At 42.7% G+C, this 72,089-nt stretch overlaps 2 protein-coding genes across 2 annotated transcripts in view; both read right to left on the bottom strand.

Moving 5' to 3' along the window:
- LOC105923771 overlaps window positions 1-14,433 on the bottom strand; it is a gene marked incomplete at its 3' end in the record, with an annotated part of 780,934 nt that extends 766,501 nt beyond the window's left edge. The window contains exons 1-7 of the mRNA XM_036133613.1: window positions 14,335-14,433; window positions 11,159-11,354; window positions 8,006-8,111; window positions 7,297-7,452; window positions 5,223-5,378; window positions 2,595-2,750; window positions 1,177-1,332 (exon numbers count right to left, since the gene is read on the bottom strand). Of these exons, the coding sequence (XP_035989506.1) occupies window positions 1,177-1,332; window positions 2,595-2,750; window positions 5,223-5,378; window positions 7,297-7,409 (581 nt within the window). The remainder of the gene's footprint in view (window positions 1-1,176; window positions 1,333-2,594; window positions 2,751-5,222; window positions 5,379-7,296; window positions 7,453-8,005; window positions 8,112-11,158; window positions 11,355-14,334) is intronic.
- A 24,612-nt stretch (window positions 14,434-39,045) lies between these two features.
- On the bottom strand, window positions 39,046-71,702 carry LOC118561500 (NLR family CARD domain-containing protein 3-like; the record flags this gene model as incomplete). Its single annotated transcript, XM_036133636.1, has 6 exons — window positions 39,046-39,336; window positions 45,868-46,041; window positions 51,270-51,443; window positions 53,595-53,771; window positions 69,835-70,659; window positions 70,726-71,702. Coding segments are annotated over 6 exons (2,502 nt in total), but the record flags the coding sequence as incomplete, so codon positions are not given.
- Window positions 71,703-72,089: the final 387 nt, after the last annotated feature.

Genomic DNA, 72,089 nt, shown 5'->3' with positions numbered 1-72,089 from the left:
AACATGTTTCAGATGTCAAAGAAGGTCAACTCTGATACTAAAGTAAATATGTAGCTCATTTAAACTAACTTTAGTAAAGTTAAGCTTCATCCTGGGTGCGCTGGTGGCGCAGCAGGTAGAGCGACTCATGTACGGAGGCCTTAGTCCTCGATGCAGTTGACCTAGGTTCAAATCCGACCCACGGTCTTTTGCCCCCTTTTCCATCCCCTTCCTGTCAGCCTACTGTGATGAAAAGTGAGCCTCTGGGCTGCAAACCCCCTCCCCCCAAAAAAAGTTATGCTTAATCCTCAACATATCTGGTGTTATTCTCACCAGAATCTGATGATCCACATTATTTCTTAGATTTTCAGGGGTAGGGTTACATCTCCCCTGTTCCCTGATAATATTTCATCCTTCCAGTTCAGAGCCATTACTGCTCTGTGACAACAGCCTGAGAAGGCATAACAGTGGTGGGTTAACTATCTTGTTGCTTGTGTAGATTCTGGGTTCAACAACCACTCTGGGTCCCTGAGCAAGACCCTAAACCCCAGATCACTACCTGGGCGCTGCACAGTGGCAGCCCACTGCTCCCCAAAGGGATGTGTTAAATGCAGAGAACAAATTTAATTTCAATGTATGCTAAAACAGACTATAAAGATTATTATTATTATTATTTACCCCCCCCCCCCCCACACACACACACACACACTCTGTGTTCTAAGAGAACATCAATATTTGGACCCAGTGGTCAGATTTGGGTTTGATCAAACCCAAATGCAGAAGTCAGGACACCAGGAGCGAGGTGAATACACACTTTCTTAATAAACAAAACTACACAGACTGCAACAGAGCAGAGACAGCAGGCTGTGGACAGCAGAGGATCTGACATGGAGTTACTGAACCAAAGGACATGAATTCTGGAGAGTCTGATGACTGAAAGCAACACAGGAGGAAAAGAACAGATCAACAACAGCTGCTGTAGTATTGTCTGAAATTATTCAGCCTGGGTAGATCACACTTTGATGGCTAATTATAGACCAATTTCTAAGCTACCATTTGTTTTAAGAATTTTAGAGAAGATTGTTTTCTGTCATTTTAGCTTGTAGCCATGTACAGCACTTTGTTTTAGCTGCTAGCTGCTTTTAATCCCTTTGTAAATAAAGATGAGTATGGTATGGTTATTAACAGCTGTCTTACCGTTGATCTGGGGGTCCAGGATCATTACGGAAGTATATAGGAAAATCCTTGGACCTGTCACTCTGCAGAGAAACACAGCTGGGTGCTGGAGACGCTGGTCTGTTCTCCTCCATGTTCCTCCAAATGTTCCTCTGTGTTTCCCAGCCTGAAGCCCCACTGAGAGAAAAACAGACAGTTAACATGTGATTCAGTCCCAGTTTTCCCAGCTAGCTGCTCTCTAAACCATCCTGTAAAGCAGGAGGCTGATTACATCCTGTGGAAAACTCTTAGTTCACCCACTAGCTCAGTACACATAGCTTGTAGCCATGTACAGCACTTTGGAGGTGGTCAGCAGCACCAAGTTCCTGGGGGTGCACATCACGGACAACCTCAGCTTGTCTGTGAACGCCATGTCACTGGTGAAGAGGGCAGAGAAGCGATTGTACTTCTTGAGGAGGATGAGGAGAGACCACCGTCTCCCGCCCATCCTCACGACCTTCTACAGAAGCACCATAGAGAGCATTCTGACCACCTGTCTCTGTGTGTAGTGTGGAGGCTGCAGTGCCTCCGACTGGAAGAACGTGAGGAGAGTGGTGAGGACAGCAGAAGGGATCATCGGGGCTCCTCTTCCCTCCATCAAGGTCCTTCCATCACAACGCTGCGTGTCCCGAGCCCGAAACATCATCGGGGAGCCCTCACACCCCCACCATGGACTGTTCTCCCTGCTGCCCTCTGGGAAGAGGTTCCACAGCATCTGCTGCAGGTCCACCAGGTTCTGCAAAAGCTTTTTCCCTGCTACCATCAGACTGCTGAACTGCTGCTGAACTGCTGAACTATAACCCATAAACTCTGCACAACATTCGCATATTTGCACATTTTGCATCATTGCATCTCCATTAAGCATTACAAATGCTGCCGAACTCTTAGTTTTTAAATGCATTCTTGCACAAATGCCCTTTGCACAATCAAATTCTGTACATACAAATGTTTTTTTTTAAATACTCACCTGTACACTGTGACTTTTTCCTGCATTGTTTACATTTCAATTGTTTTACTTTTAAATCAGTGCTGCACCTTATACTGTATTTTAAATCTACGGTAAATTACAAGCTGTATTTTTACACAAATGCCCTTGCACAATCAATTCTGCACATGCAAATGGTTTTAAAAATATTCACCTGTACACTGTGACTTCTCCTGCATTGTCTACGTTTAAACTGTTTACTTTTAAATCACTGCTGCACCTTATACTGTAATTTAATTTTACTGCAATTTTACAAGCTGTATGCAACGAAATTTCATTCTGTACGCACTCTGTGCATACAAAATGACAAATAAAGTTGTCTAAGTCCAAGTCTTGTGTTAGCTGCTAGCTGTTTTTAACCACTTTGTAAATAAAGATGGTATGAGTATGGCATGGTTATTGACAGATGTCTTACCGTTGATCTGGGGGTCCAGGATAATTACGGAAGTTTATAGGAATATCTTTGGACAGGTCACTCTGCAGAGAAACACAGCTGGGTGCTGGAGACGCTGGTCTGTACCCCTCCATGTTCCTCCAACTGTTCCTCTGTGTGTCCCAGCCTGAAGCCTCGCTTAGAGGGAAACAGACAGTTAACATGTGATTCAGTTCCAGTTTTCTCAGCTAGCTGCTCTCTGAACCATCTTGTAAAGCAGGAGGCTGATTACATCCTGTGTAAAACTCTTAGTTCACCCACTGATGGCTCACAGTGTCTGAACATCACATCAGTCAATCACAGCAGCAGAGAGGTTTTGAGCTTGGGATGATTTGGTTGTTGGTTTCTACTGTAATATCAGAGGATGGTGATGGCAGCTGTATGCTGAGGTTCTAATATTTCCTCGGACCTGTTGATTTATACTAACATTTGTACTAAAAACAATTAGTGAACAGCTGCTGATAGAGAGGACAGCATGAAAAAGGACCATGTCTGCTGTGTTTCTCTTTTTCACTTGAATCAACTTGTTTTTGTTGCTAAAGTCATTAACAGCAAACCACTAGATGATATAATGAGGCTGAAACTGGGTAGTTTCTCTCTGAAAATTATTCAGTATTAGTTTTCTTATCTCTGTTCAGGGTTTCCCGCAGCGCTATCTTGGCGAGGCGGCCGCCTCGCCAAACTCACACTACCGCCTCGCCAACATTCCAAAAAAAAAAAAAAAAAATGTGACGTTAACACGCGGTTTGTTGTTGTTGCTTTCGCGCGTGCGTGAATGGCAGGGAAAAAACACATGGATACCCCCCGCTACGCGAGTCGGTCCGCGGAAAGAAAACGTGTCGTACCCCTCCCCCCCGCGAGTCGGGCTGCGGAAAACGTGTGCCCCCCCCCCCCCCCCCCCAAACTTACCGCCTCGCCTAAGCAAATTCCTGCGGGAAACACTGCTGTTGGGTTTTAAACTCTCAACAATCAACTTCAGATTCCTTGTGAGAAATGTTTGTCAGGAAAACACTTGTCTCCACGTAGCGCAGGGCTGAGCCACCTTGTCGGTATACATCCTCACCATCTCTCTGTCTGCTATTCTGCCTCTGAGAATCTCTGCTGAGCCCAGTGGTCAGATCCTCCTGTCATGATTTGGGGTTGATTAGAACCCAAATGCAGGAGTCAGGAGACCAGGAGTGAGATGAACAGAGACCTTAGTAAACAAAACTACACAGACTGCAACAGAGCAGAGACAGCAGGCTGTGGACAGCAGAGGATCTGGCATGGAGTTACTGAACCAAAGGACATCAATTCTGGAGAGTCTGATGATTGAATGCAACACAGGAGGAAAGGAATAGGTCAACAACAGCTGCTGTAGTAGTGTCTGAAATTATTAACCCTGGGCTAGATCAAACCTTGATGGCTAATTATAGACACATTTCTAAGCTACCATTTGCTTCAAGAATTTTATAGAAGGTTGGTTTTTTTTGTCATTTTAGCTTGTAGCCATGTACAGCACTTTGGAGGTGGTCAGCAGCACCAAGTTCCTGGGGGTGCACATCACGGACAACCTCAGCTTGTCTGTGAACGCCATGTCACTGGTGAAGAGGGCAGAGAAGCGATTGTACTTCTTGAGGTGGATGAGGAGAGACCACCGTCTCCCGCCCATCCTCACGACCTTCTACAGAAGCACCATAGAGAGCATTCTGACCACCTGTCTCTGTGTGTGGTGTGGAGGCTGCAGTGCCGCCGACTGGAAGAACGTGAGGAGAGTGGTGAGGACAGCAGAAGGGATCATCGGGGCTCCTCTTCCCTCCATCAAGGTCCTTCCATCACAACGCTGCGTGTCCCGAGCCCGAAACATCATCGGGGACCCCTCACACCCCCACCATGGACTGTTCTCCCTGCTGCCCTCTGGGAAGAGGTTCCGCAGCATCCGCTGCAGGTCCACCAGGTTCTGCAAAAGCTTTTTCCCTGCTACCATCAGACTGTTGAACTGCTGCTGAACTGCTGAACTATAACCCATAAACTCTGCACAACATTCGCATATTTGCACATTTTGCATCATTGCATCTCCATTTAGCATTACAAATGCTGCCGAACTCTTAGTTTTTAAATGCATTCTTGCACAAATGCCCTTTGCACAATCAAATTCTGTACATACAAATGTTTTTTTTAAAATACTGACCTGTACACTGTGACTTTCTCCTGCATTGTTTACATTTCAATTGTTTTACTTTTAAATCAGTGCTGCACCTTATACTGTATTTTAAATCTACGGTAAATTACAAGCTGTATTTTTACACAAATGCCCTTGCACAATCAATTCTGCACATACAAATGGTTTTAAAAATATTCACCTGTACACTGTGACTTCTCCGGCATTGTTTACATTTAAACTGTTTACTTTTAAATCACTGCTGCACCTTATACTGTAATTAAATTTTTACTGCAATTGTACAAGCTGTATGCAACGAAATTTCATTCTGTACGCACTCTGTGCATACAAAATGACAAATAAAGTTGTCTAAGTCTAAGTCTAAGTCTTGTGTTAGCTGCTAGCTGTTTTTAACCACTTTGTAAATAAAGATGGTATGAGTATGGTATGGTTATTGACAGATGTCTTACCGTTGATCTGGGGGTCCAGGATAATTACGGAAGTTTATAGGAATATCTTTGGACAGGTCACTCTGCAGAGAAACACAGCTGGGTGCTGGAGACGCTGGTCTGTACCCCTCCATGTTCCTCCAAATGTTCCTCTGTGTTTCCCAGCCTGAAGCCTCGCTGAGAGGGAAACAGACAGTTAACATGTGATTCAGTTCCAGTTTTCTCAGCTAGCTGCTCTCTAAACCATCCTGTAAAGCAGAAGGCTGATTACATCCTGTGTAAAACTCTTAGTTCACCCACTGATGGCTCACAGTGTCTGAACATCACATCAGTCAATCACAGCAGCAGAGAGGTTTTGAGCTTGGGATGATTTGATAGTGAGTTTCTACTGTAATATCAGAGCACGGTGATGGCAGCTGTATGCTGCTGAGGTTCTCATATTTCCTCGGACCTGTTGATTTATACTAACATTTGTACTAAAAACAATTAGTGAACAGCTGCTGATAGAGAGGACAGCATGAAAAAGGACCATGTCTGCTGTGTTTCTCTTTTTCACTTGAATCAACTTGTTTTTGTTGCTAAAGTCATTAACAGCAAACCACTAGATGATATAATGAGGCTGAAACTGGGTAGTTTCTCTCTGAAAATTATTCAGTATTAGTTTTCTTATGTCTGTTGGGTTTTAAACTCTCAACAATCAACTTCAGATTCCTTGTGAGAAATGTTTGTCAGGAAAACACTTGTCTCCACGTAGCGCAGGGCTGAGCCACCTTGTCGGTATACATCCTCACCATCTCTCTGTCTGCTATTCTGCCTCTGAGAATCTCTGCTGAGCCCAGTGGTCAGATCCTCCTGTCATGATTTGGGGTTGATTAGAACCCAAATGCAGGAGTCAGGAGACCAGGAGTGAGATGAACAGAGACCTTAGTAAACAAAACTACACAGACTGCAACAGAGCAGAGACAGCAGGCTGTGGACAGCAGAGGATCTGGCATGGAGTTACTGAACCAAAGGACATCAATTCTGGAGAGTCTGATGATTGAATGCAACACAGGAGGAAAGGAATAGGTCAACAACAGCTGCTGTAGTAGTGTCTGAAATTATTAACCCTGGGCTAGATCACACCTTGATGGCTAATTATAGACACATTTCTAAGCTACCATTTGCTTCAAGAATTTTATAGAAGGTTGTTTTTTTGTCATTTTAGCTTGTAGCCATGTACAGCACTTTGGAGGTGGTCAGCAGCACCAAGTTCCTGGGGGTGCACATCACGGACAACCTCAGCTTGTCTGTGAACACCATGTCACTGGTGAAGAGGGCAGAGAAGCGATTGTACTTCTTGAGGAGGATGAGGAGAGACCACCGTCTCCCGCCCATCCTCACGACCTTCTACAGAAGCACCATAGAGAGCATTCTGACCACCTGTCTCTGTGTGTAGTGTGGAGGCTGCAATGCCGCCGACTGGAAGAATGTGAGGAGAGTGGTGAGGACAGCAGAAGGGATCATCGGGGCTCCTCTTCCCTCCATCAAGGTCCTTCCATCACAACGCTGCGTGTCCCGAGCCCGAAACATCATCGGGGAGCCCTCACACCCCCACCATGGACTGTTCTCCCTGCTGCCCTCTGGGAAGAGGTTCCGCAGCATCCGCTGCAGGTCCACCAGGTTCTGCAAAAGCTTTTTCCCTGCTACCATCAGACTGCTGAACTGCTGCTGAACTGCTGAACAATAACCTATAAACTCTGCACAACATTCGCAAATTTGCACATTTTGCAACATTGCATCTCCATTTAGCATTACAAATGCTGCCGAACTCTTAGTTTTTAAATACATTCTTGCACAAATGCCCTTTGCACAATCAAATTCTGTACATACAAATGTTTTTTTTTTTAAATACTCACCTGTACACTGTAATTAAATTTTTACTGCAATTTTACAAGCTGTATGCAACAAAATTTCATTCTGTACGCACTCTGTGCATACAAAATGACAAATAAAGTTGTCTAAGTCTAAGTCTTGTGTTAGCTGCTAGCTGTTTTTAACCACTTTGTAAATAAAGATGGTATGAGTATGGTATGGTTATTGACAGATGTCTTACCGTTGATCTGGGGGTCCAGGATAATTACGGAAGTTTATAGGAATATCTTTGGACAGGTCACTCTGCAGAGAAACACAGCTGGGTGTTGGAGATGCTGGTCTGTACCCCTCCATGTTCCTCCAACTGTTCCTCTGTGTTTCCCAGCCTGAAGCCTCGCTGAGAGAGAAACAGACAGTTAACATGTGATTCAGTTCCAGTTTTCTCAGCTAGCTGCTCTCTGAACCATCCTGTAAAGCAGAAGGCTGATTACATCCTGTGTAAAACTCTTAGTTCACCCACTGATGGCTCACAGTGTCTGAACATCACATCAGCAAATCACAGCAGCAGAGAGTTTTTGAGCTTGGGATGATTTGATAGTTAGTTTCTGCTGTAATATCAGAGCACGATGATGGCAGCTACTAAAAACAATCAGTGAACAGCTGCTGATATAGAGGACAGCATGAAAAAGGACCATGTCTGCTGTGTTTCTCTTTTTCACTTGAATCAACTTGTTTTTGTTCCTAAAGTCATTAACAGCAAACACGGCGCTGCATCGTGGCAGCCCACTGCTCCCCAAAGGGATGTGTTAAATGCAGAGAAAATTTTTATTTGAATGTATGCTGCAATAGACTATAAAGATTATTATATTTGGACCCAGATAAAAGTTTATACATGGATTCTAAACATCAGATACATGAACTTTATTGAAACCAGAAACAGTTATTCTTACCTTTTGGGGGAAGGAGAAGAATCCTTCTCCTTTAGTCATGAAGTAATGTCCTTTATTTCTGAAGAAAATACGTAACAATCGGTTCCCACTGGCTCTCTGAACTGTCCTGTAAAGCAGAAATCTGGTTACATCCATGCATGTAGGAGATCAGACATGAACACTAAGAGGCTGGAGGTACAGTCTAAACTGATTAACATACACTCCTGATCAAAATCTTAAGACCAGTCAAAAAATTGCAAGAATTTGCATTTTGCACTATTGGATCTTAAAGGTATACTATGCAACCGGGGTTGATTTTCCAGCGAGGCTCCCCCCAGAGGGCGAAAGTAAAAGTGCACTGTCGTAAAGATGCTCAGCTGTTCTGGTTCCTCAGTCAAGCCAGGCGCGGTTGTTTTGAGCTTAGCAGACAGGCGAACGCAACGAAAAGTGGAAAAAACGGCAGAACAAACAATGACTAACACAGTGAAGGTATGAACATCAAGCTTCCCGCAGCGCTATCTTGGCGAGGCGGCGCCAAGCCGCGGCCGCCGTCGCCTCGCCAGTTTTATTATTATTATTATTATTATTATTATTATTTATTTTTTTTTATTATTTATTATTTTTTTATGTTGGCGAGACGCTACCGCCACCACCTCGCCAAGCCGCAGCCGCCGCCTCGCCGCGGCCGCCGTGGTAGCGTCTCGCCAACATAAAAAAAAAAAACATTAAAAAAAAAAAAAATTATAATAATAATAATAAAACTCGATATGCTTGCATGTTAATTTGACGTTAACACGCGGTTCTTTGTTGTTGCTTTCGCACGTGCATATAGTGAATGGCAGGGCAAAAACACATGGAGTTCTCGCCGTAAAGCGAGACTTCTGTGAGTGCGGGCCGTGAGCTCTTGCAATTGCAAGTGTGGTATTTCCCCCACAGATCCCCAGGGCGGCCGAGAAAACCTTTGTTCGACCTGAAATGACTCATTTAATCATCCAAAACGGTATGGAACACATTAATTAACTGAAAAATGTTGCATAGTATGCCTTTAAGAAGGTTCTAAGTAGAGCTTCACAATGTTAAAAGGACAAATCAGTGCAAGAGACAAGAACATTTGAGCAGGGAATTGTCTGAAAACTGCATTTACACTCAAACATGATTTTTTTAGCTGATCAAAAGTTTAAGACCATAGTCTTTAAAAGCCAAAAGCTGTGCAAACATCTGGATTCCATGTCATTTTCTGTGAAGTCTTTACACTGTCAAGACCTCCTGATGGCAAAAGCAAAAAAGCTCACTGACTTTGAACGTGGTAGGATTGTTGAGCTGCATAAGCAAGGCCTCTCACAACGTGCCATCGCTGCTGAGGTTGGACGCAGTAAGACAGTCATTTTGCATTTTTTAAATGATCCTGAGGGTTATGGAACAAAAAAGTCAAGTGGTAGACCCCAAAAAATTTCACCAGCTCTGAGCCGCAGGATCCGATTGGCTGTCCGTCAAGACACGGGACGATCCTCTACCCAAATTAAGGCCATTACTGGTGCTGACTGCAGCCCAATAACCATCAGACGGCATCTGCGAGAGAAGGGCTTCAGAAACAAAAAACGTCTTCAAAGGCCACGTCTTCTTCAACGCCACAGAATTGCCCGTTTGGACTTTGAAAGGATTCACCAAACATGGGACATTGAAAGGTGGAAGAAAGTTGTCTTCTCTGATGAGAAAAAATTTAACCTTGATGGTCCTGATGGCTTCCAACGTTACTGGCATGACAGGGAGATCCCACCTGAGATGTTTTCTACACGGCACAGTGGTGGGGGCGCCATCATGATTTGGGGTGCGTTTTCCTTCAATGGAACAATGGAGCTTCAGGTTGTGCAGGGGCGTCAAACAGCAGCTGGCTATGTGGAGATGTTGCAGCGGGCATCCCTCATGACTGAGGGCCCTCGTCTGTGTGGTAATGATTGGGTTTTTCAACAGGACAATGCTGCAGTTCACAATGCCCGCCTGACAAAGGAGTTCTTCCAAGAGAATAACATCACTCTTTTGGACCATCCTGCATGTTCCCCGGATCTAAACCCAATTGAGAACATTTGGGGATGGATGGCAAGGGAAGTTTACAAAAATGGACATCAGTTCCAGACAATGGATGCCCTTCGTGAAGCCATCTTCAACACTTGGAGCAACGTTCCCACTAGCCTCCTGGAAACACTGGCATCGAGGGGGGTTTTCGGTTTTTTTTGAGCTATGGTCTTAAACTTTTGATCAGCTGAAAAAAATCATGTTTGAGTATAAATGCAGTTTTCAGACAATTCCCTGCTCAAACTTTCTTGTCTCTTGCACTGATTTGTCCTTTTAACATTGTGAAGCTCTACTTAGAACCTTCTTAAGATCCAATAGTGCAAAATGCAAATTCTTGCAATTTTTTGACTGGTCTTAAGATTTTGATCAGGAGTGTATTATTCTATATTGTAGACACAAAGATGGCAAGCTGTTAGTGGATTTAACTTAATTTACTTTTAGCATTTACAGCATACCTGTAAATGTAGTTATGACCAACTCCTGACAAATGGGACCCGCCCTGAATGGCTGACAGAGGGCAGAACAGCCCCAGAAGGGGACGGCCCTAACCAAGTATCAGCCAATGACCTGTCTCTCCACAACATGGAAGCTCTTGTCAGTCATCATGGCGGCTAAGATAAGTGTGCGCATGGATCAACACATGACACAGGCCCAGAAAGGCATGGGTAAAAACACCAGAGGAGCCAAAAACCAGCTGCTGGTTGACAGAAGAGTCACCTAAGACTTCACTAGGCCTCTGCCTCCTTCTTTGCGCTTAGTGTATAGCCTGTGGATACTGGGTTTGGGGTGGAATCCACCATGCATGGTGAGTAGCTTTCATGTTTTAATAACAGTGGCCTAAATTTCCTCATTTGGCCAATTTATTTATCTAGCAGGGTATCTGATTGCTGGCAAGGCAGAGCTGTTGATTGCCCAGACCTTGTTGCCATTGAGCTGACTTCTCAGAACTTGCCTTACTCATTGCAGGTATTTGACTGGTGCTGCTTTCCTTGTGGCCTCTTCATGGTTGCCATTTGCTTGTGGTATTCCAAGGTACTTATAGCTCTCTTCAACATCTGCTATTCTCCCTTCTAGGAGTGCAATATCCTATGTATGGATTACCTTCCCTCTCTTTGTCATCATCCGGCCACATTTCTCCAGCCCGAATGACCTTCCGATGTCCCTGCAGGAGATCCTGGTGGTGTGGATCAGCAATTCAAAGTCTTGCTTACTCTTAGCGTACAGCTATGAGCCTGGAAGGTGAAGACAACAATCGGGCCAGTAATCCCCACTCTGGAGACGAGGCTCCAACAGATACCTGGAGAAACATCAGATATCTCAGTCCAGAACAGCACAATCTTAGGGACAGCTAAGATTCTAAAGCCCCATTTACACTACCCATGTTAAACCGATCCATGCCGAGCTCGGTCCGAGTTTGGATCAGTTAACCAAGCCGAGCTTGGTTTTGATGACCGTTTACACATCACGCTATCTCGGTTCCTTGGTTTCATCGCCTCCTGGTGACAGTCTGCGGCACTACTGCTCTCTGGGATTGAAGGCGGGACCAAGCAAATCAAATTGGCGGCGCCCATAACATTCAGGCTGTTATGCTTGGTTATAATTGTGATACGTCGTTGTTTGTGGAGAGTCAGGCGAAGACGGCAACTTTTGGTCAATTTACTGGACAGAGTCGGCTTTTGGGACGTGGATGAGACAAACGATAGTCTAACCAGGATTTACAGACACAGGAAACAACGACAGACGCTGAGCTTCATCACACTGCTAAGCAGAATCATCTCTGGAAACCGTGTGTCACGGTAGGGAAGCTAGTATTTTTATGAATGTCTGAAATGTCAGCTGACTGTAAGGAGATGACGTGGTCTGCTCATGCACTCTTTAGCCCCATTTACACTACCCTTGTTAAACCGATCCATGCCGAGACCAGTCCGAGCTTGGATCAGTTAACCAAGCCGAGCCGACCGTTTACACACCAAGCTTATCTCGGTTCCTTGGTTGCTCCTCGCCTCCTAGTGTCGATCTGCGGTACTGCTGCTCTCTGGGTTGTAAGGCGGAACCAAGCAAAACAAAATGGCGGTGCCCGTAACATTCAGGATGTTATGTTGCTGAAACCTAAGAATACACAGATTACTCTGGTTACTCATGATTGGGTGCTAGACGGATGGTCCTGTTTTGCATGTGAGCAACCAGTTATATCACCGTTAAACTAATTGATCCACTATGTAAAGCCACTCCTTATAAGGTTTACCTTCAAGTCCTCAGACTGAAAGAGTCTCATAGAGAACAGACGAAACATTTTAACAAAGAAGAACCGTCCAAAAAACCTGATCAATGTTTTTATAACTTTATTATTAAGGTGCATCAAGACTTGATTGCTCTGCGTTTAAGATTTTTTTTTCAGTTGGAGCAGAAATTAACAGAATGAGCAGAAATTAGGATGTCTCTAAATATCCTAAAAGCTGTATTCATCTTAATGATGAATTAAGATTTTTTTTAATTAATTGTAAACTCAGTTTCTTCTTTCTTCACTCCAACTACTAAGAATTAAAACCAAGTAAAATTACTGTAAAACTTTTGTTTATAATTTTTCACTTAATTAAAATTCATCCATGGCAGAGAACTGATACAGCATGTTCTATATTAATTTATCAAATAATGTTTTTCCTTTGCTCAATGTTTACGTCAATGTTTACCCATATATTCTACTCTTGGTGTTTTCTTTAGAGCTTACTTAAGATTTTTGATTTAGTTAACTTTTTTCTTGTATTCTTTATTTCTTTTTCTGAATCACTAATAATTGTCTGTTTTCCACTGTCACATCTGAATTTCCCCATTGCGGGACATTAAAGTTTAGGTTAATTTTAAATTACTTGTAAACGAAGTAGATGTCACATGAAAATTAAACTATTTTGGAGTTAAAGTCCCCACAGACCCTGAAAACACTCCTTGGTTAATCAAAGTTAATTAATGTTTTAACAAGCATAAAACCATATTTTCATATAGGACCAAGTTGGTATGGATAGCTTCTTTCCTTATTATGTGAAATTATTTTAAAACAACATTTTCTGTTTATTCAGGTTATATTTGTCTGACATGAAAATTAGTTAGATGAGCTGAAATATTTAATTGTCACAAAAAGCATATAGGGAAGAAATGTTCTTTTCTTGTGGTTCCTGCTAATCGTGTTGATTAGCAGGAACATCTAAACCAGGGATGTCAAACTCATTTAGGTTTAGGGGCCGCATACAGCTTAATCTGATCTCAAGAGGGCCACACGAGTTAACTCATTGCAAGATTAAATAGAACTAATAAATGTGGACTTGTTGTTGAGTTTTATATTAAGTTAATTTCAATTTTACGCAATATATTATGAATAACCTCAACGTTTTTAAGAAAAGTATGTGCAATTTCAACAATACTTTTACTCAGTTAAACATTTATTTGTGCATTATGCATAAGAACTGATCACAGTGATTATACAATGTTGAAAAACATTTATTCAAATTTTTTGGAACTTAAAAACACTGTCCTGCATGACAAAATACATCAAACAGATAAAAATTAAGAAATGATTTGAATTTTTCCACACCTGAAACTTAATCTGCTAATTAAAACACCCTCGTGGACAATATAGGAACTGCATATTTTCAATTAAACGAAGTACATGTTTTTTTCAATAATTATTTTATGATTCTCTTCCTTTTATCTTGTCCACTTGTGAAAGTCAAATCTGTTGAGCTCTTTGTGGCATCTTATTGCCACATTGCCAGACAGGACACTGGGGGAAACAAAAAAAAAAAAAAATTTTTATAATGATAATGCATTTAGCCACAGGGCCGGACTAAATTGTTCGGCGGGCCGGATCCGCCCCGCGGGCCATATGTTTGACACCCCTGATCGAAACAGACCAGAACAGAGTTTAGGAATCATTGAATCAAAGTCAGGTCCTGTTCTCACACAGAGCGCTGATAAACAGGAGTTTTATGGACGGCTGCCGTTGGAACCAGTCAGGACAGAACCAGGCGCTGCCCCAGCAACCTTTGCTTTAGCAGAGATCTGAGTATCATTGCTCCTCCACAGAGCCAGAAACTATCGTTAGAAACACATTTATAGCTGCTGACACCAAACACTGTAAACAGCGCTGCATACATATAAAAAGTAACCCTCCGTAACAAAAATCTGGATGTTAACAGAGGATCAAACAGAGCTCTGAAGCTTTCTCTTCATAAACAGAAAAACTCACTAAGCAACAGTAAAGTTAGAAGTAAATGCGATTTTACCTTCAATTCTGATAAAAACTTGTTTTAGGACATTGTTCCTCTGACACAAAAGTAAGTCTGAGCTTCTGTTTACTTTTTTCTTCCTGCTTCAGCGTAACATGAGAACCTGGAAGAGTTGAGACCCCTCCTATCCTCATTTACAGCAAGTCAGCTGAGTTTCTCTCCGGTCTGTCACACAACATGATGTGTTCAAGGACATCCAGTAATATTCATGGTATTTTATCATATGAAGCCCTTTAATGAGACAATATGATATTTTCTGGTTAATTAAATATATGACAGTCATTTTGTCTGCTGCACTATTGTTCTACTTTAAATCTTGGCATTTCTAGTTAAATTTCATAAACAACACCTCCCTGAACTCCCACATGTATCAACCCCATCCATGAGTCATAGTTTTTTACCCCCAATTTAGGTTCATCTGTATTTAAGCTGCTTGTCATTTGTTGATGGGTGTTGGTGGTTCTTTTTGGTTATACTGGAGGCTAGAAAAAAAGAGAAGAAGAAAGCTTCCACAGATGTCATTTCTTGGTTTGTTTTTTGACCGCTGTTTGGGTCCCACTACCATGCAGGTAGTGGGACCCAAACGGGTCAAACGGCAGGTGACAGTAAATAACAAGATAGGTACCTCAATTACCAATATTTACTTAGAGTGATTTGTTTCATTCTTAAAAAGTCTGTTAAAAAAAAAACATAGCTCAGTTCAAAATTTTGTCTCAAAACAAAACTCATTTTGTTTTGAGGCAGAGCCGTAGTTTAACACACCTCTCTGCAGCTTCTGTACTGTTACCCATCCATTATCCTATTGAGACGGTGTCTTTCCCACGGCCAAAACTTAACAGATCAAAAACTTATCTAAAAGGATTAAATCATAAAAACCTAATAAAAATCAATACGGTTCACCTTGAACCTAAAAATAAGACAATTAAATGTGGTCTATTAAATATAAGGTCTCTCCCTCCAAAGACTTTGTTAGTTAACGAATTGATTTCTGATAAACAGATTGATTTGTTTTGTCTCACAGAAACTTGGCTACAAGAGGACTACGTTAGTATAAATGAGTCAACTCCCTCCAATTATTCAAATTTCCACATTCCCAGATCTGTGGGAAGAGGAGGAGGAGTGGCAACCATCTTTCAGTCTGATTTATTAATTAGTCCCAGGTCAATTCATAACTACAGTTCTTTTGAACATTTAGCCCTCAGTTTCCCTCATCCAAACTGCAAAGCAATAAAACCTCTTCTGTTTGTTGTTTTGTATCGTCCACCAGTTACCTGACTCCGCCAGATAGATTTGCTCCGCATATCCATCTGGAAACCTTCCGTTGAAGTAATTTTGGGAAGGGGCGAAAATACTGGTTAGCTGATTGGCCTATGTTGGTGATAGACGGGCCAAATAAACCAATCAGATTCGTTGTTGCTCGTAACAGAGCGACGACGAAAACACAACCACAAGCCAAGCTACTCTTGCTGCTGCAGGTAAAGGCTCGTTAGCTCAGCAAAGAAATACTCTGTAATTCCGATAAAACTTGCTCGATAGCCACGCTAACGCTAGTTTCATCGGCTGAAGCCGCCATGTTCTTTAGACTGAACTGTCGCGCTTCCCGTTGCGTCACACCTCAACCCGCCTCAAAGCCAATGCTGATTGGACGTTCGTTTGGTGAACGGCTCCAAATTTTCTTTAACGGAGAGTAGCCAGACTGATCTGCGAGTGAAACCTTGAAAGCTCGCGAGATCAGGATGGTCTCACGAGGCTAGTCCACCAGGCCCTTACACTCAGTTTTTGGATGAGTTGTCAGATTTCTTATCTGATTTGGTGTTAAATACTGATAAGGTTATTATAGTGGGTGATTTTAACATCCATGTTGACACAGAATGTGATAACCTTAGTGTAGCCTTTAAAACTATCCTAGAATCAATTGGTTTTGCTCAAAATGTGCATAAACCGACACACTCTTGGCTCCATACTTTAGACCTTGTGCTGACATATGGCATTGATTGTGAAGAATTAACAGTATTTCCTCACAACCCTGTCCTATCTGATCATTTTTTAATAACATTTGAGTTTAATCTAACTGAGTTCTCCACCCCCAAAAGAGGGTTCCATTATAGTAGATCTTTATCGGATAATGCTGTATCAAAACTTAAAGAGTCTGTCCCCTTTTTAATATCCTCCGTATTGCAGAAATGCCCTGTAGATGGCAGCAATGTTGTTTCTTCCAATTCACAAATAGATGTCTTTGTAAACGGTATGACTTCGTCATTGCGTTCTGCATTAGACAATGTAGCTCCCTTGAAAAAGAAGGTGATTATTCACAGGAAGCTGGCTCCTTGGTTTAATTCAGAGCTGCGTTCCTTGAAGCACAATGTTAGGAAATTGGAGAGAAAATGGCGCTCTACACACCAAGAGGAATCCTACCTAATCTGGAGGGACAGTCTATTGTTGTATAACAAGACCCTTTGCAGAGTTAGAGCAGCATATTTTTCATCATTGATTGAGGAGAATAAGAATAATCCTAGATTTCTCTTCAGTACAGTTGCCAAACTTACCCAGAGCCACAGCTCTGTTGATCCATCCATTCCCTTAGCTCTTAGCAGTAATGATTTTAAGGGATTCTTCATAAATAAAATTGATTCCATTAAAAATAAAATAATTGGCATCCTCCCAAACATGATTACCTCGTCCTCAGTAAGTGAGGCAGCATTGGAGGAATCTTTAGAACCTGCGCAGTGTCTTAACTGTTTAAAAGCAGTAGAGCTTTCTGAGCTATCTAAAATTTTAGCTTCATCTAAACCTTCTACCTGTATGTTAGACCCAATACCAACCAAGTTGTTTAAGGAGGTATTCCCTCTGATCAGTGGTCCTATTTTAGACATGATTAATCTATCCTTGGTAAATGGATATGTACCACAGGCTTTTAAAGTAGCTGTTATTAAACCTTTACTTAAGAAACCATCTCTTGATCAAGATGAATTAGTAAATTACAGACCTATATCTAATCTTCTTTTCTTATCTAAAATTCTTGAGAAAGTAGTTGCTAATCAACTATGTGAACATTTACAAAGTAATGTAAATCCTTACTACTTAAGGAGTTTCAGTCAGGCTTCAGAGCTCATCATAGCACTGAAACAGCTCTGGTGAAGGTCACCAATGATATTCTCATGGCCTCAGATAATGGACTTGTGTCTATACTTGTCTTGTTAGATCTCAGTGCTGCATTTGATACAGTTGATCACAATATTCTCCTACAAAGACTTGAGCATACTGTAGGGATTAAGGGAAAAGCATTAGGCTGGTTTAAATCTTATCTGTCGGACAGATTCCAGTTTGTTCATGTTAATAATAAATCTTCCTCAAACTCTAGGGTCACTTGTGGAGTACCACAGGGTTCAGTCCTTGGACCAATTCTATTTACTATATATATGCTTCCGATTGGCAAACTTATCAGACAGCATGGGATTAATTTCCACTGTTATGCTGATGACACTCAGCTATATTTATCCATAAATCCTGATGAATCCAATCAGTTACTTCGACTGCAGTCATGTCTTGATGACATCAAAAGCTGGATGACTTTAAATTTCCTGCATTTAAATTCTGACAAGACAGAAGTTGTAATCTTTGGGCCAGAGTCTTCAAAAAATAAAGTTCTTAATCAATCACTTAATCTGGATGGCATTAACTTGGCCTCTGGTAATAAAGTAAAAAATCTTGGTGTTGTTTTCGACCAAGACATGTCATTTAAATCCCATATTAAACAGGTTTCCAGAGTTTCCTTTTTTCACCTCCAGAATATCGCCAAAATTAGAAACGTTCTGTCCAGGTGTGATGCTGAAAAACTAGTCCATGCATTTGTTACTTCAAGGCTGGACTATTGTAATTCTTTACTATCAGGAAGTCCACAAAATGCAGTTCAAAGCCTTCAGCTGATCCAAAATGCTGCGGCAAGAGTTCTGATGAAAATCAACAAGAGGGATCATATTTCTCCAATTTTAGCTTCCCTTCATTGGCTTCCTGTTAAATCAAGAATAGAATTTAAAATTCTCCTTCTAACGTATAAAGCCCTTAATAATCAAGCTCCATCATATATCAGAGCTCTGATTACCCCGTATGTTCCTAACAGAGCACTTCGCTCTCAGACTGCAGGTCTGCTGGTGGTTCCTAGAGTCTCTAAAAGTAGAATGGGAGGCAGATCCTTTAGCTATCAGGCTTCTCTCCTGTGGAACCAACTCCCAGTTTTGGTCCGTGAGGCAGACACCCTATCTATTTTTAAGAATAATCTTAAAACTTTCCTTTTTGACAAAGCTTATAGTTAGAGTGGCTCATACCCTGAGCTATCTCTATAGTTGTGCTGTGATAGGCCTAGGCTGCTGGAGGACATCAGGGTCTAATTTTCTCACTCTACTGATTTCTACTGTTCTTCAGTCTACTGTTCTCCAGTTTTGAATTGTATTACATTGAAATGACTGTTGTCATTTCAGCTTTTAACTTTTAGCTTTCTCTTTTTCCCTTCATAGTAGGTACACCTGGTCTGGCGTTCTGGTAACTGTGACATCATCCAGAGAAGACGGCTCACCCGCTACTACCATCTAATGTAGAACAGATTACTAGATCAATGTGTGCTTCTGTGCTTTTTTGTCTCTCTTGTTGTGTCTCTGCTCTGTCTTCTGTAACCCCCAGTCGGTCGAGGCAGATGACCGTTCATACTGAGCCCGGTTCTGCCGGAGGTTTTCCTTCCCGTTAATGGGGAGTTTTTCTTCCCACTGTCGCTTCATGCTTGCTCAGTATGAGGGATTGCAGCAAAGCCATGTACAATGCAGACGACTCTCCCTGTGGCTCTACGGTTCCCCAGGAGTGAATGCTGCTTGTCGGGACTTTGATGCAATCAACTGGTTTCCTTATATAGGACATTTTTGACCAATCTGTATAATCTGACCCAATCTGTATAATATGATTGAACTTGATTTTGTAAAGTGCCTTGAGATGACATGTTTCATGATTTGGCGCTATATAAATAAAATTGAATTGAATTGAATTTCTTCTCACGTAATTTGAACATATCGTTGATTGTTATTGTTTTGGTGAGAAACTAAGACGTGTTGTAGGTTTTAAACCGATGCCTCTGCAAGTAAATACAACAGCGTTCAGGAGTCACAATCTGTCATTTCAGGAATGTATCTAAGTCTTTCCCCAGATTTATATTTAGTAAATGAGCTGTAATCACTTTTTGGCAAGTGAAATAGTTCTATTTTCTTTATTTGGTGGTGTGGGAGGGGTTATGTTCAGCAGGATCTATACAATATAATCCCTCTAAATGAAATAAAGCCATTTTAAGCAGAACTGATTCATTTCAATATTCATATAAAAGCCATCATCTATTTTTGCCAAGTTGTCCTATTTTGTCTTTTCTGTTAATTTATGCAGGGTGGGAAGTTCAGATCAAGATCAATCAATTATAATCCTTCCTTGAACCTTTGCAATGGGCACAATTCTATTTGTACTTACATTTTTCAAAATAAATAGAAGTAATGCCCTCTGTAAAAACAATATACAATAAAAAATGTATATTTTTTTAATAATTTATTGAGTAATATCCATCACACTACAGTTATGTGACAGAATGGATCTAACTCTAAGCAAGCTCAGTGCAGATAAATCGTCAAAAGTTTATTTGTATTGTTCCATTTAGAATGTAAACTAAATTTGCAAATATTTATCAGGGCAAACACGTAAAACTGACACTTTCACGCATAGAAGAGGAAAAGAAAGATAAACGAGACACACTTTTGATTGGTCATACAAATAAGAACTGTTTTATTAGCGTTCATATTGTTTGATTTTAACAACTAAACCACAGAGAAAGACGCAGGCCGTGCTCGCTCCCGCGGTAAGCAGTTCCTCTTCCTGCTGCTCCGAGAACGCGCAGGATCATTTTATGCAGACCATAACTTAAAATGGCGTGACCAACGTATGCTCCATATAAGTTCTCCATAAACCACCCTTCTCATTGCATTTTTCATTCCGATTGATCTTAATCGATCACAATATTCCGACTGTTAGCTATTGTGACTTTTCTCTTTAGGGCATCTAAAGTGGGTTGAGAGACTCTGAAGTGAAACGACAGACGTGTCAGAAAGTCGTTAAGAACCCGTTTAACTTCCAGTCTATCTACATAAAGGCATTTTGACCAGTAAAACATGTTAATCAAAATATGTCTCCCCCCAGTCCTACACCCTTGATCACTACGTTTATTTCTAGGGGGACGGGAGGAATATCACTCAGTTTTATGACGTCACGGCACATTTTAACCGACTCGCACTTACAAATGTTTCAACAAAAGTTGGTTCTCACTGAGACGGAAGGGTTCGGCCCTTTCTCTCTTCCACGGCCCGAAAACACATAAAAAAGCTTTAAAACGGAACCGACACAGTTTAAAGAACCAGGACTCACCTGCCAGACACACCGTCAATGCCACAGAACGCTCCAGAAAAATGGAGTCCAGAACCGATGGAAAAAAAGTACTGAAGAACTTTCAGTTTCAGTTCTGAGCTGGGTGTGTTCAATGGAGCTAAAAGTTTTGTTAATTTGAAAAATGAAAATTTAATTTAAAAACGTAGTGTTCTGTCTATATTTTGAAAAGAGATAACCATCTATTCAACATAAATAAATAAAAAAAGTGTTTTTCCCAGTTTTAACAAAACACTGATTTGATTGTGGAAGTATTTTCAGTTCAGAATAAAAGCTCTTTTTTTACAGCTTTAATTTTTTTTTTTTTTCACTTTCAGATCTTTTTCCCCCAGTCTCCAGACTTTTGGCCCCGATTTTGCATCTGGGGCGCGGTTACAAAGGAAAGGGCGTGGAAACATGAAACTTACTTAGGAAGAAGACACGCTTCTGGTGTGGTGCCTTTAGGAAACGAAGGAACTGTGAGAATTGTGGCTCTGCTTATTATATACGGATGTGATTGGCAGTAAACAAACTAATTCAACTAACTCATTTCACTTTCCGGTGGTGTTTTAGACAATACGTGTCACCAATCACACTATACGAGCACTGAACTGTACCACTTTTGCAACACTACACTTAAATAATGGACTTTTACCACTTACATATAGGACCCTGAACGAACCACCGTTGGCGCCAGGCCACAGGTAAGACACGTGATTTATATAAACCGTCCTAAATAGACTGCTTGGTGACATTACACCACAGTGGCCAGGGGTCCGTTCTTCGTACGTTGCTTAAAACATCCGAGATCAAATGACACATCCAAGATGATTTCATCCGGCTAATCATGATCCGGCTAATTGGGTTCTTCCAACACACCTGTTGTTTATGATTAGTATCACTGGATTGAGTTATCTGAGACAACTGCGCGTTCATGCGTTTGTTTAAAAGGGGAACTGTATCGATAGTAGAAACAATGATCAGCAACGCTGCTATTGGCTGTTCAGCATGGCAAAAACGCCCACAGTTTTTCTCCCAAGCAGAACAAGAGCTTTTAATGGAAGGTTATGCCGAATTTGAGTCATTAATTAAAACACCTCAAAATCTGATAAAGCCAGGAGAGAGGGCTTACAAAAAGCAGCAGACAAATTAATGCGTAAATACTGTCCATGGTAGATGTTTCTATCACTTTCTACAGTATGAATTTTTGCATTTTAATAATTTCATATTTACTTTGTTCTTTTATATCAGAGCCTCCACGGGACCCACTAGAACATGGGGACAAGTAAAAGTAAAATACAAGAATATTCTACAAAATGGTAGCCTTTAATTATTATACTTTATTTTAAAAAGGCACTTGTTATGTCAAGAGATCCAAATTTCAGTGTCATTCCTTAGACACGGGAAGTAAAGGACGCATGCAAACTGGGAATTTTAACCAAAAAAAAATCTTTATCCATAAAAAATGAAAATTTTCCTTTTCCAAGTCATCCACAGTTTACACAGTCAAAAACTGTATTGCTCCGTGTCTATATAACCCATCCATAGTTTTTTCTAATACAATATACGGCTCGACAGGAAGCAAGCCTTTCAAAGTAAACTAAACTTCACAATAAAATGGCCCGAACAAATCTTCTAGGATAAAAATAAAAAGCAAACTATCATACAAATAACTTAAGTATTTTAGATTTATGGCTCCAACACCACTTTTTCCCCTTTAAAAGCCACTGTTAAATGATGTGTTTGTCTGTTTATAACAGCCACCAAGAAAATCTCTCTACACTGTCGCGCTGCGCTAAAGGATCCTGTCTATTGCGCAATACGCGATTAATTCGAAAAACTCTGAAATTATTCTTGCACCTTCCGCAACAGGTTGCTGTCGTAAAAATGGACATGGCTAAGGGCAGACTTCCCTATCTCCTCCGCTTATAAAGCCGTGATCTAATCTTGTTTACATGAAATAAGCCTGCTCTGCAGCAGGCTCAAGCTGGCGCACTTGTTGCTATGACAACAAGTGCAGGATGTCTTTCGAAGAACCAAACGATCCAAGATCATGCCAAATCGTCAACAATGAAATCCTGCTAACTGAGTTAGCGACGTACGAAGAACGGACCCCAGTTTTCTATCATAGAGACACGAAAACGTTTATCTATTTTGAACTATGTGCCAAATTATATCCCCTAGATGCAAAAATTTTGTTTAAAAAAACAAACAGTTAACAGTAATACGTAACAAATTGTACATTGAAATTGTCTGAAATGCTTGTTACTGACATCAGTGAGGCTACACAGTATAAATGGTACAAACATTGAACTGCGTCTCAGAGTAATAGATTGTAACTTGTGAGACAACATGATGCAAATCATCTAAACATAGAGATGAGATATCAACAAACTACTTTTTTAAAATATTGTAGCAAGGTTACTTTCTTAACCCTAACTTGTTTGTAAGAAATGTTCAGCAGTACTGCTATTAAACAATTACATGTTTGCTCTTGACTAATTTCTCATTCAAAATATGATTACTGGATGACTGCATTAAGAAATATGTTTTATTAATCAGATTACAAGTAAAACTATAGCAACTGATGATAAACATTTAGCATTTAGGGTAGGAAAATAGGTCAAAAATAAGAAAAAAAGTAAAAAATGGTAAATATTTACACCAAATTAAACCATTGGGCTAGATGAAAAGCCGTAATCAGAACCTTTTTGAATTGGTCATGAGGCCTCATGTTTGTAGTGCATTCCTCTTGGCACATGCTGACACAATGGGGTAACACACACTATGATGACCCAAGTCTGCACTAAAGTCATGGTTAAACTTGATTGTCACAACAAAATCCTTCTTTGAAGTCATGGTTTTAATTAATGACTCAAATTCAGCATAACCTTCCATTAAAAGCTCTTGTTCTGCTTGAGAGAAAAACTGTGGGCGTTCTTTGGCCATGCTGATCAGCCAATAGCAGCGTTGCTGATCATTGTTTCTACTATCAATACATTTCCCCTTTTAAACAAACGCATGAAAGCGCAGTTATCTCAGATAACTCAATCCAGCCATACTAATCATAAACAACAGGTGTGTTCAAAGAACCCAATTAGCCGGATCAGGATTAGCCGGATGAAATCATCTTGGATGTGTCATTTGATCTTGGATGTTTTAAGCAACGTACGAAGAACGGACCCCATGATGAGTTTCGAAGAACCAAACGATCCAAGATCATGCCAAATCGTCAACAATCAAATCCAGCTAACTGAGTTAGCGACATACAAAGCATGTGTCCCTGCAGGAAGCTGCTGCTCTCCCTCTGTGTGCCATGCAGCAGCGCCACCTGCTGTCCACACCAACTAACTGCAGCCATCAATCCTTCCTGTCTGCATCTGCTTCAGTTTCTCTTTAAACCATCATCTGTGTTGCTGCTCTGCTGGAATCAGACAGGAATCATGGTGGAAAGTTCAGATCTCTGCAGGAAGGAACTAAAAGATCATCTGAACTGAACGCAGTCAGAAAAAGATGGAAAAGCTGCAAATATTCAGCAACTTGGGGATCATGATTTCCCTGCTGTAACCTACCTGACCTTTGACCTCACAGAGCCCAGCCTGGAGGATCTTCTCCACCATCACTGTCACTATTTAAACGAGCAAATCAATCATCTGTTGCTCAGATAGAAAAGTTCAAACTGTTATGTTGAGTAAAGTTTCTCTCCTATCCTTGCTTTCTAAATGCCAACAGCCTGACAAAAGGATTCAATCTATGTTGCGCGGTTGAAGGCCTGATTGTGTTTAGTCTCAGAGAGAGAGCCAAGGTTGAGGAGCACAGATAGCGGTAGGCAGAAAGGAAAGCTGCAGGCGTCGGGGAGTCGCTCTTGAAGGCTGCCTCTAGTGAGCCAGATCTAGAAAAGAACATTTCTCTGTCTAGTTAGAGCAGATTGAACATCTTCCACAGACTGGTTCTGTTCTCCCTGCAAGGATCCAATAAATGCTGATTAATGAAGACCACCCATCTCCTCCTTGTTAATTCAGAATAGTCATTTATTTCCATCAACATGTCAATAAAGTCACGTCTTCATCTTCAAACAGTCCTTGATCCTCAGCGAGCTCTGAGCAACCAGAGCTAACCTTCTGGTCTGAGCATCAAGTGTTGGAGGAAAGAAACCTGCCTAAAACCAGCAAAGTTCAACCAGGAAATAAAGCCACAGAAGTGAGAAAGTTTCCTTTAGACCTCGTCTACAAAAGCTTTAGAAGCCAAACTGTCAGATATTTAGCAGATAGAAGCTGCAGCCGTAGAACAGGATCCTAAAGAAGCACTTTGCAGATTTTCCTGCTTTCATTTCTAATCATCAGAGGATGGAACAAGTCGCTGCTTTGCCTCTTTTTTCATCACTCCACCATTTGGACTTTTTCCCTCTGCAAGGTCTGCAGCTGGAAAGTTAGTGAGAACTGCTTTTCTAACTATTGCTCTGTTTTCTCTTCTGCTGGGGAGTCCAGAGTCCGTCTGAGCAGCAGAACCGGTTCCCCTCGTCTCTCATTTAGCTTCTTAAATGCACATGAGCAGCAACACTGGAAAAAACTGAACTTTATTAAAAAATCTTCCTCCCAGAATCATGTCTACAAAGTAGCTAAAAGCTGAGCTCCTGGTTCTGAATCTGCATTTATTCTGATCGGTTCTGGATCCGTTCAAAGCTAAAGATGATATTTGTGTTTAAAAGTTCATGAAAAATAAAGTTAAACATTTAACTTCATAAAGAATATTTAAAGTTGTTCAAAGGTTCTGGGGAAACAAACCAAAGGCAGCAGGAGACGGTTTCCACATTCCTCAGACAAGGATCATTATTTAATGTCTAGAACTGGACCAGAACCAGCCAGCCAGGTTCTGCTCCTTTAGCCAAATCAATACATGGTTCTGGTCGGATGGTATTAAGGTTTTAGGACAATAAACAACTGCAACATATTTCCATCATTATCAAAAGGGTTTAGTGCTTTCATTTGCTTTGTTCTGGTTCTGAAAGCTAAAAGTTCTGGTCCAAATGGTCCTATCAGCTGATTAACACACATATTAAACCAAACCTTCCTGCATCTTTGTCTTTTTATTCCACATGGCAGCTGCCCGCTAACCTTTAGCTAACATATTTATTATAAAATCAGCAGTCAAGGTTCTCCTGAGGAGATCCATATAGAACCAGAACCGATCTGATAGAACCTCTGCAGGTTTTAGAACCAGCTGCTATTTGTTTTAAAGTCAGTCAGGCTGTTATCAGCCAGTGAGCTGAACCACCTTAATGACTCCATCTAACAGACTAGTAACACAGCAGTAATAACGCCATCAGTGGAAATATGGAACATACTAATAAACTGAGATTTAGAGATGAAAATATGAATCTTAGTTATTGATCACAGGTTCTACAGCGGCTGGGTTCTGGTCCACAGAGCTGGATAGAAAAACAGGCTCAGAATAGACGTCTATTTTCCAGGTAGAAGCAGCAAATCTTCTAATGGACATGTGGAGGTAAAACAGCTACAGAACAGATATTTACTTCCTTTAAACAGAGCCTCTGCCTCCAGATTGGAGAAAATTACAGATTTATTCCTGACAAACGTTTCATTGCAGAGAAAAACACAGCAGGGATGATTCTAGGAGGAATATGTTGCTTTCTATAACTTGTTGGTCATTTTATATTGATTTATTGATGTTGATTTATTGATATTGATCAGATTTCCATCTCTGGGTAAAGCGTTTCTTTTCTCTAATCAGTAACAGCTTCATGTTCTACATCACAGAACTATGTTCACTAAAGCAACACTTTTTAGAACCAAGTTAATGATGGAAAAGGACAATAATATGTTGAGATGACGGTTAAGAGTGAAGCAAACAGAACCAGAACTGTTGTGGGAACTGAGCCGGTCCAGAACGGTGCCTCCTTCCTGTTTTCCCTCCTTTCATGCCAACAGCAGCGTGCTGTGTGTTTTCTCCCTGGCCATAAATGCCCTCATGGTGGCCCACAGCCCTCTAGATCTCAACCTGCAGCAGCACTGAGCGACCAAACGTCTCAGCAAATTCCTGCATGTAGTGGAAGTTCAGCGCTGAGCAAATATTCTCCCTGGGTCCAAAAAACAGCCAAAGTTCTGGTTTCACCACAGCATTTCCACCGTTCTCCAAGATCTCAGTCCAGACTCACCGCAGATCTGATCCTTGTTAAGGTTTAGAGATTAAAAAGTTAAAGGCCAACCGAGCAGCACCACAGAACTCACTGGTAGAAACTGGATTCTACTGAACAACCTCAACCTGCAGTCGGGTTCCTGAGCCCGCTCCAGGGTCCGACTCCTACAGAACCGCCTGGAACCAAAACGTCTTTAAATGAAACTCTGTTAGGACTGTAAACTTTTCTGCAGTAAAAGCCCATTCTCTAGTTTCTAAGGTTCTGTTTTAATGAGCCTTTCATGGACCACGGTACCTTGATCCATAACAGAACCACGGCTGCTGCTTCTTCTCTGGGTTCTGCTGGGTTCTGGTGTCGTGTGATGACTGCAGCTCTGTGATGTCCTCACAGTCTGATTTCTAAATGATGAACAATGACAAGCGGTCGGCTCTTTGGCCAAATCTCCATCTGGCTTCATGTTGAGCTGCTGGAACTGGGCTAGAAAAGCTGAAGGATGGAAACATTTCTGAGAGCCTCCATGTTGCTTTGCTCCCCATTCTAGAAGCTCCCAGCTTTCAGCTTCCTCTGACTCCCAGAAGCAGAGATTTCTATTTGCTGGATTAAAGATGGAGTTTTATCTAACATCAGGGCTGTTAGAACTGCAGCTCTTCTCTTCCTAAAATGCAGCGTCTTATTTCTAACGGTTCTACCTTCAGACTTCAGAGTCTCCCTTCAGTCCAACTCTGCAGTCTGCTCACTGCTCAGAGAAAACCTTCAACTGCTTCTGCTGCTAGGAAAGTTTACACACCATCAAAGCTGAGCGCATTCATTTTCTCTGGCTTTTCATCCACACATCAGCTGCTCAACATCCATCACCTGCTGCAGAGTCCTGCTAGCAAACTTAGTTACAATACAGGCCCCTGCTAAAGTATTCACACCCCATTAAACTTTGTCTCATTTTATCAGCTGACCACCACAAACTGCTGATTTTATTGGGATTTTATTTGGCAGATCAACACAAAGCAGCACATCCAGGCTCATTAGTGGAAACTTTTTCACCCTGAATAACTTTATCTAATAAAACTGAAAATGTCTCATCAGTCCACAGAATATTTCCCCAAACGTCTTGATGATCATCAAGATGTTTTTGGTAAATGTGAGACGGGTCTTTGGGTTCTTCTGGGTCAGCAGTGGTTCTGGTCTTGGACCTCTCCCATGGAGGCCATTTTTCCCAGTTTCTCTCTAATTGTTGAATCCTGACCTCTGACCTTAACTGACTCTGACCTTAACTCTGACCTTAACTTCAGATGTTGTTCTGGTTCCTCTGGGACCTCCTGGATGAGTCCTTGTTAAATCACTCAGTGATTTAGATTTTACTCAGATTTTTATGCTAGATGTGCTTCGTTCCACCGGCTCGTTTTTTAGCTCGGCTTTTTTCATTTCATTCCACTATTCAGTTTAGAGCATTTTAGGATTCTAGATTCAAACTAAAGACAGCTGACCACATGGAGAATTGTGATTTTCTGGTTAAATTTCATGTATGAAACATTTATAAATGTGCAAAAATTTTATGTTTTGGCCTCTTTTAATGTTTTGTTTCCCCACGTGTTAAAATGACTGCTATGCTGGTTAAGGCTAGTGTCTCGTGTTTTGTATTAAACGATTGCCTTTCTCCTTGATCTGACTTTCTAGCTTTATTCATCTGTATCAGTCTGTTGAATATTTCTCCATCATTATTCTTCTGGTGCTTCAATTTGCAGACGGTCCCTAAGCATCTGCGGAGCAGCGAGCTCTGCATAGAGTCCAATGTAATTCTCCCAGCGCGGTGGGAGACTCGTTTTGAGGAAACTACGATTGTAGCTCACTGTCTGCCTTGCTGTGGTTGCAGAGAGGTGTCGCTTTGTAGAAGAAATGATCCTCCGATGAGTTCTTGACCCGGAAAAGCCCAATCTGTGAATATCTTTCTAACTTTAGCGAAGTGATGTGAACTGGCTCCGCCGTCTGTTGCTCCGCATCTAGAAACCCTGCGTGCTGCGGTGACGTCACAGACTCGGTGCTCGTTAACCGCCAGATGATTAACAGGAAATCAGTTCTTGAAATGAATAAACGCTTGTGTCCATTTCCTCGTTTTCTCCGTCAAAGTAAACTTTGTTGTTAAGCAGCTTCCATGAATTTGGGGCGTCTGCAGGATTCTATGTGGAGGCGGCGCACAAACCATCAGCGCACCTGAGCCACACCAACACTACTCCTACCACATGATGCGTGTGGCGCACAGAAACAGCGCATCCATCCACACCATGGCCCAGTGCGCACCACGTGACGCACGCTCTCACCAACAAACGTAGAGATATGCCCACACAGCTGATTTCTAAGCAGTGATGCCAGGAACGCGTTACTTAGTAGCGCGTTACTCTATTGTGCCTACTTTTTAAACGAAGATCAAACAAACGCGTTACTTTTTACAAACTAGTAATCAGATTAAAATTCCTTATCCAATCCACTCTACGTTACTTTTTTGGTGATTTTACTTTGGGGGAAAATGGTTTGCTTCTCTGGGAGTGACGTTGCGTCACCTCCACCACACGAGGAAAGACGCAACCGGTGACACACACGTCAATAACAATGCAGGGAGAGGAAAGGTGTGCGTTTTCCAGCTGGAAATATAGTCCTTACTTTGAGTTTGTGTCATCTAAAGATGATAATATCAAGGTTGGTTGTACTCTCTGTGCTGGTGACAAAGTGTTATCCAGCTTCAAAAACACGACGTCAAACCTGAAGTAACCTTTGACCTCACAGCACAGCGCAGTCAAACTAAGCGGCTTTGACTGCAGGTGGTTCCAAGCAAAGAGCCGTGACTGCAGGAGGGCCCCTGCCAGCCAAACAACAAAAGCTGCACTTCGCTGCCAAAGCAGTAAGTGGTGGAGAGCTGAAGAAGTTGGTTGGGCGATATGTTGTTGAAGAAATGCTGCCCTTAAACACTGTTGATTGGCCCTCGTTTGGTGCCGTCATAAACCAGATTCCTACCACTATCAGCAGGGGCGGATTAAGAAATTTTGGCCCCCTGGGCCTGACATGGTCTTGGCCCCTCAACCCCCCGCGCGTGCGGGCGCACACACACGCACGCACTATGCAAGAAATACTCTATACTGTGAACAGACATGCACACTGTCCTGTACAGAAGAGTGCACATACTGCACACACACTATTAGGTATACCACACAGACACTGACAAGCACAGGTTTCACACAGACACAGGGGGAGGGGATAAATGGCCTAAAAATAAACATTTTGGAAAATGATTATGCCCACTTCAGTGATGGTGCATTGGGTCATTTGAGAGATATTATGTATTGGAAGTTGGTAGCTATCATGAAATAAACCCCCCACCCCACCCAAAAAACTAAATCGGACATGATTTTTGCCCCCTTTTCCTCCCTTCTATCATTAAAAATAAAATAATATCTTAGGAAAACACTTTGGCATAACGGCAGCTGTGCAGCAAATTGAGGCTCAAAGTCTGTATCTATTTGTGGTTAAGCTTGAGGAGAAGGAGAAAGGTAAAATGATAACATGCATCGGAGAGCACCACAAAGAAAGGTGTAGGCCAGTTCATGGTACAAGGGCTGCATACAGGTCAAGATAGCCCATTTCCAAGAATGCTATAGTGGCTGGACAGGCACTGGACATGTCCTGAACTCAGTGTCAGACGTGGCTGCCGAATACTTGGATGAAGTGAAGCAGCTGACAGATCTCATGCTGCCCCATCTGAAGACTGTCCTGGCCAGGCAGAGGATGGATGAGGAGACCTTCCCAATGGACCCTGTCAGTGAACAGGCTAGTAACATTGATGGCACCCCTGTGCACAACATTGGGATGGAGAGACAATGTGGCAAGGTGGACTACAAACTGAAGAAGTTGGGCACACTGAACGCAGTCAATAGGTCAATAATTTTACAGACGTGCCAGGAGCTTCAGAGGTTTCAAGGCAGCAGCACAAGCAAAAAGGGAGGTTGAACTCAACTGGAGTAAATTCATGAAGGCAAAATTCGAGAGTAGGGCAGATGAGAAACAAGAGATGGCTCAAAGAAAGGAGAGTAAGAGACAAGACATGCTGGACACACTGAAATCTTTTGATGGCCCCTTCACGATAGTGGGGAAGTTGAAAAGTTCCTTGTGGATGAAAGTCTGCACAAGAATGCAAAGCTGCAGAGAATGAAGCTTGAGGTTCAGTTTGCCAGAGAAAGCACCAAGCTTCTGCCTAAAGTCAATCCTATCTTTACAATCCAGGTGACACTTCCTAGAAATGGCAAAAGTGCAATTCTCCAAGTCATAATGGATACTTAGAATTTTATGGTGGTGGTAAGTATTCATGAAAACAGGTAGCCTAACATTAGTGAATGGGTGAATTCTGGAAATAACCTAAAAATCTTACACAGTGCACCTTTAAGCAAGGGGTTTCTTTCATGCTTTCAATTTTGCAAAATCATCCACCACATCATTGAAGTCCAACTCTCTTGTCAGCTCACTCTCAATTGCCATTAGAGATAACGCATTTAATCTTTTCTGAGTCATTCTTGTGCGCAGCTCATTTTTTACTCTTGACAAAAGAGAGAATGAGCATTCTCCCTCACAGTTACTGACCGGTAGAGTGAGAAATATCTGTAGCGCAATGTATGTATTAGGAAACGTAGGCTGTAGTCCAAAATGTATTATTGTTTTGAGCAGTCCTGAAGGGGTCCTCTCCTCATCAGTGTTGTTGAGCTGTATAAAAGATTTGATCTGTATAAGCTCCTGTCCAAGACTTTCATTGAGGTCAGATGGGTATGATTCAGTGAGAATCTTGGCCTTGTGAAGGACTGAAGCATTGGACTCTGTATCCAAAGAGAAAAGGACACTGAACAAATTGTTCAGATGTTTGTAGGCCTCCAGACGGTGATTAAGGCTTGAACTCAGTTGATCAATAGAGGCAATAAATGTCTCTATTTGAAACAGTTGCCTTCCCTCAAGCACAACATCTGGGGATGCTGATTCATCAGCAAACTTTTTACGTTTCCTCGTCCGTTCAGCCCTGTAAGATGGGGTGCCACCCAACATGTTTAAGGCTTTCTGCTCAAAATGATCAAATAGATCTCTTTGGGAGAGAACAAAGGTGCGCAGAGATTCCAGCAATCTAACTGCTGTACCAAGGTCCATGTCTGCTTTTTGAAGTTGCAGACTTGTGGCCTGAAATCTGGACAGAACAGTGTCCCAAAAGCCTGCCATGAAGGCCATCTCAAGTGAATCCAGCTTCCGCACTAGACTGTCAGCTTCAGTTCGTGTGTCTCGTTTCTCTGTGTCATCAGTGGAAATAACCTGTAGTGCTGCTTTTATTTTACTGTAGTTCTGCCACAGTGCTTTGGTAGATTCTGCACGGCAACTCCAACGCGTGTTGGATAAAGCTTTAAGTGTGAGATCTATGTTGGAATTGCCAAATACCCTGTCCCATCGGTGTGTGGATGCAGTTGTGAAGTTGTAAATAGACTGAATCAAGTCAAAATACTTAGAGACTTCATTTCCACATCTGTCAATGCTGTTGACTCCCACCAAATTCAAAGAGTGAGCTGCACATGGAATATAGTGTATTAATGGGTTGCTTTTCTTTAAGTGAGCCTGCAACCCATTATACCTCCCTGACATGTTGCTGGCATTATCATAAGCCTGCCCCCTGCAATTTGACAGCTCTAACCCTAGATTTTCCAACACAGACATGACACAGTTAGCCAAACTTTCACCTGTATGGCTAGTAATGGGCTCAAAACCCACAAAGCGTTCAACAACACTGCCCTCTTTGCTAACAAAACGGAATATGAATGTCAATTGGTCCACATGAGATAAATCTGGGGTTGAATCCACAATGATAGAGTAGTATTTGCTTGCTTGCAGTTCATCTGCTATAGCCTGTTTGGTTTTAGCACCCATCAATTTAATGAATTCCTCACAAATGGTGGAGGACAGATATGAGGTATTACCTCGACCCATCTGCCCAAACTTTCTGATGTGATCCTTTAGAAAGGGATCAAATTCAGCCAGGACCTCCAGAATACCAAGGTAGTTCCCATTGAGAGGAGACCCTAACGATTCATTTTTACCCCTAAATGCAAAGCCCCTTTCTGCAAGGAATTTAATGACTGCAACAACTCTTTGTAACACCTGCCTCCAATAGCTGCTCTCTGCCTGAAACTGTTTGAACAGGTCTGCATCAACTGTGGCACCTTTGGCGCGGTTCAAGACTGCTTGCATGCAGGTTATGTGCTCAGCACTTCGCTCATGTTCACCAAATCTTTCTGAGTGTTTCCAATCACAATAGCCTGTCACAAAAGAATGCGTTTTGGGGAAAACAGTTTGCATGCAAAGCAGTAAACATTACCAGTAGAGGGAGAGTACATCAGCCACTCTCTTTGTACTCGTTGTCCATTGGGCAAGTGTGAAGTAAAATGTTCATTGTTTAGGCATCGGGTTTTGCCTCCTAGCCCACTGTTCCTCCCAGAAGCTGGATAATGGCTGTGACGGTTGTGAAATGATTTTGCACCTCTTTGAATAAGAACTTCCTTCATTGACTCAGTGAGGGTCTCAGCCCATTTAGCGGGATCACTAGGTAGAGTTGTCACTGTAGATGGTGTTGAAGAAAGATTCAGCTCATTTTCTATGCTGTCCAGAGGTGCAGTGACCTCACATTCATCCGAGCAACTGGCTACTGCTGAATTGGTTGAATCATAAGCATCAGAAGCATTTGGTTCAGTGTCTACACTTGTAGTGGTCTCAGGATCTTCGGAGCTACATGCTAGCTCAGGTGCATTGCTAACCTTAGCTGAATTTGCAGTAGCATTTATAGAATTGCTTTCAGCAGATGTCTTTGTACTGAAGAAGCTGGAGATATTTGGAACACTCTCAAGTAAAACTGATTGCTTTTTTTTTTTTTCTTGCTGAATTTTTTTTCTAGCTCCTCCACTTAAACGTTTATGATCCATATTTCCCTTCTTTCTTTGCACATTGGCTCTTTGCCTATCACAACAGATAAACCAACTATGTGTGTGTGTGTGTGTGTGTGTGTGTGTGAGTTTGTTTGTGTGTTTATGATCGGTGCTGCTTCCTTCAAGTGTGTGAGGTGATTTAGAAAACTAGCAACCCAGCATCAACACTCCAAAGCAGAGAATAACAGCTTACTAGCATAGACAATTGAGAGCAGAGAATCAACTGATTCGTCTGATAGACAGCAGGAGAGCAGAGTGGTCAGTGATGATCGAATCAAGAAAATGTCTAAATGGCAAGGGAACAGACTGATTTGTATTGAGGAGAAAGAGAGAGAGAGCCAATTACAGTGAAATATATTCCAAAAGAGCCAAGTGACTAGCTGAAGGCAGGGACAAATGCCTTGGAGTGACCAACAAGAGTGCAAAGTACCAAATGGCAAAATGTGGGAAGACCAACAGGCAGATCTGCTTTTACCACTTATCTTCACAACCAAAAAGTCGCTAAATGATGTTTTTAGTCGCTAGCCAGGTATGGCCAAAAGACACGAAATCTAGCGGCAAAGTCGGTCAATCACACTGACAGTGAAACAAATATTTTGAAAAGATAATAATTGTACAACTTTGTGCACTTTTGTCTTCTATCTAAATATTTTCACAAAGGACACCAAAATGTTGCTATCTGCAGGCAGCTTGCTAGCTATGATGGCAGCAACGATGTCTGACAGACAGGAGAGAGTGGTCAGTGACGATCGAATCGAGAAAATGACAAAATGGGTCAAAGACCAAAAAGTTATTAACTGACAGCAGTGACAAATGTCAGACTGTAAACTTTTTCGAAAGAAAAGGACAAAATGGGAAGATGCTGATTGTAACAGCAAAATGGAAAATATAAGAATTTCCAAGTAATGCTCAACTCAAGTGTGTGTGTGTGTGTGTGTGTGCGCGCGTTAAACTTCTTGTTGAATGATTTCAAATTATCTCTGAGTCTGAACTGAGGGAAAGGAAACCAAATTTTGAGCAGTCTCTCACGAGTTCAAAATACCAAATGAGGAGATTCTAAAAGAACAGACCGGTTTATGAAAGACTCGATGGGGGAGGGGCACAGCTAAGAATACTTGAGTGAGATTCTGTGATCCAAATTCGAGATAGAGCTTTTTGATAATGATAATTTGTCAGAGTAAGATTGTGTAATCAAAATTTGAGAATGAGCTTTGTCAATCAATCAAGAATATTTGCATTAAGTTCTGTGATCAAAATTCAGAAACAACCTTTAATAATTGATAAAGAATATGTGAGTGAGGTTGTGTGATCCATCCAATTTGAGAATTAGCTTTGATAATAATGATTGAGAGCCTCTGGCCCTCTGTGGATCATGGCCGCGGGGCCAATTTTGCCTGGCCCCTTGGGGCCTCTGTGGGTCGTGGCCGCGGGGCCAAGTTGGCCTGGCCCCTTGGGGCCTCTGACCCTCTATAGGCCCGTTTACACTACACTTTTTTAACCGAGCCGAGACCAGTCCCAGCTCGGTAACCGAGATAACTCTTGTGTGTAAACGGTCAGCAGACTGAACCAGACCGCGCTAACCATAACCGGACCGCGCTAACTGCAGACCAGTTCATCACCAGGTCTCGGACTGTTTTTTTTTGGCCCGGTTCCCTGAGAACGAGGAGCGCATGAGCAGACCGCGTCATGCCCTTACAGTCAGCTGACTGTCAGCGGGTTTCCCGGCGTGTCTGGCTGCACGTCCCGATTCACACTCCATTCAGACAAATTTCAGACATTCATAATAATACTAGCTTCCTTAACGTGCCACACGGTTTCCAGTGATGACTCTGCTTATGAACCTCAGCGTCTGTTGTTGTTTCCTGCGTCTGTAAATCCTTATTAGACGTTCATTTGTCTTATCCACGTCCCAAAAGCCGACTGTCTAACAATAACATCCTGAATGTTACGGGTGCCGCCATTTTGATTTGCTCGGTCCCGCCTTCAACCCCAGAGAGCGGTAGTACCGCAGATCGCCACTAGGAGGCGAGGAGCAACCAAGGAACCGGGATAACCGAGATAACTCTTGTGTGTAAACGGCTGCATTTATCTCAGTTAACTGGACCAAGCTCGGACCGGTCTCGGCATGGCTCAGTTTTTAGGTGTAGTGTAAACGGGCCTTATGGATCGGGGCCAAGTTGGCCTGACCCCTTAGGACCTCAGGCCCTCTGTGGGTCGCGGCCGCGGGGCCAAGTTGACCTGGCCCCTTGGGGCCTCTTACCCTCTATGGATCGTGGCCGCGGGGCCAAGTTGACCTGGCCCCCTGGGGCCTCTTACCCTCTATGGATCGTGGCCGCGGGGCCAAGTTGACCTGGCCCCCTGGGGCCTCTGACCCTCTATGGATCGTGGCCGCGGGGCCATGTTGGCCTGACCCCTTGGGGCCTCTTACCCTCTATGGATCATGGCCGCGGGGCCATGTTGGCCTGACCCCTTGGGGCCTCTTACCCTCTATGGATCATGGCCGCGGGGCCAAGTTGGCCTGACCCCTTAGGACCTCAGGCCCTCTGTGGGTCGTGGCCGCGGAGCCAAGTTGACCTGGCCCCTTGGGGCCTCTTACCCTCTATGGATCATGGCCGCGGGGCCAAGTTGGCCTGGCCCCCTGGGGCCTCTTACCCTCTATGGATCGTGGCCGCGGGGCCAAGTTGGCCTGGCCCCTTGGGGCCTCTGACCGTCTATGGATCATGGCCGCGGGGCCATGTTGGCCTGACCCCTTGGGGCCTCTTACCCTCTATAGATCATGGCCGCGGGGCCAAGTTGGCCTGACCCCTTAGGACCTCAGGCCCTCTGTGGGTCGTGGCCGCGGAGCCAAGTTGACCTGGCCCCTTGGGGCCTCTTACCCTCTATGGATCATGGCCGCGGGGCCAAGTTGGCCTGGCCCCTTGGGGCCTCTGGCCCCCTGGGCCTGGGCCCGGTAGGCCCGGTCATTAATCCACCTATGGCTGTGGCCGCCCCTTTTCTTCCTGTCTCCCATCACTCATGATGGGATACACCTGTGGAATCAGTCGCTGGCCAGAGGGAGGGAGTAGGAACCGGTGTCTCCTTCAAAAAGCATGCACACAAATATCCACCAAGCATGCGACAAAGCAAAGCTGGAACCACAACATGCACATAAAACAGCCTCCTTCCTACACATTGATCAGTTTGTTCTTCTGGAAACAGGCTTGCAGATCCACAATCTGTCATCAGTGAGCTGCTGAAAAGATGTCAGGACAAAAATATTCATCTGCATTTCATAGACGACGTTGAACATTTATTGGGAATCAAGTGAGACACGACCTGCTGATGTTTGATTCTAATGGATGTTTTAAAGCTAGAAACTGAACCAAAGCATCCAGATAACTTGTTAAACTTCTGCTTTTAAACTCAGTTTTGACTAAATCTAGTAATCCCTGTTTGATGCATGAATCATTTTAATAACTCCTCATTTTAACCCCAACTTTAACCTTAAAATTCAACACATCTAAAATGATTTTCTATCTTTCTGCCTGTCTGCTTGGATGCCAGATGTCGTCTTTCTCAGGTTATAAAGTTATTTATGTAACAGGGAGACGATCTAAGGATCCAGGTTCTGTAGAGCAGCTTCTGGTTCTGGTCCGTCTGAAATGTCCGGACAGGAAAGGAGAAAAAAAGGAAATGATTCATGTTTGAATTTATGATGAAAAGAGAAAATCTCTTTTCCTTCTTCAACGTCCACAGTGGACTTCATGAGGAGCTGCAGGTGAAGGTTTTACCCCCACAGTCCCTAAACAGGATTAAAATCTATGTTCTGACCTCAGCAGAGCAGAGCTGCATGATGAGCCACAGATCCAACAGAACCAGAACCGTTCTGCAGGAAGAACAGAGAAAATCCTCCAAACAAGATCTGAAAGTCTCTGAGCTGCTGCAGAAAGTGTTTCCATGCTCACCAAAGGAGAAGCTGGAGCAGATCAAACTTTATCTTTACTCACTTTTAGATTTTACCTGCAGAAAGAAGGAAATAAAAAAAGATTTGATTTAAAATCATGAAGAAAAGCTTCATCCTCTGATTGAAGAAACCATCATTTACTCACTGAGCTGTTTGCAGCAACAGATAAAATGACCAGAGCTGCCCAAACATTTGCAGAAAACATCTAAAATATCCTGAAAAACCTCCAGAAACTGCATCACAATGAAGCAAACATGCAGCCTGAAAACTTTAGAGTTGAGATTTATTTCAGATTTCTTGGTTACAGGCTGAAAATGAACCAGAGAGAAAAAAGATCAACTTTGCAGTTTCATCAGATTCAGATCAAAACTACATGGAGCCACTAAATGCAGCTTAGTTTTCATTTCATCCTCATTGGTCCACAGAGACAAACAATATCAGACACTAAATGACAGACATGATCAGATAAACAGAATCAACATCTCTAAACTCAGAGTTCATCATCAGGATCCAGTCAGAGTCTCTTTAAACTCAAACTGCTGCAGCTTCAACCTCTGGATCATCAGGACAGCTCAGCTTCTCTCCTCTACTAAGATCATCAGATCCTCCTCCTCCTGCAGAGAGAAGAAGGAGCAACAGAGGAGATCAGTGAGTGTTTCCAGCCTCTGGAAGCTGAACATGAACATCTCATCTGTTTGTGAAACATCAGCTGACTAAGAAACATGGAGGCTGTCCCTGAACACATCTGGATGAAACTAGTGAGAGAAGGACACATGTCCAGATGTGCTGAGTGGACTTCAGCAGAGCTTCTGCTCTGTAGAAAGACCACATGGTGACTAAATGTAATGATGGGCTGTGAAATCAGTGATTTGCAGGCTGCAGTCAGACTGATCTCAGAGCTGTGACTAAGATGAAACTGATCAGCTGTTTCCTGTTGAAATGAGAGAACAAAGAGTCTGAGATCAGATCTGATGCTCCACAGCTTGATGAATGAGGACCACTGTCTCTAGACATGGTGGAAGGCTGTCAGCTGGAATCCAGCTGCATTTCCTGGAGACATGAACACAACAACAACAGTCATCTTCACATGGACACAAAGACAGGAACACAACAAGCTGCTGGCTCCTCTGATTGGCTGATTGTTGTCTTTGTGTCCAATCAGGAAGCCTGTCACCATTCTCCTCCCACTGAGAAGCTGCAGCTTTACTGGAAACACTGGATCTTTGCTTTGGTACCAACTGGGTTCAGAACAGTTCTGCTGACAGCAGCTGGACTCACTCCAGCCATCTACTTACACAGATTTCAGTTTGTAGTCTGGACTCTTTACAAGATCCTGCAGCTGCTGAACATCTGACTCCTTCAGGTTGTTGTAGATCAGGTCCAGTTCTGTCAGATGGGACGGGTTGGACTTCAGCGCCAAACACAGGGAATCACAGCTGATCTTTGACAACCTGCAGTTGTTTAATCTGAGTAAAGAATAAAAGATGTGAGCTGAAGCCACCAGGATGCAGGTTCTAACAGTCCAACAGAACCAGTTAAAGAACTCTCATTATTCAATTCAATTCAATTCAATTTTATTTATATAGCGCCAAATCATGAAACATGTCATCTCAAGGCACTTTACAAAGTCAAGTTCAATCATATTATACAGATTGGGTCAGATTATACAGATTGGTCAAAAATTTCCTATATAAGGAAACCAGTTGATTGCATTAAAGTCCCGACAAGCAGCATTCACTCCTGGGGAACCGTAGAGCCACAGGAAGAGTCATCTGCATTGTACATGGCTTTGCTGCAATCCCTCATACTGAGCAAGCATGAAGCGACAGTGGGAAGAAAAACCACCCATTAACGGGAAAAAAAAACCTCCGGCAGAACCGGGCTCAGTATGAACGGTCATCTGCCTCGACCGACTGGGGTTACAGAAGACAGAACAGAGACACAACAAGAGAAACAAAAAAGCACAGAAGCACACATTGATCTAGTAATCTGTTCTACATTAGATGGTAGTAGCGGGTGATCCGTCTTCTCTGGATGATGTCACAGTTAACAGAACGCCAGACCAGGTGTACCTACTATGAAGAGAAAAGAGAGAGAACAGAAAGTTAAAGCAGAAATGACAACACATAATGCATAATTGAAGAACAGTAGAACTCAATATAGTGAGAAAATTAGGTCCTGATATACTCCAGTAACCTAAGCCTATAGCAGTAAAACTATAAAGGTAACTGAGAGTAACATGAGTCACTAGTTATAATTTTTGTCAAAAAGAAAAGTTTTAAGCCTAGTCTTAAAAGTAGACAGGGTGTCTGCCTCACGGACCAAAACTGGGAGTTGGTTCCACAGGAGAGGAGCCTGATAGCTAAAGGATCTGCCTCCCATTCTACTTTTAGAGACTCTAGGAACCACCAGCAGACCTGCGGTCTGAGAGCGAAGTGCTCTGTTAGGAACATACGGGGTAATCAGAGCTCTCATATATGATGGAGTTTGATTATGAAGGGCTTTATACGTTAGAAGAAGAATTTTAAATTCTATTCTTGATTTAACAGGAAGCCAATGAAGGGAAGCTAAAATTGGAGAAATATGATCCCTCTTGTTGATTTTCATCAGAACTCTTGCTGCAGCATTTTGGATCAGCTGAAGGCTTTGAACTGCATTTTGTGGAATTTCTGATAGTAAAGAATTACAATAGTCCAGCCTTGAAGTAACAAATGCATGGACTAGTTTTTCAGCATCACTCCTGGACAGAATTTTTCTAATTTTGGCGATATTCCGGAGGTGAAAAAAGGAAACTCTGGAAACCTGTTTAATATGGGATTTAAATGACATGTCTTGGTCAAAAATAACACCAAGATTTTTTACTTTATTACCAGAGGCCAGGTTAATGCCACCCAGATTAAGTGATTGGTTAAGAAGTTTATTTTTTGAGGACTCTGGCCCAAAGATTAAAACTTCGGTCTTGTCAGAATTTAGATGCAGGAAATTTAAAGTCATCCAGCTTTTGATGTCATCAAGACATGACTGCAGTCGAAGTAATTGATTGGATTCATCAGGATTTATGGATAAATATAGCTGAGTATCATCAGCATAACAGTGGAAATTAATCCCATGCTGTCTGATAATTTTGCCTATCGGAAGCATATATATAGTAAAGAGAATTGGTCCAAGGACTGAACCCTGTGGTACTCCACAGGTGACCCTAGAGTTTGAGGAAGATTTATTATTAACATGAACAAATTGGAATCTGTCTGACAGATAAGATTTAAACCAGCCTAATGCTTTCCCCTTAATCCCTACAGTATGTTCAAGTCTTTGTAGGAGAATATTGTGATCAACTGTATCAAACGCAGCACTGAGATCTAACAGGACAAGTATAGACACAAGTCCATTATCTGAGGCCATGAGAATATCATTAGTGACCTTCACCAGAGCTGTTTCAGTGCTATGATGAGCTCTGAAGCCTGACTGAAACTCCTCAAGTAGGTCATTACTTTGTAAATGTTCACAAAGTTGATTAGCAACTACTTTCTCAAGAATTTTAGATAAGAAAAGAAGATTAGATATAGGTCTGTAATTTACTAACTCATCTTGATCAAGAGAAGGTTTCTTAAGTAAAGGTTTAATAACAGCTACTTTCAAAACCTGTGGGACATATCCATTTACTAAGGATAGATTAATCATGTCTAAAATAGTGCCACTGATCAAAGGGAATATGTCCTTAAACAACTTGGTTGGGATTGGGTCTAACATACAGGTAGAAGGTTTAGATGAAGCTAAAATTTTAGATAGCTCAGAAAGCTCTACTGCTTCTAAACAGTTCAAACACTGCGCAGATTCTAAAGATTCCTCCAATGCTGCCTCACTTACTGAGGACGAGGTAATCAGGTTTGGGAGGATGCCAATTATTTTATTTTTAATGGCATCAATTTTATTTATGAAGAATCCCATAAAATCATTACTACTGAGAGCTAAGGGAATGGATGGATCAACAGAGCTGTGGCTCTGGGTAAGTTTGGCAACTGTACTGAAGAGAAATCTAGGATTATTTTTATTCTCTTCAATTAATGATGAAAAATATGCTGCTTTAACTCTGCGGAGGGTCTTGTTATACAACAATAGTGAGCGTGACGTCAGCTGAAAACCCCCTATTGAGGAAACGCTTTCAGGGATCAAATATTTCCTGGCCAATAATGAGGACTGGCCAATATCCTTGTTGTCATTAATATTAATGACAACAAGCTGCTGCTTCAATAAAGACCTGCTGACTTCAGCTCTTCAACAATCAACAATATCAGAACTTTCAACATTAAAACATGTTTAGCAGTTTTTACAGTCCTGGGGTCTCATTTATAAAACTTTGTGTGGAATCTGTACTAAAAGTGTACGGCCAGAAAAAGAAAAAGTATGGCAAAAAATATTGAGATTTATAAAACCATGCACTCACACACCAGCAGCCATTTTCATTTATAGATCACAGCTGTACCTGTACATTTGGTACCAGGTTCTGGCTCAGGTTCTGCCCTCTACACGCCCAGATTCAACCAGAAACGGTCGATGCAAAGCACCTCATGAATGTTAATGTGTATAAAATGTGTCAGCTGATCATTTTTTCATCATGGTGACGTGGCAGCCACAGAGAAAAAGCAAAGAAACGTTGGGAAAATTTCCCAGAGAGGCGTTTATTAAATGTGGAAATCAGAGGTAAAAGCTCAGATGTTGTTCACATTAAAACAAGTTGTTAATAAGCCGTTAAAATAAGTTGTTAAAAAGTAAACAACGCTGTGCTCCGTGTTTAAATTCCCCTGTGGCTGTGGGTTCAGATCCACATTCAGAGGAGAGAGGTTCCCCCTCCATTATTACCCCCCCCCCCCCCCCCCCCCCAAAAAAAGGTGATGACTGCCTGGGTGTGAGCAGAAAGCCTCCTTCTCTGCTCTCTGGGGGTTGGAGAGCTGCCTTTCAGCTCCTCAGAGGGAGGTGGAGCCACTTTCCCCTGTGGGTAACAGCACAATGCATGCTGGGAGTCAGAAGCAGGATATTGGCCAGTCCTCATTATTGGCCAGGAAATATTTGATCCCTGAAAGCGTTTCCTCAATAGGGGGTTTTCAGCTGACGTCACGCTCACGTGACTACTCAGCGCGTCCGCCATATTGGGTGGCAGTCGTTTCGCACCGTTGACCTGCATTGTATGACGCCTTAGGCAGTATTGGAAGTGAACAATGGGGAAAACGTGTTTAATGGTTGGTTGCACGGCCCGTGGAGGTGGAGATCAACGCTTTCTATCGCCTACCAGCCGTAATAGTGAATCAGTGTGAAAAAACAAAACAGCTCTCTGAACAACGCCGTCACCTATGGCTGACACGGATATCCAGGTCCGATTTGGACGGTGTTAAGCTGGAATACGCCAGAGTCTGCGGTGCTCACTTTGTCACAGGTAAATTAACTGTTAAGTATTTAAAACATGTAAGAAGAATATATTAATAATAGGGCTTGGGCGTTATGACTTATTACTTTCCGCGGCTGCCATGTTGACTGCCTCCGCCGCCTCTACTGCCTATTACTACCGCCTACTGTACTCCCTCTCTCAGCCGTGTTTTAATTTGATTAATTTCACCTTAACTTGATTTCAATCATGGTAAACCGTTACTGTATTGTGGGCTGTAACAGCGCAACACATGATTGCCATAGGAAAAACATAGAAACAGATTAATTTTCCACCGCTTTCCTGCCTGGAGGCGCAACCACGGAGAACAACTGTTAGTGATAACAAAGAGTCGTCGGCCCGCTTGGATCGCGGCTGTAAGTCGACCGAACATAACTTTCCACAGTATCCCGATGTCAATGAGAGTGTGTTCTAAACGTTTGAAACACATAGCAGCAAGTTAAAAGTACATTACATGCGTGAGTGGTTGTTAGCACTGACGGTTAGCATGTGCCAGAGCCCGTCTGAGCACAGCTTACCTTTGAACGAGTTGCTGTGTTCCCACTGTTTGCTGGCTTTATGATCTGCAGCTCCTACCGGCGCCTACCGGCGTAAATACGGTAAATACAACTTAATTTTGCACTGGTCATTGTTCTGCTTAAATAATTAAAGCCGCGAGCGGCGTCGATCGGCCTTGCAGCCAAGCGCCTTCGCGCACCGCCGGCCGCCGGCCGTCAGCCACCGCAGAAGCATGCGACACATTTGCGTCGGATTGTTTACATTTTTACCATCTTATTAAAACTCACCCGTCCACGTATGATGGCGATTTCCTTGATGTACATAACCAGATGTGAACTGGTTGTGAGCCTCTAGACCCTTGTAAGCTCTCATTTCCTCAAGAGTGTGCAGAGGGTTTTCACCCAACATCAGGTAATGCATCTGGATTACGGCTAAACAAGGCACCGTGGAGGGCATACGGGTCCATATGGTCGATCACGGAACATTTCCTCAGATATACGTCCTTATCTGGTCGCTCTAGCCCGCTGGCGTACTTATCCATTTGCGATACGATAATACGTGTACGACAACTAGAGATAAGGAAGTGAACCACCCAATATGGCGGACCGGAAGTTGGCCAGTGACGTCAGTGAAAACCCCCTATTCTCCATCTGCACGGTCTTCCAGCAGTGCCAATGCATCCAGCGAGCAGCATTACGCACGAGTGTGTTTGACTGTTTCCAGCAATTAAAGTGATTGCTGCTCACCTCGTCACAATAATCTGTGGAACACGTCACCCTGGTGATCATTGGAGAGAGGAATGTGAACGTAGAAAACCAGAGAAAATGTTTGCAGACTTTTATTTAAGATTTAAGATGGCTTATGGACATTTTTATTTATTTGAAATGTCCCAGATGTATTTAAGAGTCACCAGGACAAGAATGAATAATACTGCGGTTTTGAATGCTTCTGATCAGGATGATCTATGATTAAAGTCTGATATGGAGTGAAATGAACGTCTGAGAGGAATCCTCATGCAGGTTGACTGTAATTCACCACTTCACCATCTGCGTCACCAATTTCCCCGTCTCCAAAATGAGCGTACGCCTGGGTCAGAGTTGGCATGAGGACCACACATTTTCCCCTCAAGTTCATTTTTATAGAACTTTTGATGGAAAGTGGCGTACGCACATTTCAGCTCCATTTTGTGTGTATCAAGCTTTCTAAATGACAGCCCCGCTGACTTCAGCTCTTCAACTCTGTCAGCTCCACCAGCAGCTCCATCAATACAAACTCAGGTTCTGCAGCCAAATTATTCAAGTTTCACAGAAAACAAACAAGTCAGCAGCAATTGTGGAGGAAATATGAACAAATGGAGATTAATGCAGATAAATGAACTATTTTAATTGTTCCACAGCCATAAAAACATGATGTCATGGAGAATATTTAATGTAAAACTGACTTTAGGAGCTGAAAGCCCAGAACCAGAACCTGGTACTGTGACATGTTGTGTCTGAGTGTTTTAGTCAGTAAAATCCTTCCAGAGCTTCTAAAAGTGCTGAAGCATCAATCAGGGATTATATATTTGTTCCTGTCAGACAGATTCCAGGAGCTGAAATTCACTTTTCTAAACTGGCTTGAATCCCCTCTGACCCGCTTCACATGAGGGGGATTTATACACACTGAGAGACAACATTAAAAACTGGCTCCAAGTCCAGGAACAAACTCTAAAGCTATAGCTCTGAAGCTATAAATAGATAAAAAAAAAACTTCAAATAAATTAAACATCAGTATTTTTCATTTTATTTTATCTACCACTTTCTCAGTTCTGGAAAAAAGTTTCAACCCTAAAATGAAATTCAGCTCATTGTTTCATGTTTTCTGCTGATTATTTAATAAATCCTGACAGGAAGTTGGAAACAGAAAGAAACTTTAAGTGGAGCAAAGCAGTGAAGAAGAAAGCAGACTTTACCATGAAGATCCTCAGTGTGGATCAGTAGAATATCAGCCAGATGTCTGCAGTTTAGTGTCAACACAACTTTCACATCACAAATATCAGAACTAAAACATGGAGTCTGACCTCAATATCTGTAGTTTGCAGAGGGGAGTCTGGAGAAAACCACAGAGCTCCTTCACTCCAGCATCTTTCAGGTTGTTCCAGCTCAGGTCCAGTTCTGTCAGATGGGAGGGGTTGGACTTCAGAGCCAATCCCACAGAAGAACAGCTGATCTCTGACAAACTGCAGTAACTCAATCTGAATAAAGAATAAAAGATGTGAGCTGAAGCAAACAGGATGCAGGTTAAAACTGAAATATGAAGAAATAATTATTAAAATGTAGAAAATTTATTTCCCTGAATGTAAAAGTCCCAGAAACATGATGAACTGATGTCTGATATTTGATCCAGTAGAACTGATTTAAAGAGTTAAACCCAGCAGAACCAGAACATGTTATCATGACGTGTTGTTAGAATATTTCAGTCGGGCCTTCAGTGGTTCTGAGCTGGAACCAAACTGGACTTTAATAAGCAAAGTGTGACATCAGAGCTGTTAATTAATGCTGCTGTGATTGAATGGAAGCAGCTCATTTTCACAGTGACAGTAACCTTCTATTGAGGGGAACTGAGGGATTTATCTGAAGGATCAACAGCTGCAATAATTACACTTCACTCATTTCTAAACACATGAATACATGACTGAGAACAGAAGCGCTTCTACCTGTTCTACTGTCACACAGGATGCATCACAAACACAACCAGTCTGATATCAATGTTATCAGCAAAGAAAGCAGAACAAATTCCCAAAAAACATCAGATTTCTTCATCCAACCATCCAAGCTGAGATTTAACTGGAGGCCAACAGTTCAGAGCTCAATGTTGCTTCAGTCCAGAAGGTGGAGCCCAGAACAAATGGACCTTTTCCAGTTTTTACTCTCCAGAACATCTGGACCACATTCAGACTCTTCAGGAAAAATGCTGCTTATTTTTTCCTGGACTTTCCTGCTTGTGTCTCTGACTCCTTTATTGTCGGCTATATTAGATGATGCTGGATTCATGGTGAGGATATTTACAGAGAGTCTGCAGTCATTTCAACAAGTCCTCCCATTGTTTAGATCCTGGCTCACTGAAAATGGCTCCTAGAAAGTAGAGCTGAACAATATCAGGAGAACATGGCTGTACAACGAGCAGACAGGACCCACCGAACTCTGCTTAGGAACATTTTTACTCCAACTTCCCAGAAACCCCTACACTAAAGTCCCTTAAATGAAAGTTGCGTCATGGGCGTTCCATTTTTTTCGGGTCACGTGATCTCATGCGGCCATTTTGGGTCTAGGCTCAGCTAAGCTCAGCGCGTTTACAACACTGCAAGCGACCGATTTCTTTTATTTTTATTTAATTTTTTCTGATTATTTCGAGTATTTCTTTATTTCGAAAATAAGCCACCATGCCAGGGTGTTGTGCCCACGGCTGCAGCAACAGCACTGATAAAGGGACGCGGATGTTCCGTTTTCCAAGCGATGAAGAGCAGCGTTTATTGTGGATCAACGAGTCGCTTGGACCAAGAGACGAACAAAACTTGGAGACCTACAACAAACTCTCGCTTGTGTGAGGTATGTGGGCTTTTTTTTCTGAAGTCAGGGTTTCCCGCAGCGCTAAGTTTGGCGGCCGCCTCGCCAATATAAAAACAAACAAAAAAAAAAAAAACGCAAAGCTTGTCTCTCCCCGCCAGTCCCCAACCGCTAAGCCGGGCGTACACTGTACGAGTTTTTCAGTGGTGGTACTAATATACATCTCAAACTGTACGATGGAACCGCGGGGTTTAAAAAGTTCACCGCTCACGATCTGTACAGCGCGGCGCTCGGACGCGACCGGACTGCGTGCCCCCTGTGGGACCGCTCGCTGTGGTGGCAGAGGCAGGCGAGCGACGGTGGGTGACAGGGACCCAGAGCAGGGGGTCGAGCCCAGCTCACGCACCGCACCGGCGGCCGGCGGCACGGCAGGTCGCCCGGCCCGCCCCGCGAGCGGAGGCGTGCCGAAACAGGCGGCCAGCGCGTCGCGCGGACCGGAGCGCTTGCCCTCCCCCCGCCCCGCGGGCCGACATCCGGGCCCCGAGGGTCCCGGGCCGGGCGGAGGTCGCTTTGGGGATGCCTGCTCCCCTCCCTCCCTTGGCGGGGAGGGAGAGGAGGGGAGGGCGCTCCCTCGTAGCTCTGCTTGAACAGCAGGATGCGCTCACGAAAACCTCACGACAGCCGACTGAATTTCAAACATGTTTGATTTTCACCGACCGTCCGATTTTTTTATGTGAAATTTTCTTCTGGACTTCTTGCTTTATTTCATTGTGCTGTAGCATAATGTGTGTCTGATTTTTGTCCTATGGGACCAATTCTGGACTTCAAGACAGGAAAAGAGAAGTATACAGTTCACTTAAAAATGTCTCTCTCAAGTCTTATTAAAATGTAATATCAGCTTTTCTGGATGCCTAGTAGGTGATCATCAACACTCAGTTGTGTTTTATTCAGAAAAACCTGCCTGAAGGGTATTAGAAGGTGCGAAACGCGCATAACATAACAGTGTTAAAGCGCCTGCCTGTGGCAAGTTTAGACCCAAAATGGCGCCACTCGCTGAGTTGGCGCAACTTTCATTTAAGGGACTTTACCCTACACCACTCCCTTATCTGTCATGGTGGTTCATCTGGACCTTTTCTCTCCACGGTTCTGACCTCCTCAACCCTCTTTCTCCTAGAAATCCATCATCCTGCCTGTCTGGGTCATCTTGGGGTTCTGGGACCTCCTGTAGTTTGGCTGCTGGGCCGAACCAACAAACTCCAGCTAGAAGCTCCTTCTAACAGCTCCAACACTGAACATCTCTAGCTGGGCAGTCTTTCCATGAAGCTTTCTGCTTTCAGCCACATCCACCACACTCTTTTCCTCCCAGCTTCTCTGGCTTTGGTCCCGTTCTGACTGCTGCCGGGTCTGGCTCTTTATTTTTCTCATCTTGGTCCTTCTGGCGTCCATGTTGGATCTGCTCCCCTCTGCAGTGCTGCTGAGCAGAACTGTTTATGGTTCTTCTCAGTTTCCCTCTGCTGGACTTTTTCTTTGGCCTTTGTGAGCGTTAACTCAGAGTCCATTGGTACCGGTTCAGACAGCTTTATGTCCTTTTATCCCAGCTACAGTTCTGGCCCGTATGAGTTCTTCTTCCAGTTCTCCAGAACCACAGTTTGCTGCCAGTTTGTGTCCAGCTGTAATAAATGGTTCTGCTCTCTCTCCATCTTGGTGACGTCTGGAACTGAACTGGGCTCTTTTAAAGATGATGGAGGATTTCCCCACATAGTGCTGCTCAAACACAGCTTTTCCAGCTCCAGCCATCTTTTCTCTGCTCTAGTCAAAGGTCCAACAGCTAAAATGTCATCTGCAGCTTCTCCCACAGCAAACAGGAGTGAAATAACTTGATCTTCCTCACATTTCTCATCTAGAGCTGCTGCAGTCTGAAACCTCTCCAATCTTCTGGCCCACCTCGCCCGTTCTGCAGGACAGGAGAAGTCCAACGGTTCTGGAGGGGTTACTTGTACTGCCGTCTCCATCTTTGTTCTTCTATCCCTGGTTTCCTCACCTTCAGGATGTAAACCTCTGGATGTGTTGTCTCTCGGTACCTCTCCCTCAGCCCACATGGGCCCGTCAGGACCACATCCTAGCAACACCAGCAGCTATAGTGAGGTGGTCAGCTTAGCGCTGGCTTTCAGTAGTGATGGTCTGCTTGAAGCTGAAGCTCTGGAGCATTTGTCAGAAACAGCAACACAGTCCTTCAGAAGAACTTTGTTGGGGCTTGATTCATGGGGCCGGGTCATGGGTCAATGAAGTCCAAAGCTTCATTTGGGACGTCATTGATCTGGTGGTTCAGCACCTGCTTCATGGCTTTCAGCAGAAGTCCATCATGTGTAACAGCCGCTCCATGTAGCTCTATAATGAACCAGCAGGTTAAATAGGGATGTAGTACTATGGACCGGGCCCTGGAACCTTTAATCATGGCTCAGCGTACCACCTATTCACAGGAGATACTACTTGTTATTTATTTAGATTTCTCCTCAATAATTACTGTTTAGTTTAATGCTGCTGCCTCCACTTAGCAGCAATTTATCAATTTATAAACCTTAGATAACCTACGAAGAATTAAACTTTAGTCCATTTTAATCTGATGTTAGAAACACTCCCATGAAATAGAAAATAAAGTAATTTATAACTGGAAAACAAAACAGAGATCCAGGAAATAAGTCTAGATGAATGTTTTAGTAAAACAAGAATAATTAAATAAAAATAATTCTAATTACACCAAATGTAATCTCAGCAGAGTCACAATAGTTTCTAACAATATTCACCTCTCAGGTTTATCAGGTCAAACTGCTCTCAGTCCAAAACATCACTTATCAGGTCAGATAATATTGACTAAATACGGATAATTGAAGCCAGAATAAAGCGCTGCAGGCCTGAGTCGTTGCTTGGGTTTGTTGTGGCTAAAAACAAACATCCAGTTCACTTGCTGAGCAAACCAACTAAAATCAAGTGAACTTGTTAGGTTCATGGAGCCCAAATCCTTTAGAGTTTGGACTGGATGGAAGGCTGGATGGGGGATCCCTTTAATGTGCAGCTGGTCCACATGAGGAGGCAGGTGAGGGCAAAGGTCAACCCTCAAGGTCGTCCAGGGCAGCAACATGTGAAGCCAAAGCAGCTGAATAACCAACGTCTGCTCTTCCAGCGGGTCCAAAGATTGGCTCCTGGTCCACTCTGGACATCAACAGCTCTTAGCTCCTATTCAGTTATTTACAAAACTCATTTTCTTCTCATATCGAGTCAGTAAGAGTTTAACTGGACAATAATGTTGGAAATTATTCAATATACAGTAAAACCAGCTGCTACTGCATTTAAATACATGCTAATAGTGCTTAGCATTGCTAACTTCGGCTCAAAGCATCATTCTGAAGCAGCAGAAAACACAAAGACTTTTATCTTCAGTTTGCTTCTTAAAGTCTGTTACTTGTCTGTAACTTTGCATTAACCTCAGTAGTAGACAGCTTTAATCTCTCATCGTTGTAATTCTGCTCCACACCGGGCCCTCTGGCTTGTCTGCTCATGCCTGTGCATATTCTCAATCATCAGAGTCATGGCAACTACAGCAGGATTAAATCCAAGGTTAGCAGACTTTCACTCAGTTTCTGAGAAAACGTTTCAACACCTGGTCCAGGAGTCTTTGACAATCCTGGAGGCTCTCAGTTGAGCAACGTGGAGTTTAGGAGTTGCTGTTTTTAGGCAATAAATCCTGGCAGAAAGTTGGAAACAGAAACTTTAACTGGAGCAAAGCAGTGAAGAAGAAAGCAGACTTTACCATGAAGATCCTCAGTGTGGATCAGTAGAATATCAGCCAGATGTCTGCAGTTTAGTGTCAACACAACTTTCACATCACAGATATCAGAATTAAAACATGGAGTCTGACCTCAATATCTGTAGTTTGCAGAGGGGAGTCTGGAGAAAACCACAGAGCTCCTTCACTCCAGCATCTTTCAGGTCGTTTCTGCTCAGGTCCAGTTCTGTCAGATGGGAGGGGTTGGACTTCAAAGCCAAAACCACAGAAGAACAGCTGATCTCTGACAAACTGCAGCTCTCCAATCTGAATAAAGAATAAAAGATGTGAGCTGAAGCCACCAGGATGCAGGTTAAAACTGAAATATGAACAAATAATTATTAAAATGTAGAAAATGAATTTCCCTGAATGTAAAAGTCCCAGAAACATGATGAACTGATGTCTGATATTTGATCCAGTAGAACTGATTTAAAGAGTTAAACCCAGCAGAACCAGAACATGTTATCATGACGTGTGAAGGTCCAGATCAAGGTGTGTTCCTCAGCAGTGACGGCTGGTGATGAAGATGTTCTGGGGTTAGGGTTGGGGGGGCACTAGAGGTTGGAGATTACCACACAACAATAAACTCTACTTGAACATAAATCCATCCATGATCACTTGCTGCTGCTGGATATTTAAGTCTGATCGCTCTGGCGTCTGTTTAAAATGCTGCTGTCTTCTAGTCTGGGTCAGGGTTCTGGTAGAACAGTGGTTCTCAGACCCATAATGTTCTAAACATGGATCATTTAACAGAGGTTCAGCTCAGATTGTTCTGAATTTATCTTCAACCTAAACCAGCAGCCTGCATGGAGGCTTTTCTCTAAGGAAACATGGCGTCTGTTTAAAGTTCTGCTCATTCAGTCCCTGATCACTGAACATTGGTCTGATGTTCTGCTGCTGGGCTCAGATGTTCTCCATCATACTGGGTCAGTTGTTCTCAGTGGGTCTCTGTGTGTCTGGTGGGTCATTCTGAGAACTAAAACCTACCATGAGGAGACTTTCTCCACCTCTGGCCCTCAGCTGTGGATCAGCCTTCCTGAAGACCTGAGGGCAGCTCAGAGGTTTAAATAAATAATAATCATCTGGATTTTTTATTCCATCTTTCAATAAAGTTTTTACTGTTGACCCCCTGAAAGGTCAAGGAACAGGAGCTAGGAGCTCTTAGTAGAACGTTGCCCATGCAGCCTTGATCTGACCAACCAGATCAGCCATTTTTTGTCATATCAAACACACCCATCCTGTCTTTGAGCAGCTCACCCTTTCTCACAAACACCATATATGAACACAAACACCTGCTTGATTGGGATATTGCTGCAGTGAGAATTACTCTGTTTTTTTTCTACAGATTGCCTTTTATATTTAATTTCAACTGAAAGTTTCTAGTTTAATCATCAGAGTTTATTGATTGAAGTATTTCGGAAAGACTTTTATGCCAATGTTCTACATCAGTCCAAAACATTTTTAAGTATAAACTATGGTTAGTAGGGCTGGGCGATATAGAAAAAAAGCTTATGGATTAAAAAAAATGCATATTGATCGATATCGATAATTATTGAAAATATTTAAAACCATATTTTATGTGCAGCTCTGCGTGGACATTTTATGATATTGCTAAATGATTTGATTTAAATAAAGAACACAAACACAGAATTCCAATTAAATCTTTATTTAACCAACTTTGGTTGGTTAAATAAAGAGTGGCAGGTTTTTCAGCTGCAGAGAACAGCAGCATATCCATCACTATGAAGCACGTTACTGCAAGTGTTATGTCCTTATGCCGCTTGGACGCTTTGTCATTTTATCACAAAGAAGGGAGCCCAGTTTAGCTGCTGTACCTGCTTCGTTTTGGAAGAACTTCCAGAAAATTCCGACGACGCGGAGCCGCGCGGAGCCGCACAGCTCGCGCTGCTGCGGGTGTGAGCGGCTTACGTGATAAATACTGGTGGGTTGCGTTACCAGACTCTGCTTTTACCGGTTCCTTGCAAGTTTTACAAATCACTGTGGTTTATTTCTATCAGGCTGGCGAACTAGTAAAGCCTCGTTTTGGGACAATTTCCTCCGCCGCTACTTGCTGCGACATATTCACGTGTTATGTGTTGTGGTTTGAGAGGGCGGCGCTTAGTGACGGCGTGCCGACTGTAGCAAGGAAGTAAAACTGTCTATCGAAGTTTTTATCCACCCTATTTTTTCCTATTGCGCCACACGTCTATCAATCGATAGATATTGTTATTGAATTATCGCCCAGCCCTAATGGTTAGTAAATATAATATGAATATTCTGAGATTCTGAAATCAGGAAAGAATTTATTTACATGATAAAAGTGTTTCAAAATTGTATTCAAGCACAGACAGTTATTTATAAAAACAAGTATTAAAGCATGAGTGAATGATGTTACTTGGATAAATAAAGAAAACTAACCTCAGGATGTTAACTCTGCAGACTGAACTCTTCAGTATCTCACACAGATGCTTCATTCCAGAGTCTTTCACTCCTTCAATCTCTCTTATCTCCACTTCAGTCAGATGAGAGGGGTTAGACTTCAGAATTGAGGCTACAACTTCAAATTCAGTCTCTGAGAGTTTGCAGCCATTAAGTCTGTGATTAGGGAAAAATAAAGTAGTTCTTATTAAACCAGAAAACATGATAAACAAAGACTAAAATAGGATGACTGAACAGTGATGACATCATCTGATCTTCCCATCAGTGTCTGTGTTTGACACGACAAAATGAGTCTCTTTATTCTCTTCAGAGGGCTGTTTGACAAAACCAAGATAACAGATTAAGCCAGGATTTTCCAGATATCCTGGCTAAATTAAGCCTAGACTCGGTTTCCCAAAAGCAGTAACATCAGTTACCATGGTGATTTATTCTCTCAGCTAGCATGCTCCAGACCAGGCTAACAGCCAGGCTTAGTTAATCCTGATGCCTTCTCTGTTCAGTCAGCGGTCACACTGATCAGAAACCAGTGAGTTTTGTCTATGATTCTGTTTTATTATCTGTGTGTTTTGGTATTTTTTATCAGCCTGCATTAAAATACCACTGATACACACTGGCATTCAGTCAAGTACTATTATTATTTGAACACTTGTTTCAAGGTGGATGAACATGTCTGTTCTCAGGACCTTCAGATTACTTCACTGTGATATACACTGGACCCCAGTGGTAACTTTATCAGACGTGATGATTTAAAGAACAAGCTTGGGCCTCTGATAGGAAATACAGGTGCTGGTTATATAATTAGAATATCATGAAAATGTTTTTTTTTTTTATTATAATAATAATTGTAATCCCCTGGAGGCCCAGGGGGAGAACCAGGACACTCTGGAGGGACGATGTCTCTCTGCTGGGAACGCCTTGGGATTCCCCTGGAGGAGCTGGCCCAAGTGGCTGGAGAGAGGGACGTCTGTCACAGTGGGTAACAATGTTTGAAAAACTCCTTGTTTTTCACCCATTTTCCCCATTCTCTAGCTCTTTCTCCGCCTCAAGCTTCTTTTCTGAACATAGTAAAAACTTACGGCTTTGCGATCAACCGGAAGCAGTTCAGTGTGTTTGGCTCTGCTGCTGAATCAGTTATATCTGATATAATATATCTGACGACATTTTTTTTATGAACGTTTTATTTTATTTTTTAGAAAAAAAATTAGGCATTTAAAGCTACTGATAATCACATTTAATGACTTTTAATGCCATTTAAGGCCTTAATTTGAAAAAAATCATTTAATGACTTTTAATACTTTTTAATGACCCGTGGAAACCCTGTGTTTATTCCTTTGAATTTCAATGATTATAACAAATGAAAACCCCAAATGTTGGTCAACTGACAAGTATGAACATGAAAACTGTGGTCATGTACAGCACTGAATAATTAGTTGGGGCTCCTTTTGCCTGGATTACTGCAGCAATGCAGCAAGGCAATGAGCGCTGCTCAGGTGTTATGAGAGCTCAGGTTGCTCTGATTCTATTCTAATTCTCTGCGATACTCAATCTGGGGTTTTAAATAGTAATCGGTGATAATAATTAAAATTTAAAGAAATAAACACTTGAAATATGCCTGTCTGTGTGTAATGAAAGAATATAATATACAAGTTTTACTTTTTGAATTGAATTAGTGGGGGGGGGGGGGGGGATTACTTTTTCATAATATTCTAATTATATGAACAGCTCAATCAAGTTTCATCTTCTTAGCCTCAGCTGAAGTTCTCCAGTCTCAACCTGTAAGGTAGCTACAGATGTCCTAAAAGCTCCACAGCATACACAGACATTCAGATTGTTCTTTATTAAGCTTAATTAAGTGGCTTTCAGCTGCTGACATTAATTTTATACAACCAGAATCCAGGGTTGGTCTCAGAGCCTGATAAATCCCCATCAATTATCTTCTCACAGACCCCCAATCCTGTCCAGATAGACATTTAAACACATTATTTACTTTTTTACATTTATTTTAACTGACTCTATATTCTGATTCCATGTAAGATACTTTACAAGCTCCTATGTCCAGCTGAGTTAGTGAACAGCAGCCTAGAGTTCATTAGCCAGCTTGTTAGCATCGGCTAGCTGCTATGCTAAGCTAGCGGTAAAACACAGTCCAAAAAGCTTTGAGTAGAAACTTCTCTGTCTTCTACCTCAGACTTAAGCACACTTACTCACTGTGGATTATCGTGGGGACAAACCACGGCACAAATTACTGTTTATAGTCCAAAAACAAGCCAGTTTAACATGGAGATGTTGGCTTATGGCCGCTGAACCGGATCTCTGCGGCTTCTCGTGCTGCGCTCTCTGACCCAAACTCCTGATACATTCAATGACCGCCTCTGTGTAGGAAATTACACTTCTCACATGAACCATTATTAAAATGAAATACAACTATGCAAATAGATGTTTAAACACATTATAAACACATTTTAAAGATGAACACTTTTAATAAAGCAATAATTTAACAATTTTAAACTATTTCTTGTGTTTATGAATTTAGTTGTTTAATTCATGTTTAAATAAATAGCTTCTTGTTTATTTCATGGACTTTTTACTGCATCTCTTATTTATCCGGGTTACACCGGTCTGTTTCAGTCAGTCTAATTCAGCTTTTTAAAATATTTGGCACAGTTTGAAATATAAAAGTTTATGCTTTTGTTATTTTTTTAGATGTCTGAGTTTAAAATGAATCCCTGTGAGACTGAATGCGTGTAAACAGAGAGGCAGAGGACAAAATGATTCTTCAGAAGGAAAGAGTCTACTTGTTGCTGTGTCCACAATCTTTAAATTATTTTAATTCCAGTTACTAAACCATCTCAACTAGAAAACATGTTTAGCTTTTGTTCTGTCAGATTGAAATGGTTAATTTAGTTTGATTTATAGATTATTTTACAGACATCAGAGATGGCAGCATAAATCGGGTTATTAAGAGTGCAGAAAACTGAGAGTGAAGATGAGTAATGATTTTATATTTTTCAGTTAAAAACACGAGGCTGCCTTCAATGATTTCCTGATGTTACACAGGACCACCAACGTAACAAGGTGCCATTTTCTGTCCTCCAAAATAAGAGCTTAATCAAAATGTTTGAACAAAGTTGCTATTTAATGCAGGACAGTAAACTAATTTGTTTTATATTATTTTAGCATTTTATAAGGCTGGTTATTTTTCTTTGCAGATCCTGACATGAAGGAAGCATGCTTTCTAACAGACTTGCCTCTTTCTCTAGAATATCTGTGGCATTTGGGAGCTCGCAGAAGGAAGCACCGGACCTTGTTTGGAAAAGCTTCTCAGTTTTCTGGACCAGACTGAAGGCCTCATGTGATGCTCAAAATTTTGTCAACATTTCCAGCCTTTTATTTGGTCTTTTGCTTGGTGATGGATATAAATGTTATTGTGGCCCACTCCAAAAGCCCCACATAGCTAGATTTGGACTCACCAATTAATGACAATAAATTGTAAGCCACCACTTCCATCTCGTTGTGCTTCCTGCCGACATAAAGACACATGCATGTGTTGCTGCTCTCCTCTATGCCCAGGCAATGTCACATCCAAAAAGCTTCCCTGTTCCCAGGTGCAGCTCCACACATTTCCTCCAGAGTTAAGACACCTGGTTCCAGCTTAATGTGTTAAAGTCTTCTTTGCTGGTTTCTGATGTCATGGAGAGGAAGACTCGTGTTCTGAAGAAGCTTGCAGCCTGTTGAGCGCGCTGAAAAATATATTATTTGTTTTTCTATGTGCATTTGCTCGATCTAATCTATATGCCAGTGGCTTTCACCTGATTTTTGGTAAAATATGACCCAATTTATTGTCCATAGTCAAAACATTCTTTTGTAGGAGTGGATAAATTATTCTTTGTTAAGTTCTCCTATGATTATTTCACGTGATTTTTTTTTTTTTTGCTTTTTAATTCCTCCCTCAGCTTTTTTCACATCAGGTCCCTGCTTTGTATAATGAAATACCTTAAATAATAAAATGTTTGGTTATTTGTTTTTGCACAATGGACACGTCTATTTTATCACCTCATACAGTTTTAACTAGAAACAGTTATTTAAATTAATATTTTCATGAATTAATAATATATAATAAATGCACAATAAACTGGGTTATACATACATGCAGTCCACATTTGAAAATTAGCAATACAATAGTTGTGTCTTCCCCAGAGAGTACTTCATCCCGGGTCATCAGTCAAAACATCTACAGCCCCATATTTTCCTCAAGTTATTTAAATCATTTTTTAAATAATTTAGTTCAGCTCTATCATTTAGCTCCTTTTCCATCTGATACCAGATAAAACAGACTGACATCTGTTAAACCTGGGTTTAAGGAAATATAGGAGTAAGTCCTGAAATTAGTGATAAACAACAAGGTCTTCTATTGTTCATGGTGTGTCCACCAGAGGGCGCATTGACAGCATAAATGGTTTCAGCTTTTTCAAGTTTAATAAACAATTTTCTAATACAATATATTTTTTGTGCAAAATAATTACAGTTGTTATAAAATTAACCGTATTGTGTTTGTGCATGCCCAAAGGAGCTGATGGTACGGATCGTGCTACTGGTGCAGATCAGGTTGTGACAATCACTCTTCCTTCTCTTCATCTTCATCTTCACCCGGAGGTGTTGTTGTGCTGCTTGCTGGCAGCCTTCCGTCGCCATTAAAACGGAGCTCCATTAATAACTTCTCATTTCTTTGGGTACCGTCTGAATTTTCTTGTCCACTAGGAAACATAACAAATGTCCACCTCCATGCTGGGCCACAGTATTGATCTGAGAGCTTCCATATAGCGCTTTGGGTGGTCAGCATGACTAGAAAAGCACTATATAAGTTCAGTGGAATTCTGGCATAATGTTATGCAAAATGTGATTCCACCCCTTAGCCAATCAGAGACAGTCAGGCTTCTGAAAAGACGCCTCCAAGTCGACTCGCTGCGATTGGAATCCCAGAGAAGAAGGCACTAGAAATGGTTACAGTTCTATTGAACCATTACTAGTGGGAAGGCCGGAAATGCGACCTAAAATGGCCTAAAATGGAAAGTAAAAAAAACTTTGCAAAACTGCAAAAAATAATAAATGTTAAATTTTTTGTTTAAATTGACACTTGTGTAACATTTGTTAGTGTCATTCTTATCATGTAAATGGAAGAAGAAAAAGCAATATTGGCTTCAAGAATCGGCCAAAAAAATAAATAATCAGCCCCCTTATCTGGTATCGGTTTACCTGATGTCAGAATAATCTGGATCGGCCTTAAAAACTTGTATCGGTCAACCTCTACTATATTCCATCTTTTTAATTTTCCCCGCACCCACTTCTATTCCTCAAACTCACTTCCTGAAACATCACTTTCCTCTAAGTCCAATTGTCACTTTTTGAGTTGTACCACCTTTTTTCACTTTTTTATTCACTTCTATCAAAGTCTGCACTCATCCCCTTAGCTGAGAGTTCAGAATGATCAATTATTCATTTACATCTCCAATTACAGAGACAATAGAGCAATCATGATTGCTTCACCTTTGCAGCACATTTTTACCCTAAATGTTTCAAACTATGTTTAAAACAGGTCAGTCGTCCACTGCTGGAAAGTTAACAGTGCAGCTCAAAGCAACTATAACATCAGAAATATTCTGCTTTCTGCAGAAAGCAGAATATTCTGCTCCACAGCTATAATCCTCAGAATGCTGAGGATTATAGCTGTGGAGAGAGGGAGATGAGCGGCTGAGATCTCGCGAGAGCTGTGAGCTGTGCGTAAGTAAAATGGCGGCATACATGTAGTTCAAAATTAAATCCACTCAGGTAAGTAATAACCAATAACTGAAAATTAAAAGTAAAGTTTAAACATTAACAATTGTCTCATTTTCACGAGGGAACAAACTGGAAGAAGAGACCTTGACGAGCCTGGAGAGCTACCTGGACGAGTGTTTTGACAACATCGTGATGGGGAAGAAAAAAAATCCCGCAGCCACAAACACACCTTCACTCAAACGAACCCGGTCTAGCTCTACCGGTGCCTCAACTTCCACTCTATCTCCCGACAGGAGCTACAGCGACGTCCTGGAGTCCATCGACAAAAAGCTTACCAGCCTGGACGCTCGCCTCGCCTTGGTAGAGGTGCTCCACAAAGAGTTCCAGGCTTTGAGGGAAGCGGTCGAATTTAGCCAAGCCCAGCTAGCTTCTGTTGCCGCGGAGAACGACGCGCTGAGAGGGAAAGTCACGGAGCTTACCGAGGGGTTGACGCGGCTGACCGGCGAAAATAAGAAGATGAAAGAATCCATTCTGGACATACAGTCGCGAAGTATGAGAGACAACCTCGTCTTTGCAGGCATCCCGGAGCGCCAAGAAGAGGACCCTGAGTTTGCTATACGTGAGTTTCTCCAGCAGAAGCTGAAAATCCCGGCGGATCAGGTAAAAAACATCACCTTCCATCGCGTTCACCGGCTCGGAGGTAAGAAACCCGATAAAATCCGCCCTCGTCCGATTGTAGCCAAATTTGAGCATTATAAACAAAAAGTGTTTGTTAAAAGCTATGGCCGCGAATTGAGAGGAACGGATTTCAGTGTTAATGACCAGTTTCCTAAGGAAATCCTAGACCGTAGGCGAGTGTTATTTCCAATCAGGAAAAAATACATTAATGATGGCGTCAGAGCTAACGTTGCAGTTGACAAACTTTATATCAATGGTCAGTTGTTCAGGGATCAGAAGATCACTCCTTGGCTTTATTAGATGCACAAAGGGTGGATTTATAGCTTGTCACGCTTGAAAAGAAAAAAAAAAGTGTTTGGAACACGGTGATAAAAAATAAATAAACGCACAGCTCAAGAGGACGCTTGCACGGTATGGTTGCTAGTCACGGTTGGGTACACGAGGCATGGGTGATGGTTATTTCTCTTTCATCTTTTCTCACTCTTTGCACTTTCTTAATTCTCTGTCTTTCTTTATATTATTCATCTGCTCCTCTCCTGCTGACCAGGAAATCACAAGCACGTCAGATGATGCTACCTGGGTCTTTGTATAACTATTCTTCTGAAGACATGCACTTTTCAACTTCTCACTTTCACCTATGATGAATGTAAAGTTTGTGTCATGGAATGTGCATGGAGCAGGCACCAGGGAAAAACAGCTAAAGATCTCTAACCAGCTTACAAGATTAAAGGCAGATGTTGTCTTATTGCAAGAAACCCATAAATCAGATACAACTGTAAGTGATCTTAACTCACCTGAGTTCCCTGATGTGTTTGCTGCCTGCTATAACTCTAGACAGAGAGGAGTAGCAATTTTAATCCACAAAAACGTTAGTTTTAAAATATTAGATAAAATTATTGATCCCGAAGGTAGATTCATATTAATTAAAATATCTATTCATAACCAGAAGTTATGTATTGTTAGTGTATATGGTCCAAATGTTGATGAACCCTCATTCTTCCACAAACTCTTCCATGCACTTTCAAAACACGGGGATTGTTCTCTAATTATTGGGGGTGACCTCAACTTTGGTCTAAATGAGGAAATAGACAGGCTGAATACAACAGGGTCTCAGCGTAGTTGGCAGTCATTAAATATAGTCAAACAATACATGAGTGATTTTGGTCTTTGCGATGCATGGCGTTCTCTTCATCCTAATAGTAAGCAATATACTTTTTTTTCAAATGTTCACCACTCTTATTCTCGTTTGGACTATTTCTTAATCAGCAGTTCGCTGCTGTCGGACGTTTCAGATGCTGTAATTCATCCTATCGCTATTAGTGATCATGCTCCTGTTACTTTAACCCTAACAAATAAAAAAATAACCCCACAAAACAAGAGCTGGAGATTTAATACATCGTTGCTTAAAGATGAAGATTTTAATAAATTTTTCAAAGAAGAGTGGGCTTCATACTTAGAACACAATGATCTGCCAGGCACTTCAGCATCTATACTTTGGGAAGCAGGGAAAGCAGTGATGAGAGGTAAAATAATTTCATTCTCATCTCACAAAAAGAAGTTGGAAAACAAGAAGATTCAGGAATTAGAAGAAAAACTTAAGTTACTAGAAACTTCCCTGGAAGAGGGAAAGTTGGGAAAAATCCGTAAAATAAAACTAGAATTAAACCAGTATATTGAAAAGCAAAACAAATTTCTAATAGAAAAACTTCGATTAGAAAATTTTGAACATGGCAATAAGTCAGGAAGCTTCTTAGCTAATCAGTTAAAAATAAATAAAGAGAAAACGACTATATTTGCAGTTACAGATTCCAATGGGAATACATTACATGATCCAGAATGTATAAATAACACCTTCCGTGATTTCTACAAAACTTTATACACATCACAGATAAATCCATCAGACAATGTCATCAAGCAGTTTCTGGATAAAATTACACTTCCTAAACTATCAGATAACCAAAGAACGACACTGGACTCACCGCTGACAACAGTTGAAGTTCAGGAAGCTTTAACAAGCATGCCCAATAAAAAGGCTCCAGGTCCAGACGGATTCCCTACTGAGTTTTATAAGGAGTTCTGGAGTATTCTGGCACCAACGTTTCACAGAATGTTGCAAGAAATTCAGGAAAATGGCAGATTTCCAGCTAATATGAACTCTGCCACCATCAGTCTTCTGCTTAAGCCAGGCAAAGATCCTATGTTGCCCACCAGCTATCGTCCCATATCCTTAATCAACGTGGATATTAAAATAATATGTAAAGCTTTTGCAAAACGATTAGATAAAGTCACTCCTTTCATAATCCACCCAGACCAAACTGGTTTTATCAGAGGAAGGCAGTCATCCACAAATACACGCAGATTACTTAATTTAATAGATTATTCCTACAGTACAAATAATAAAACTATTATAATGTCTTTAGATGCAGAAAAAGCATTTGATAGAGTAAACTGGAATTTTTTATTCGCTACTCTGCATAAATTTGGTTTTGGCAATTTTTTTATAAATTGGTTAAAAATTTTATACAGCTCTCCTACAGCCTGTGTCAGGACAAATAATCAAACATCTTCCAGCTTTTGTCTCCAGAGGGGCACTAGGCAAGGATGCCCACTTTCCCCCTCACTTTTTGCCATTTTTATTGAACCTCTAGCAGCAACAATTAGACAAACAAAGGTTATTAAAGGTATAAAATGCATGAATATAGAGCATAAGATTAGTCTTTATGCTGATGATGTATTACTCTATCTTCAGCACTCAAACTCTTCCCTTTCTCAAGTAATTAGATTACTAGAATCCTTCTCAAAGGTTTCTGATTACTCTATAAACTGGTCTAAATCTACGGTACTGCCAATTAATTGCTCTTTCCAAAACCCCCTAGATTTACATTTGCGCTCAGGAAACATCACATATTTGGGTATCACTGTGTCGTCTAAACTTGCAGATTTAGTAAAATCTAATCACATCCCACTTTTAAAAAAGATAGAAGATGACCTGGATAGATGGAAATCGCTTCCAATTTCACTCATGGGTAGAGTAGCTTCGATTAAAATGATGGTCTTACCTAGAATTAATTACTTATTTTCAATGATCCCCAATAAACCATCATCTGACTGGTTTAAATCTCTAGACTCTTCAATCTCTAAATTTCTTTGGAAAGATAAACCGCCCCGTATCAGCTTAAAGACGCTACAGAAAACTAAAGACAGAGGGGGACTAGATTTGCCTAACTTCCATAAGTACTACTTGGCAAATAGACTACAATATATCACTAAATGGATAAAGCAAAATCCGTTAGACGAGCCCTGGATAGATATAGAACAGAAAATATGCAATAATATCATGATTTCAGATTTGCCGTTTATTAGCTCAAATATAAAACGGCATACATGCTTTAAAAATATCAATATCAGCTCTACTCTGACAGCATGGTGGGAGTTTCTTAAAATGACAAAGTCGTCACTTATCCCATGCAGTCGTACACCCATCTGGAACAACCCTGACATCCTACAAAATAATAATATGATAAACTTTACATACTGGAAGAACAAAGGTATTGAATATCTGGAACATTTACTTGATGGAACCGAGTTCATCAATTTTTCCAAACTAAATATGCAATATGGCATTAGTAAAAATAAATTTTTGGAATATGAACAACTTAAATCTATAATTAGAAAAAAATTTAAGCATATTAAAGGTGGTTTACAAATTCCAAGTAATATATTAGAGTTCCTAGATTTAAACCCCCCCCAAACTACTGTCTAAATCATACAGGACACTGACTAAAATAGATGATTCAATATCTCTTCCTATTACGAAATGGGAAGAGGATCTATCAGTCAACTTTGAACAAGACTTCTGGGCTCAGATATGTCTAAGAACTTTCAAATTGACTAGTAACACCAACTTACAACTAATACAATACAAAATCCTTCACAGAGTACACTACACAGGACAAAGATTATTCAAGATGGGTCTGGCACAATCTAATATCTGTCCACACTGCATAGGCAATCATCCTGATAATTATATTCATGCGTTATGGTTATGCACACCAGTCCAGAGGTTCTGGACACAGATATGTAAGGACTTATCAAAGTGCTTGAGCTGTAAAATTACACCTTCCCCATCAGTTTGCTTGCTTGGTAATTTTGAGGAAAGCCCTCTGGGGAATAAAATAGTTTACATGGTTTTCACTGCACTATGTATCGCAAAGAAAACTATCCTCATGAATTGGAAAAGTAAGGAGAATCTCAGTATCAATCAATATAGAGATCTTTTGTTGGATCATATTAATCTTGAGACAGCATCTGCATCCACATCTGTTCGATCTCTTTGGGCTCCTTTGATTAGCACTATCACTTAGTGGAATGGGGGGCGGTGGGTTGCTTCCTGCAGGGCGCAGTGGCTGGGTGGAGGGGTTCCTGGGACTCTGGGGGCACTTGGAGTGGGGCGCTTGGTGGGTCTGACTCCAGGGTCTGTTGCCCCCATATGGGAGGAGCTTGGGAGGCCTACGGGTGGCCCACAGCACCGCTTGCGGCGCTCTTGGGGAGCTACGCGGGGACGGACGTGGGTTACTGACCTGGTAGCTGTGCTGTCGCTGGGTGGGTCCTGGGTGGGTCTGGGGGCCTGGGGTCCCTGGGGCGCGCCGCCCTCGGGCGGGGGCCCCGGCGGGGCCTCGGGGGTTCCGGTTCCGGGGGGTGTGCCGCTTGGGGTCTGGGCCGGCGTGCGCCCGGGTGTCCGCCCCTGCACGGGGCCTCTGGTGCGCTGGGGGTCCTCAGGGCCTGTTGAGCTGGTAGGGGGGCATGGTCATTAACATCTCAGGGCAGATGCTCTTCCCCTTCTTTGGGTTGGCATTCTGCTAGTGGGGGGAGGGGAGGGAGGGGGAGTAGTGACTTACCCAGCCTGGATGTCTAGTGTCGAATGTATGGTGAGATGTTTGAATGTTAGTGTTGGGGAGGGTTTAAATCTACGGGTGGTGTGGGGGGGGGGGGGGGTTTGGTGGACGTTCTGGTGGGCTTGTGTCCGGCCCCCTGTCCCGGTCCTGGTCCGTGTAGTCTCCCGGTGCGGGTCTCACCTGGGGGGTGGGGTTTGGGATGGCTCGTGCGGGCTGGCTGGCCAGGGTCCCCCATCTTATTAATTTATTTATTTAATTATATATTATTATTATTATTATTATTATTATTAATAATCTTTTTTTTTGGGGGGGGGGGTTAAATACAGTAGGCATGGGGGGTGGGCTGGGGGAGGTAGAGGTGTTGGTCCTGGTGGGTGGTTGGCTGGCGGGCCCTGCGGCCTCTCCCCGGCCCCCGGGCTATGGTGGTGCCGCTGGAGGGGCCCCTTTCTCCGGGTGGGGCTTTCGGGGAGCGGGGGTGCCTATTGGAGTCAGTAGGGGAGCTGGCTCCCTGGGTTGGCTCCCCAGTCCTTTGCTCCCCATCCCCGGACTCCTCCCTCTGCCTGCTCCATCACGCCGCCACACATGTAGGTCCTTGGGGAGAGGGCGTTACTGGAGGTTGCCACCTTTTGGTGACGTCCCTCTCCCCAATTTTATCATGCATTTTAGACACTTTCACTCCAAACATTTTCACAACGCACATCCATGTAGGCCACGATATGGGGGGGGTGGGGGGAAGACGTCTGGGGGGGGGGGCTTATGTTGTGTGAGCCTCGCCCCGGGCGGCTCCCTTCACCCCCTCTCGCATTTAGACATTGAGGGTTCTTCTGGGTAGTTGCTTGGAGGGGGGGCGCTGGCACCAGCTCCCTTCCGGAGGGGGGGTGGGCTGTGCCGTGCACCCCCTTCGGTGCTCCCAGTTTTAAACACACCTGAGAACAACATGCAACAACACAACATCTGAGCGGGCGTAGGGAGGATCGGGGGTCTTTTGCACACCCCCGATCTCCGATCGCGGCACGGAGTCTGGGGCCTGGAGGAGGTGCGGGCCACTGGGTACGGGGTCTTGGCGGGGGGCTGTTGCGGCTGGCCAGCGGCTTACCGGATCTGGGGCTGACGCCTCTGCTCTCCCCAGGAAGGGATGGGGGGCAGGGGTGGCTAGGGTAAGGTCGGGGTGGGAGGGGGTTTATTAGGTATATAGTGGGTGATGGGGGGCTCTGGTCGGATGGCCCGTACGGGTCGTGTCGGCCCCCCCTCTTTGGGGGGCCTGGTCCGGGGGGCGCCTGGTCCGGGGGCGGGGCCGGGGGTCGGGCACAGGCAGTCGTATTGTTGAATTGTGGTGACCCCCCCCCCCACTTGGGATTTTTGGATGTGAATGCTATGTGGGAATGTGTGTAAAGCGTCCTTTTTTTAATTTATTTTTTATTTTATTTATTTATTTATTTATTTATTTATTTATTTGGTGTCTGTGTGTGGCGAGTGGGGCACAAGGGAGGGATGGTGTGAATGAGTGTTTTTTTTTTGTTTTTGTTTTTTTTTCCAGGTTTGGGTTCGGTCCGCTCCCTCTCCCAAGATCATCTCAAGTCTCCGCTAGGTGCGGAGCCCATCCCCCCACGTCCTGCCCTCCTCCGCTGCGTTGGCGGGCGCCTTGACCCTCTGGCGCGTTGACGGTCCTCGGGTTTGGGGCGGGTTCCCGGGTGGGCGCCGGCCCATTCCCGGCGGTGGCTTCGCGGGGCCTGGCCCCCCGGGGGGCGGCCGGGGCCCCTGCCGCGGGGGCGGGGCGCCCCTGGGGCCTCTGGCCCCCAGGGCCCATGGCCAGGACCACTTCAGCGCGGCCGGCTGCCGGCGGAGCCCACGGGCTCGTCCCCGCGGCTCTTGAGGGGCGTCGGCATTGCGGTGGCTGGGGGATTTCCTCGGGGTCGTCTCTCCTCTTTCCTCAGGGGGGGGTTGTAGATTTCCTGTGAAGGCCCCTCTCGGGCGCACTGCTTTGGGGGCCCCTTTGGGAGTCCGGGGTTATGGGTCCCCTGACCCCTGCCTCTGTGCTCGGGGAAGGTGGGTCTTCGGTTCTCCACAATCACTATCAAGCCATTTCCTTCTGGATAATTTTCACCTAAACTAGTGCACTCTCACAATCTCCCACAGGTGCTGGGTCCCAGGTATTAAATGTTCACTTATATACAGAAAGGCTATAATTTATTTACTTTCTTTTACTTTTTTTTTTAGGTATCACATTACACATGTCAGCTTAAATAATAATACATATGATTTAGCAATGGTATCAAGGTGTTACACGATTGTATCTGTTGCTTTATGTCTGTTGGTTGTGCTGTTCTTTTTGTGTCTCTTTCCAGGTGATGGAGCAGACAGAGGAAGTTTTATCATTCTCTTCCTTTTATCTCTTCTTTCTTTCACCTCTTCTTTCTCTTTTTTTTTCTCTTCTTGTTTTTCTTTTACTCTCCTACTTTCCCATTGTAGTGTCCATATAATTTGAAATTCTCCCTGCAGGAATCACAATAAAGCTATTTACACGCACAAATCAAGCGGAGCATTATGGCGAAAGCTGTTTGCTCCACTTGTGAAAGTAAAATCTGTCGAGCTCTATTTGGCATTAAGATATCAATTTTTATTGCCACATTGCTAGACAGGACACTGGGAAAAAAAAAAAAAAAAAAAAAAAAAAAAAGAAAAAGAAATATTCTGCTTAATACCTTTCCTGTCTGACAAAGGTCTATCAACAGTTTTTGCTATCATAATAAATCTTCATAGTTTATTTTTCTTCCATAGTTTGTTGTTGTTGATGATGTTTTGCTTGTTCAGCTTGTTCCAATCTCTGTCCTGTAAATTATTCTCGGACATGGAGAAAATTGATAAATAGATAAACGATCAGATAAACAATGATGGACGCTTTTCAGGTAATTCTTCAGGTTTTTGTTGGATGAATTGAGACTAAAGTATCATCAGTGTTACCATGGTGACCAAATAAGTCTGATTAAAACCAGATGTTTTGTCTAGATTATTGTTTAGCTTGTTTACTGTTTTAGTTTATCCTGTTATTTATTAAGTTTTAGTCTTAGCTTTATCTTCTGTTTTAGGTTTGTACTTCAGGGTTGTTTCTGTTCTTATTAAATCTGGGGTAGTTTCTGTTCCTGTCCACTTGTCCTGTCAGCTTTTTAGTTCTCCCCTCCTTGATCACTTCCACCTGGTTTTGGTTCATTAGTCCCTCCGTGCTCACCTGTCCGCCCGCCTATTCATACCTGCCTCAGTTCTCTGCACTTTGCCAGAACGTCTTTTCTCAAGCCAAGGGTAAGAGCCTCCCAGCTTTCCATTTATTCTGTGTCCCTGCCTGTTTGCCCGTTTATTGCCCGACCTGTCTCTCCCTTCTGTCTCTGAGCCTCACTGATCCTGTTTGGTCCTGTCTACCCGTCTGGAACCTGCCCTGTCTGTCTCTGGAGCCTGGAACCTGGTTACTCTGGATTGTGTGCCTTGGACTCTGTTCTGACCGGTGTACCTCCCTTCCCTGTTGTGTCTGCTTATCATCATTTAACCAGCCCGGTCGAGTTTGGACTCAGTTTTTTCCCCCTGTTTTTTCCCCTTTCAAGTCTGTAAAATAAAACTGTTTTTGAGCGCAGCTCCGAGTCTGGCTGAATGTTGGGTTCACTCAAAGGAAATTCATTACACATAATGCTTGTTTTTTGTTTTACTCTGTCATCATTCGATAGCACAATGAGCATTATTTCCACATTAATATGGAACATTAATTTGATTTAATGGTGTTATGTATAACTTTAGGGTTAAGCCATCAAGTGACCGATCGCTACAACGCCACCTAACTTCCAGGAGGAATGATTGCATTAATAAAATCAAGTGTCCTAAAGATTGATTTCTACTGAGCAAATCATTCTTTAAAATGTTATCTTATCTAATAATGTTGTTTAATTCAGGATTTGCATTGTGCATGAATTGAAACAGATATCAAATGTTGACAACTTCTTGAAGAGAAGTTGTCACTCTATTCTATGTCTATGCAGAGATTGCTGTTAAAAGATCGCCAGTGCTCCAATAATTCCTTTCAACTATTTGTTATATCAGCTGTTTGGGCTGATATTCACTGGACAATACTTAACAGACCGAGAGTTATTTATTAAACATTAAATAAATTAAAACAGTGGGTAATGGCAAACAATTTTATGCTTCACTTTGGTCATTTCAGTATGTTTTATTGTAAAGCACTTTGGTCCTCGTTATTATTCATGCAAAGGGTTATATAAATCACTGATGAATATAAATATTATAAAGCTCTTATGTTGCTATAATAATGTCATAACTTCTCTCCACAGACGTGATCAACTCTGGAGATCTGAAAGCTGCAGAGCAGTGAGATCAGCAGAGAGTGAAGCCTTGTTCCCTCCTTTAACTCAGCCAAGGTCACTGATGTCAAACCTGTGATGGTTTCTAACATCACTTCCCTCACTCCACATGAAATGATCCACTGTGGGGACCCCAGATGTAGGAGACCAGAACAGGATGGAGCAGGTAGATTAGACAAAAGAGATGCAGAAAGAGGAGCAGGTTGAAGGTGGCTTGAGGAGGAAGCTGTGGAAGGTGGAAGAGGGAAGAATGCAATAATGAAGGATGAAGAACATTAAACTGGGAGGATGAAGAGATGTGAGGAGAACAAATGAGTAGAGATAATGTGAGGATGAATGGATTAGAGAGGAAGGAAGCAAGGAAATAATGAACGTCCTGCAGAGGACAGAGAGATAAAATGTTTGTAGTTAAAGACCCAAAAACATCCAGAAGCAACTTGAATAATGAAGAATAAACAGGATGACAATAATGCTGAATCAGCATCACTAAATGAAGACATCTGGACTCACCGAGCCTTTCTGCAGTTCCTCACAGCTGGAATCAGTCTCAGTCGTCCTGCTGATGTTGTGTTGTACTTCTCCAGGTCCAACTCATCCAGAACCTCCTCCGACATCTGCAGCATGTAGGCCAGAGCTGAGCACTGGATCATAGAAAGCTCCTTCTTTGATATTTTCTCTGATTTCAGGAACTTTTGGATCTCCTGATAAACTGAGAGGTCCTTCATCTCCACCAGACAGTGGAAGATGTTAATTTGTCTGTCAGGAGAGATTTTATCAGTGTTCATCTCCTTTAGATTGTCGATCACTTCCTGGATGGTTTCTGGACTGTTCTCTGTCTGACCCAGCAGGCCTCCTAAGAGTCTCTGGTTGGACTCCACAGAGAGGCCATGAAGGAAGCGAGCAAACAGATCCAGGTGGCCATTTTTACTTCTGAGGGATTTATCCATGATTCTCTTCAGGAAGCCCTTCAGAGAGTAATTGTAGTAGTATCCCCCCAGGAACTTCTCCATCACCTCTGTGTTCCTGCTGGTGAAGCAGTGGAACATGTAGACTGCAGCCAGAAACTCCTGAATGCTCAGATGAACAAAGCAGTAGACTGCTTTCTGGAACATCACGCTCTCTCTCTTGAAGATCTCTGTACAAACTCCTGAGTACACCGAGGCCTCTGTGACATCCAGACCACACTGCTCCAGGTCTTCTTGGTAGAACATGATGTTTCCTTTCTCCAGATGTTCAAACGCCAGCCTCCCCAGCTTCAGGAGAACTTCCCTGTCAGCCTCCATCAGCTCCTGTGGACTCCTCCCATGTCCTTCATGGTACTTGTTCTTCTTCCACCTTTTCCAGACCAGCTGGAAGCGTGTATTCATCTTCTTCTGACTCCTCCCATGTCCTTCATGGTACTTGTTGTTCTTCCTCCTGGTCTGGACCAGCAGGAAGTGAGAGTACATGTCAGTCATGGTCTTGGGCAGCTCTCCTCTCTGCTCTGTGGTCAACATGTTCTCCAGAACCGTAGCAGTGATCCAGCAGAAGACTGGGATTCCACACATGATGTGGAGGCTCCTGGAGGTCTTGATGTGGGAGATGATTCTGCTGGACAGCTCTTCATCACTGAACCTCCTCCTGAAGTACTCCTCCTTCTGGGCGTCGGTGAAGCCTCGTACCTCTGTTACCCTGGCAACAGATGAAGGAGGGATCTGATTGGCCGCTGCAGGTCTGGAGGTGATCCAGACCAGAGCCGAGGGAAGCAGGTTCCCCTTGATGAGGTTTGTCAGCAGAACGTCGACTGATGACTTCTGTGTGACGTCAGAAACAAGCCGACTGTGGTTGAAGTCCAGAGAAAGTCTGCTTTCATCCAGGCCGTCAAAGATGAAGAGAAGTTTGTGGGCAGCCAGCTGCTCTGCTGGGAGCTTCTGGAGGGTTGGATGGAAAACATGGAGCAGCGTGAGAAGACTGTGCTGCTCACCTCTGATCAGGTTCAGCTCCCTGAACGACAGCAGAACCACCACACGGACATCTTGGTTCTCCAAGCCCTCGGCCCAGTCCAGAGTGAACTTCTGCACTGAGAAGGTTTTTCCAACACCAGCGACGCCGTTGGTCAGAACCACTCTGATGGCTCCATGTTGGTCAGGTAAGGCTTTAAAGATGTCGTGGCACCTGATTGGAGAGTCATGGAGGTTCTGGATCCTGGAAGCTCTCTCCAGCTGCTTCACCTCATGTTGGGTATTAACCTCTTCACTCTGTCCCTCTGTGATGTAGAGATCAGTGTAGATCCTGTTGAGGAGGGTTCTACTTCCTGGTTCATCACTTCCTTCAGTCACACGTTCACATCTCCTCCTCAGACTGATCTTATGTTCCTCTAGAACCTCCTGCAGACCAACATCTGCTGGAACAGAGAAGAAAAGACAACTGAAGGAAAAACCTGATTTAGTGATGAAGTTGGAGCAGAAACATCTGGAACATCAGGAGGTGTTATCATTAGAAGGTCCCTTCGTTCACATGATGTGATGCTAAACAATGGGATCCGTCCTTAGAAGCAGAACCTTGTTAGATGGTCAGACAGCAGAGTTCTGCCTCTGCTTTGTGGCCAGTATCTGTTCACTGTCAGGATCTGATTCACAAAGCAGATCAGATGAAGAAATGCTGACAGAAACATGCAGCAGCTTTCAGCAACATGAACTCTTTAGCATCAGGTCACCATTGTCCTCATTTCTCTGTTTCTATCTGACCTTCTCCCACAAACACAGCAGCTACAGAAGAGGCAGAGA

The sequence above is a fragment of the Fundulus heteroclitus genome, unplaced genomic scaffold, assembly GCF_011125445.2.
Source record: "Fundulus heteroclitus isolate FHET01 unplaced genomic scaffold, MU-UCD_Fhet_4.1 scaffold_65, whole genome shotgun sequence".
In the NCBI taxonomy this organism is placed as follows: Eukaryota; Metazoa; Chordata; class Actinopteri; order Cyprinodontiformes; family Fundulidae; genus Fundulus; species Fundulus heteroclitus.
This window is presented reverse-complemented; position numbering and strand designations above follow the sequence as displayed.